Source organism: Xenopus tropicalis, chromosome 1 (assembly GCF_000004195.4).
Source record: "Xenopus tropicalis strain Nigerian chromosome 1, UCB_Xtro_10.0, whole genome shotgun sequence".
Taxonomy (NCBI): Eukaryota; Metazoa; Chordata; class Amphibia; order Anura; family Pipidae; genus Xenopus; species Xenopus tropicalis.
Genome location: NC_030677.2, coordinates 36,409,364 through 36,481,452, shown reverse-complemented (window position 1 = coordinate 36,481,452; position 72,089 = coordinate 36,409,364). Strand labels below are relative to the sequence as shown.

At 39.7% G+C, this 72,089-nt stretch overlaps 2 protein-coding genes across 2 annotated transcripts; one reads left to right on the top strand and one right to left on the bottom strand.

Annotated features, from left to right (window-relative positions):
- Positions 1-16,445: 16,445 nt before the first annotated feature.
- Positions 16,446-23,388, top strand: rbm47 (RNA binding motif protein 47). Its single transcript, NM_001142027.1, is given in 2 exon segments — positions 16,446-16,466; positions 21,835-23,388. A coding segment is annotated over 1 exon segment (1,239 nt). The 5' UTR covers positions 16,446-16,466; positions 21,835-21,865; the 3' UTR covers positions 23,105-23,388.
- Positions 23,389-52,943: 29,555 nt separating this feature from the next.
- Positions 52,944-61,818, bottom strand: chrna9 (cholinergic receptor, nicotinic alpha 9). The gene is made up of 5 exons (XM_012956175.3): positions 61,752-61,818; positions 59,363-59,508; positions 57,193-57,347; positions 55,386-55,918; positions 52,944-54,555 (listed from the first exon to the last, which is right to left on the bottom strand). The coding sequence occupies exons 1-5, from the start codon at positions 61,816-61,818 to the stop codon at positions 53,972-53,974; spliced, it is 1,485 nt and encodes a 494-aa protein (XP_012811629.2). The 3' UTR covers positions 52,944-53,971.
- Positions 61,819-72,089: the final 10,271 nt, after the last annotated feature.

The window sequence follows — 72,089 nt, the reverse complement described above, 5'->3', positions numbered from 1 at the left end:
TTAAAAACTAATTTTTTTTTTTTTTTTTAAATGTAAATGTCCCAGAACACATCATTTCAGAGTAGGATTTGTTATTTAGTAAAATGAGAGATTTGGTCAAGGGTTCTCAGGACTTTTGCAAGGCATTGTATGAATACATTCCAAAAACAGTGTAGTGATTCTGCAATCCAGTCCTTGGCAGTACTCGTGCTTTTGGAGTTGCTTAATTAACCATTTAGAGTAGTGATAAGGAGTTTGCAAGAAGGATATTGCCGTCATGAAAGTGTTAACCAGCCCACCATTGATTTTCTAGCCTCTGATTTGCACAAAAAAAGTCAAGAATAGGAAGAACCTTGGCCCATGTTCTGATAACATTTGTGAAAAAAGCCAAGTTTCAGCAAATAGCTATCAGCATGCTATTTTTGCCAGAATACAATGCAAGCTAAAGCATGTGGCCTGAGCTGACTCATAACCATGTGTGCAGCACTCTAATGCTCAGTGTTACCATGAGAAATAATATTCACAATCACTTCCTGACATAGGAATGTTCAAGGGTTTGTAGTCATTTCTGGAAAATAATATTTAAAAAGAAACATACCCCCTTTAAATCATATTGGATCATTGGGGGCACATACTGTGTGTTGCTGCCCTCTCTTCCTGCAGCTGTTTCCCATTTAAATGCATGCATACCTACCTATGGTTGAAATTGGGTATAATAGCTTTCTGTTCCTAAGCGATTCCCCTCTGAAGTTCCACATCTACCACTGGAAGAGTTTGGTTTTTTATTCATTTGAAGGCGAAGCAAAGACAGGGAAGGGTGTTTTGATCCACATACTTTCATTTTGAAGGTGGCCATACAGGGGCAGATTTAAGCTGCTGATTGGAGTTCTTCAGACCAATTTAGCACCTTATCTGCCCATGTATGGGTCCCGCGGCAGGCTTACCCAACCGTCAGATGTCAATCGCGATTTTGCCGTCGGATTGTGGACCTTGCTCCTGTATACGTTGTCATTTTACTACCTGTGACTGGCAAAAAATATACTTATTCTATACAAATAGGAAGAGCTGGGGTCAGTGATCATCACACGAGCTCCTGGCTGGGGTGATGAAGCAGAAGGAGGCCAGTACAAAGTAAAAAAAGACAATTTTTTCTTTACTTTTATGTTTGCTATTTTTTTCATGTATACATAGCAATAAAGTTATTTTAATATGACCTGAAGCCTAAAACTGAATATGGCTAGAAATGCTGTATATTATGTGCAGAACTTATTCTTCTTATTCAGAAAGGTTCAGCAACCCTTTAACAGTCACAATTCAAGCCATAAAAGTTGTCTACAAGAGCTCACTATCTTGGTCCTTATTATGGCAGCTTTTGAGTGTCAGTGACACTGCTCATGCTCAGTGTGCTCTTAGCAGCTAATGCCACAGGACTGATTAATTAAATTCTAATGCAGAATACACTGGGCATGTAATGAGCTTTCATGTAAATTGAATTTGAATTAATTACTAGTTAGCCTTGTATTTTACATTTTATATTTGTTATTTGTACATTGTGAGTCAGTCCCTAAGTGCAGGCAACTGACAGCAGCTCGCTACATGTGCTGTGTATAAGCACAAAAGAAGATGACAAGATGCTAGTGACAGAGGAACAAGAGTGTGTAGTTGGCTAGAGAAGAAACCCAAACATGTGTAGCATTTCTAACCTATTTGTTTGTTTGCATTAGAGGATGAAGTCCTTCCATTTATAATAAAACACGTAAACACATAATAATCCTGGGTTCTAAAAGTTGTAGTTCAACAATAGTCACAGACTCAGCTTACACTGCCCTCTAACATTGCCTGTCTGTTCGCTGAGAGACAATGCTCAGAGTATCAGCCCTCAATGGGAGCATTAATGCCTTCCAGAACGGAACTAAGCTGTCACCGTGACTGTTATTTAGCTCAGTGTTTCCCAACTCTTGGCCTCTGCTTTGCTGTCAGCTGCAGGTGTACAATTTTGACCCCAGGTAGGATTGCTTAGGAATGTAGGGAAATCCTGTAGTGCAGACCAAAGTATGTCACTTGGTGTATGTATGAATCAGATCAGTGGTTTTTTTTAAAGGTATGACATAATATGCCTTAGCATGCTTGGCTATGATGATCCCAACTAGTAGATTTCAGCTCTAAAATGTCATATTTTGGTAAAACAGTGAGCACTCATATAAAGCAAACAAGAACGCAATTAACTCCATCACTGAAGACCTGTTGTCTAATTGTAGACTCTGTGTTCTCTTTTGCATCTGCTTTGCATGGAAAACAGATTTCCCTTGGTTTATCATACTGATTTAAATCCCCTTATTGATTATTCCCTGAACACCACCGTTTGGTTTAGCATAGGATGACAGAGAAGGGGCACAGGGTGATTAAAGAAGACATTTCTTTGAGTACAGCTAAATGAAAGTGCGCTTGTGAGCAGCTAGTAACACGGAAATGTCTCACAAATGTGCACAGTCCAAAGGTTTTCAGGTAAAGTGGCAGGGTGCTGCACCTACTCGGCCGGCGTTAAGTAAACACCACAATGCTCTAATGCTTTTGAGCTCTGTTCTTGGAGACCCAAGAAAAAGAAGACCGAGACAGCAGGACATTTCTTTGCTCTGTGGTGCTTCTCTCTCTCATTATCAGGTAAGTTGATCATAAATTATGTACCCTTTATTATCAAACCTCTGAACTTTTTATCATTTTATAACCCTAGTGAGGTGGAGCTATGTTCTAAGCACACCAGTCACCGCATCTCGCTTCTTCTTTGAAGAGATTATTAACCCTTTTAGTGTTGGATTTATGGGCCCCCCCCTCCGGCACCTGAAGTCTAGATAATCATTAAGTCATTATGTGGTTTAAAATGAAATGACAATTTAATGGTTTAACCTTTGGATACCATATGGGTTAACAGAGCTGTTAATTTTGTTTCAGTAATGTGCTCCTGAACTTTGGCATTTTTATAAGAGGAACTAAAAAAAAATGTGACACTCCTGGGTGCAGCAAAGCTAATTATCCTGTTTTCTTACTAGGTCTAAGTTCTTGTGGAGGTAAAATACTGCATACCTACATGCTCAACCTGCAGTTTTTGTGTGTCCTTTAAGCTAGACACACCTTATTGTATTCTCTATGAAAGAACAATAGTTGGGAAGGTTAGAGTGATTGCATTCTAAATATATTCTGGATTCTTCTGTAGTCTTCATGTTTTTTTTTTTAAAGAAGCCCAAGGGATACAGAAGAGAATTGTTCACTGCCATACTTGAATTAAATACTTTAATTGCCAGTCATTCCAACTGGCACGGCTAGCTCCTGACTGGCACTGAAACTTGCCGTCCGTGTTTATTGCAGTTTGCAAAGGATCAGAAAGAACATTACATTACATTACATTAACATTTATTTATAAAGCGCCAACATATTCCGCAGCGCTGTACAATAAGTGGGTTACATACATTGGACATACAGAGTAACATATAAAGCAACCAATAACCGATAAAGGGGTGAAGAGGGCCCTGCCCAAAAGAACGGTAAACTCCAAATGAGTCAAACATGAGGGATTCTGAAAAAGAAGTTTTGTTTTGGGCGCATGATGCACATTGTTTTATAGTAAAGGATCAAGTAATTGTTACTCCATGTTATACTGCGTGTTTATGGCAAATAAAACAAGTTTATAAACACAATATGTTGGTCAACATGAGACAAACTAAGTAGTCATATTACTATAATCAGAGACCTTAGTGCATTATATGTTCAAAATAATGTAAGGCTGAGAAGCTTAATAATGTGCGATTTACAGTTCCACACAGGCTACTAATCTTTGCACCATATGAAGTTGAATGGTGGAAATATTAACTGAATGCCACTAACAGTTTGATGCCAATTTTGACAGTATTCTGTGTGAACTCTCCCCAATATTATTTGTGTTCATCAGCCGTACAATGTTTGCACTGAGGGTGGAACAGGAGGGCTGTTTAGCGTCTAGTGAAACATTTACTAGAAGCAATCAGCCGTGGGTTTGAAGGGCATTCCATGGCCAGAAGCCTTCTCTGAAGTATCAGAGTGAGAGTAAAATTATGGGAAAAAAAAATCAAGAGAAAAGAAGATAAAGAGTGCACAACCCTTCTGGCTCGCTGGGATATTTCTTTGATCATAGAGGAGGCTATTTTCTTTCTGCTGCTAAGGCTAATATTAAATGTGGAATTTTGCCATAGAGTGAAAGAAACAGTTTGGGTATGGTAGAACTGGAAAAAATAGAAAGCTCCCATTTTATGCATGGGGTTGCGCACATTAATGTAAAACCATTATTAGAAACTATGCATCCATTGAGCCCCTATAGCACCCTATCCTATAAATTTATTGCACTATACTGGGGAGAGACGCTCTGCACAAGTCTTTATTCATACATTCCCAGTTCTCTATTTTATTGGAACATATGTATACATCTTGCTTGTGTAATGCATTAATATTTTAATGGGTAAGACATACGTTTTAGTAATAAAGATCAGAATAACAGGAAACTTTTCCAAAAAAGGGAGCTTGGCATTGAAGTACATTGATGACGTTTCATGTTTCATGGCTGATAGAGGAGCAGGTAGCCTGCTGGTATTTAAGGATAGACTATAAATATTCCAACTGCACCTTTTAGACTATTCATTTTACTGTTTAAGTGTTTACTCTGAAATGTTGCCCAGAGGGTTACGTGGCACATGTGTAAAAAAAAACCAAAAAACAATAAAATATATTACCTCATTGAAACTGGAGACATGTCCAAAAAATGGTACGTGGCTGCTGGTTTGTATACCCTTCTATTGGTTTATATCTCTTTCTACCTCCTGCATAAAATCCACCTTACACTAAAGGGCATTGCAGATAATCTGGGTATGAAAATTTCCTATTATGGCTCCAGTTCTGTGTGAGTGCTTTAGCAGCATTCTCTCATGAGTAATGCAGTGTTAGGGCCTTTCTTTAGCCCAGCCTTCATGGATTTTAAATGTGCTGTCCCTACTGTAAATAACAACTACTAAAGAGCTTTTAGAATATCTTATGATGTATAGAGAAGGAGCTAATGTCTGCATTTTAGATATTTGATTCTTTACGACCATTGCTGTAAAAAAAGCCTTAGGGCTCCTAGGAAACTCCTACCTTTGACTTTTGTTATTATAACCCCAATAACTTATCTATATGCAAAGCAGATATGCCTGTAGCCATGAGGAGTTTGTATAATATGATGTCATGCCATGAATAAGGATCCATCATATCATTGTGCCTTGTGCTGTAATGGTTGGCAGTTCTGTAACTGTAGAGGCAAGGGGGCGGGGCTTTTATTCATAATCGAAACCTGGAAACAAGTTTCTCCACTGTGGGTGTGGAAAATTGAAAAACATCTGTTCAATTTACTTCATCAATCCATCTATTTCCACTGAATGACATAACTTGCTTAATTTAGGAGACTTTATTTGTAAAGGGAGATGTTACAACCGAATTACAACATTTGTTTCTCCACCAATATTTTAATTTATTTTATTTTTACATTAAATTTGTGTGCCTATATGTTTCTCCTTTTTTTACTGAAACATGTTCTTTGGTTTGTGTTTTTATAGGCTTTTATAATGTGAGAGTTTTGTTTGTTTTACATACAAGCATAGTTGACATAGCATCTTGTTTTTAGGTAGATTCAGAGTATTAAATGTGTCATTGAACAAGAACGTTTCCTGTAATTTGTTTTAGTAAATTTAAGCTATTAAATGTGGAATTGTCTATAGTGGGCGCAAGCAGGGACAGCTTCCCTGGTTCCATTATTTGCTACAGAGCAATATTTGTATGGGATAGTAGTTGTGGAAGTGCAGCCAGTGTACATTTGGATTAAATATTGACTAAATACACGTAGCAAAACTCATCCACCTCGGAAAAGTGCTCTTAAACATTTTTCTTTTCTCATTTAAAAGGTGACAAGCCCCCAGGTTGCCAACTGAAACAGCAGCACAGAGATAATAGACATATGTTGATCTGTGTAATACGCTGTCAAATATTATTATAGCCTTACATCAGGAGGTCAGAGGCACCTTCCTATTCCTGGAAAACAGGAATTAAAGTATACATAAAAATAATGACTTACTAAAATATGTTTCTATGTGAAGGCAGTATTGTTTCCCTTTAAAATCATGCACAAAACATGCCTTCCCTTTTGTCCCAAAGGCTAGTTTCAGCTCCTGATTTCGGAAACAATGTAAAAAAAAAAGCCTTCATAGCTTCCCCTTTTCTGTGAGTGTAGACACATTGTCCTGGTGTTTGTATGAGAACAATCTGCAATGAAGACATAAACGTGCGGCATTAGGTAGGTCTGATGAAGGCTTTCTCTCTAACCAGCTGTTACTGCCCCCTGATTTTATCTCCTGCTAATAGTGTCTCCTGGGATCAAGGGGGGGGGGGGGGGGTATTGGTCAAACTCGGCTGTTTTCTCTTCTGGCTGATGTGTCTTCCTAGGGATGTTTGTTTAATGCACTGTACATGTACTGTGTGTGACTGCCAGAAAGAGAGCAAGGGAGCACCGTGTGGATCTTCTTAAAGAGACATGAAGCTTATGTAAGTAGCACAAGCCACAGGCTTGTATATGCATCAGAGTATAAAGACATGTTAATGGACACACACAGAGGGTGTCTATAAACTAGGTATAGGTAGTAGGTTAAAACACCCAGGTATTACTAGCATAAGTAAAGGGCATATACCTTTACCTAAGAGTTTCTGCAAAGTTGTTTATGGTGTTGTTTTATTTTTTTAAATAAATAATTATGATCTCTGTATGTTAAATGGTAAAGTGGTTTTTGGCAGAGTAAAACCTCAAGGAGTCTGATACTATTTAGCTGCTATATGACCCTTTATTACATAGTGGGGTACTTTATGCATTGGTTTAGAGTACCTCTTTTAGACTGCAAATTCACTCACCCGCCTTCTGTACAACCCCCATGCGTATGGAAGAAGATCATTGGCTAGCTAGATTTTTGTATTTTGTTTGATAGGGGGACCCATATTCTACAGATTAAGTTAAATAGTGGATAGCCTGCTTGCACTGTGTGTGGCCAGTCTAAAGGTGATGGCGCAAGTTCTTTTCAGCCTAGCACTTATTTTTAGCCTGAAACTGCTCATTAGAGTATTTTCAAGATGAAAAAGTGCCAGTACTATCTTAACCCTATAAAGGCTGAACTCTAGCAGTAATTCTCTCATCTATCTGTTCTTCCTGTTGGCATGTACAGGTTTCATCAGTTTTCCTACAGGAGGAAATCTGCAATGAGTCTAGCTTTGGCAATGTTCAAGGGCCCTCCAGGCACTTATGCAATGCTTTGAATCCCTGAGCAGTAAACTAGCACATATTGCAAAATACCTGTAAAAAACATGCATAACATTGAAGCACACAGGTGCTAAATTAGTCAAATATGATTATATGAGATATATTCAGTGAGATATAGACATTATAGTAAAAAGGCTTGTGTTACTTTCCCTTTAACAGATTTCCTTCTGTGTAGGTTTTTTCAGATCTCCGCCAGTAGGGGAACCACATATTGCACAGGCAGTGTAAAGATGTGATTTTATGTCATTGTGCAATGTGTTTATTGTCGATCCATCAACCTGCGGCAGCGCTGGGTCAGGAAATGCTGGGGGGAACTTGTATGGTGTCCAGTTTGTGAGAAGTGTTTTTGCACTTTCTGCTGTTTTCCTGTGGTGACCTTGGCCAGGCATGAGATTTCATAGCACATGAGCTTGCTGTTTTGGGCAAGTAAGATTGGAATAACAAAGCACAGATAGCACAAGTTCAGAGTGAACAGTCTAGCAAAATTTGGTAAAAGATATCATGCTAATCAGGACATTGAGAGAAGCACATCCAAAGGGGAAGTTCGGAAATGAAACTGCTTTTATAGTGATATTGAAACACTTAGAAATAGGGAAGTTTATTTTAAACATTTGTTTTCAAATACATTCATTTTTTTCAGTTAGATGATACATCCATTTTGTTTTATTCAGTAAAAAAGAGGGCTAAAAACATGAAGAATAAAAGAGAAGAAAATGTCAAATCACTTGGGGTTCTAATTGGTCAGCCCCCCTCTAGTGATTATAATCACTAGCATCCTACCCCAGGCCAGCAGTCATTTATAAAAAATACCCAGACCTGGGGTACTGCCCAGCAGAATGCCCACTGCCTTTTTTCAGTGGTCTTAAATATCCCCTATTTTGTTTCAAGCCCTATATTGCATAGGTGCCTGGCCAGGGTGGCACAAAGGATACATGGGAGCACTAATGATGGTGGTGGTGCAGTTTGCAATAAAGTACCCTAGGCCAGTGCTTTTTTTTTATCGGTATCATTATAGCCACCCTCCTAATGTTTATAGTGCTTTGCTAACTTTTATGTTTTAAGGTTATTGGCTTCTTCCCAGCCAAACATTTGGGTTGCACTGTGACAATCAGCGATAGGAATATTTGTAAGGAGCCAAACATACTCAGTTTATTGCACCCATCTCAGAGATGAAAATTTAGTGGCAGATTTATCAAAATTTGTATTTGTGTAATTTTAGTTTTTTCAACCTTGACTAAACATTTTTAAAAAGTACAGACCCATCTAAAAAAATGCGAATACCTTAAATAGCAAACTTTGCATCACTTTAATAGCTCCCCCAAAAAATGAAAGTGAAAAGGACTGCAACAACGCCTAGGACAGCCACCATTGACTTCTGTAGGACCTCACAAGCTTTTAGATGGTGTATTTTTATATTCACATTTTTCGCCGTTTTAATGCATCACATTTAAGTTTAAAAAATTGTGATTATTAGCACAAAAAATATGAATTGTGGAAAAAAAGTATGACCATTGATTAATAAGCCCCTTTTGCTTTTTGGTGATCTGCTTTTTCAGCCATTTAAGTAGATCAGTACAACTGGGCCATCCTTTTGCATGGCTAAATCACATCATAAGCTTTGCATAGGGAACTGGCATTGATTCTCAGATGAGAATCTCCGGGGCCTCTCACTGACATGAATGGTCACAAATGACACCAATTAAGTATTTTAATTTTGTGTCCAAGAAAAAAAAATGTTATTGAATTTGTTCTTTGATGAGTGACTTGGTTTTGTTAGGTAGGATTAAATCATATATTCCATTGCAGCTACTGGCAGAGGTCACATGAAGTACCATTTATAGGTAATATTCAAGCCTGGTTTTACAGTGATTTTTCAGCTGATCGGTCACCTGTCAAGTCCTCATTTCCTTTACAAGCAGCTGTGAATCTCTGTAATGCCTGCTTAAAAGCAAGTCCGTCCAAGTGGGATGATCCATATAGCTCGTCTTTAAATTAAGTTATAACTGTGCTTTACATAAATAATGCAACTCCACATAATGTATTTTGCCTTGGACTCACTACAACTAACTGTAAAGGTGGCCATATAGTCTGGTATGCAGGCAGTATTACAGTGGGATACACAATTTCTAGCTTGAATTTGCCCCTCTGTATTGGCTTACTACAGAGATAATTGTCTAGCTTACCATGAAGGGTGAGTGCTTTGCCACCCTTCCACTGATGTGAAAATCCCTTGGCAAAATGCTTGGTATGGCAACATTAAAATGGTGATGTGTACAAAAAAGAATATGTCATTGGCAGCCTGGAGATGCATAGAAACCCTTTGGAGGACCACTATTTACTATTCCCTTGTGCAAAAGTGCGAGAACAGTAAGTGACACAAGAGCGTGTTGTCCCTTTGTGCTCATGCACGGAATACTTCTGCCTGGGGAACTGGCTGCACAGTGTACCTTACACCAACACAGCGTCAGGGGGAATGTATGTCAAATTGTTGGTTATCCACTTTTTATTTGCCATCACAGGTGATTATTTTTTGAATATTGCAGGTAACCTGCGATTGCGCCGCTCCAGGTCAGGGCTGTCCTCAGCAGTAAATACAGGGCCCTACAGTGGCATGTGGCCTATGCTGCTCCCTCTGATACTCATTTAGATGCACAAGTTAGAAGGTAGAGGCAAGTAGCTTACCTGCCTCCCCCACCCCTCATGAATAAAGGGCAAGGGCACACTTGGGGGCATATTTATTAACACTGAAGACAAACATCACCTGTGATGTTGCCCATAGCAACAAATCAGCAATTAGATTGGAACTGTCATCTACAAGTTAGAATACAAAAGCAAAGATCTGATTGGTTGCTATGGGCATTATCACCAGTGATGTTTGTCTCCAATGATAATAAATATGCCCCGAATAGGTACATTTACCAAGAGTTTAATGCTTAATACATGAAAACTCACCCACGTTCTATTTATTCCTATGGGATTTTAAGAAGCCTATTTATCAAATGGTGAATTTTAACTTTCACCCACTGATAAATTTGCTTTAAAAATCCCAAAGGAATGAATAGAATGTGGTTGAGTTTTTATGTATTAAGCTCTAAACTCACATTTGGATAAATTTGCCCCTAAATGTCTCCACTCTCTGCCTGCGGTTTGTAGGCAGGTGGAGAGAAGTGAATCCACTTATATAGGCACCTGTATCTAGCTACACTGATACTGCTACACTGATAGGCACAGCGTCGGTGTAATTGCAGCTACACAGAGTGGAGATTGGGCTGAACAACACAAAAGCGTGCATTTTCAGGCAGATCTCTGCTCCATGGAGCTGCAAACGTACTTGTGGGTGTTGGGGTAGCTGTGCGTCTCTGGGCTCCAGGCTAGCAGCAATCTGTTACTCAAGGAAGGCAGTGTTCACCCTTATGAGGAATGGCTGCTTTTACATGAACTGCTGTTACAGACAAACTGTATATTTGATAAAGCAGTACCTATGTTTTCGGTGTTGTTTCTGCACCTGGGAGTTACCATTACCTGCTTATCTTCCTGTTTTATTTTCCAGTGTTGTGACTTGGCACATTATCCCGGCATCCCCTTCCCCCTCCACTTACATCCTGCTTGTCACCTGGCAGCTTTCAGGAGCACTGATTCTGTTTATCCACAGCGCAGGTACACAGGCAGGCCCCGTTGTGCTACACCGGTTACACACACAGTCGGGAGTGCTCTAGAGTACAAACAGGTGCAATCGGCTACAACGTTCTGCCCAGCCAACTGCTCCATGTTTGGAAAAGGAGCGCTGCTCTTTTAAACAGATTAATGGCACTGTAGTGTTCTGTAGGCGTGACAAATGGATCTGCATATAGGCGCATACATCAGTGCCTATACTGTAATGCCTAAAGGGCTCGTTATCCCAAGCCAAAGTCTGTCCAAAGTCAAATTATATACATTTTTATCTTTGATTAGTTTCCCAGCCTTTCAGTATCTCAGGCCCCCACATCTTTAAGAGTGAGGCATTACCCCTCCATACTGAAGTTACTCTATGTCCCATGTCCATTTTTCGGCTTAATGAGCAAGCACATAAATCATGTTTCTGGGGAGGATATTGCAGTTGTGGTTTTGGCTGTTCTTGTAATACAGCCGGGCTGCATATAGCATTCGCTTGCCTGTTCTGCACCGTTTCATTCCAACTATGTACAGATTCCCCCATGTGCCCAAATGATACAGCACTTCTCTTAATTTCATAATGTACATGCTGAATCGCTCTGCCCTAACTGTGCTTCCTGTTAAAGGGACAAGCATGTATAATAGTCAGTTAAGAAGAAATAATCACCATATGTCCAGGAACTTTTTTAACTAATTTGACATGTTTTTTTCTTGAATCAATAAAAGGAAAATCCATATTTTATTGTGCAGCTGGACAAACATAGGCTGATCTCTGTCTGATCTAATTACTGGGACCACTGTATTTATGGTATTGTTGAGATCCACCTTAAACAGTCTGCCTGTCATAGATCACTTTGTTTTTCTTAAAAAATAATGAATCTATATTATTTGTATACCTTTATGCTCCTTCAGTAATAACATTAACTTGTTTGGATAGATGCCAGATTGCCGCACATCCTGAAGTTCTTATTATGTATTTACTGAGAATACAGACATTTAATTACCAGGTCAGATTTGCACCTTGTGCTTTAAAATGCTTACATTGAATCTTGCACTTTGGCTAAGCATTTGCAGAAGCAAACACAAGAAATCTGAAATCTTTACAGAAGAGACTCAACCCAGGTTGAGCGCAATCTAGACTCATGGCACAAGTGGTGTATATTGCATCTGATGAAATTCTGGTCAGATTCTTGTAGGCAGTTTGCACTGGCTTGGCTTTGGCTCATTTCCTGCTCATTATGGGAGAACATTCCCTTTAAGCACGCCTCTAATGACGTTTTATGCCACTACTTTCAATTCTTATTTCTATCTGTCTCTTTCATTGGTAGTTCTAAATGCCCCAATAATAATAAGTAGCATGTTCTTAATGTAAATGTGCTAATTCGGGGTTTTCCATGAAACTGGAAGCACATGCTAATTTTCCTCATTTTTACAGTCTGGCTGCCAAGCCAATTTGCATGTTCTTTGTAAAACTGCCGCCAGCAGGTTTCACATTCAGTATCGCACAACACAATGGAATGCATTTGCTTTTGTTTGCCTGTTTACCTCTGCCATGCACAGAACCGTTTAAAGGAAAATAAACATAAGCCTTATAAAGGGAGCCTGTTTATGGATAGATTTAATCTTCTATTTATTACTCAGTAAATATACATCATTAGGGTAGGCCCGGACTGCCAATCTATGGATTCTGGCAAGTGCCAGAGGGGCTGCTGTAAAGGTGGCCATACACGTGAAGATTCGCTCGCTTGGTGAGGTCGCCAAGTGAGCAGATCTTCACCCGATATCCCCACCTATGGGTAGGCGATATCGGGGAACATGTAGGCTAATTCGATCGTTTGGCCCTGGGGCCGAACGATCGAATTATAATGGTGGCAATGGGGCAGTTGGTTTGGGGGCCACATCAACAAGCCGATGCAGTCCCCGATCCGACTGAATCTTTTAACCTGCCCGATCTGAAATTGGCCAGATATCGGTCAGGTATGGCCGTCGTTTCTGCCCCTACACGGGCTGATAAGCTGCCGAATCGGTCCAAGGGACCAATATTGGCAGCTACAATGCGGCCCGTGTATGGGGAACCTTTAGATGCCATAGACTATTTAGATGCCATAGTCATTATTTATTGGGCTGGTGGGGGGGCTGTTTGGGCCTCTGCACACTTGAAATGCCAGGGCCTATTTTATATCCCAGTCTGGGCCAGCTTACAGCATGCTAAGAACATTAGCATTTGTACAATAATTGGGAGCTGCCATATTGTTAGCCTTCACTGATGCTTTCATGTAATACATTGTGCTTTGTCACTACTAAGAGTGATGTAACTAGTGGGGTACTTAGCTTTGGAGCAGTTGCCAATTGTGATCCTGGCCCGTTGGCATTTGTAATTGACTTGAATTACCTGTTTGCATTGTTTTCCTACAGTGCTGAGAGAAACATGCCAGCATATAGGCATTTATAAATAAACAAAAGTGCTTATTATAATCAACCGCGGATGCAAATACACCATACTATTTTAATTCAGTGCTGTTTCCACTGCATGCCCTTAGCCACCTAGCACTTGCTATAGCTGTGGGCTCATCCTATGCTTGAGCTGCATTTCATTTGTCAATGTTCGTGCACTGTTGGTGTGTGAAATACTAATTTAAGGTGATGTAAACACAACATTTTGGGCACTAAAAAAAAATTACATTATTAGCAACTTTATACTGTATCTAAAATGAAAAATGTAATTGGTTTAAAAATTATTTTAAAATGTCTCAGTAATTGAAAGGCTAATGGCAGACGGAGCTGAATCTAGGACTTTGGATAAATGCAGGAATCAGCCCCCACATTGGCATCAGCTTTATCCTGCTCCAGGAACCATTGTGTAGCCCAGGTGCAGCCACACGGAGCGGATCTTGGTGCCGAAATTTGTGCAGGTATTCATTTTGGCACTGAAATCTGCTGCATGTGGCTGGGACAGGGAAAGGCTGATGCCAGTTCAGGGACTGGTTCCTAGAAAATGACAAACAATATGAGTTGTATTTACAAATAACTGTAAAATTACTAAAAATATGTAATTTATGAATATATCTTAGAACTGCCATTTCTTTCATTAGAAAAAAAAACTTGTACTTTTGGGTTTATATCCCAGTAATTCCAGGCATCTATTTCAAAATTGTAAAACCTGCTAAAACCAGATTATTTTGTACGGCTGTATGTCTTTGTGGCTCTCAAGTTGTTCCTGCAAGACGAATGTGTTTACACAATAACGTGTTGCTATCCATGGAAGAGCTGAAACTTTATGCAGAGGATCAGAAGCCGCCTAATGTTGTGTATAAACGCAGAGGAACAATTCACTCCTTGTTTGCTGGTATTGTGGGTCTCTGCTAGTTCTTGTTGCACAGAGGGGCTTCCTTGCAGTTAGACTATCATTTTGAGGGGCACACCTTATATTATTTTCTTTCCCTGTGACTTAGTTACGCTGCTCGCTGAGCTGAGAAATTACACTTCCATAGGGAGTTTCAGTTAGGCTTTTTAACTGCTCATGTAGGTGTGTTGTTTACTTTGCCTAAGTGCGTCCCAAGATTTGGAGTGCTGTTGTTATGTGCTGATTAGCTTTCACTATTGTGAACTAATATTCCCTTCCACCCAACTCTACCTTAGTAGCACTAACAGAGCCAAATGAGCCACATAGATATGGGCACATGAGCTTTCGTAACCGGGAAAATCACAGAAATTGTGTAAGAAAGGGATAAAGGTGAGTCATTATTCCTGTTTTCTGATACTTGTTGTGGTCGTGTTTGTTTACTTTCTGTTTACCTGCGTAGGATGACATGTAAATTTACATTTATTTAAACTTAACTTTAATTTAAAATACAAAAGGAGCAAAACTTTAGCTCCAGTAGTTTTAAAGAGGGTCTTTAGTTAAAAAATTAGTTGGCATATTATGCTACTATAGAAGAAAATAAGAACAGTTTTTTCAGACTGTAGATATCATTTAATTTTCCATATCATGCATTAAGCCACAAAACATAAACTTAAAGGCAATGGCACTTAAGGAGATTCAGGGTGTTTTGTTGGCTAAGCATTTTTTCAGATCAGTGGGTGGGACACAAAACACTTGGAATCTCTTTCCATTAGTTCCCCTGTGAATTGCCTGTGTCTGACCCACAAATCAAATCACAGGTGACTCACATAGAAATAAAAAGAGAGTGTTGCCAAGTGTTTTGTCTCCCATTACTGTTAAAGAAATTCCTAGCCCAATGGGATTTTCAAACATACCCAATAGATATTTAGCTGAGCTCCAAGCAGATATCAGTTAGGGTGTCTGGTGCTTTGACCCCATGCATCTAGTAACTGGCCACTTGGTTAGTAATAGACATGTGTGCCCATGTGTAGTGTGGCTACAGAGGCGTAACACTACACCACCAGGTCTCTTGGCAAATCATTTTTCTGGGGCTCCCCACCACTCCCCACACAGCTCTTGGGTGCAGTAGGATAGGGAAAGCAGAAGGAATTGTGGGACCTTAGATGGCCCACTCAACCCGTATTCTCTCTCAGCAGCAGGTACTACTTTCCCTATAGTAATGCCACTGTATGGCCCACTTTAGACAACTTTAGTAAGTATGAATGGTCATCAGCTAAAACAGGTGAGAAGTGGTACTGCAAGTGCTTACCATCAAAGCAGTGTTAGCCAAGGTGGTGTCAATAACATGTCATATCAGGGCTGCCTCCAGCTGTGGTCCAACATTAAATTCCAGAGTCCATCAACAGCCAAACGCTCATAGGGGATGCTGGGAGTTATAGTTTAAAGACAATTTAGAATGAAAAATAATGTGGATTATCTTTTCTAGGTCCTGCCACAGGACAGCCCTGTTCACGAGCTAACATATTTTGGTGTAATATCTTTTATGGGTCACTTTTTTCTGGATTACACTTGGTTTGGGGTGGCTACAAGGAGATACTCCTAGAAAACAGTGCATTGCCAAGGGGAAGGTGTTCTTTCTTTATCTTATCAGCAAGGCACAGCCAACAGTTTGCACAATGCCCGTGCTAGGGTGAAGTTGTTTGTACTTGAGTCACTCCCGTTGCCAGCTTTTGGCATGGAAGAGGGTACGAGTCTGTTGAATGTCTAACCATAGGACAAAATGTCATGACTGCCTACGGAATTTGTCTTCCTGCTCAGCAAGAACAGCCAAAAAAACAGAAAAAAAGCATTGGCTGCAGATTATTTTCTATTAATGTTCAAACTATGGAACAGAGTTAGTGCATCTGGGAGCTTTAACCCCTCCTCCCTTCCCAGCCCCACCCCCTCAGACTGAGTTCAGGTGTCCTTAGCAAATACCTTCCAAGGAATGTAAATGGCCCTTTTTCTGCTGACCAATGAGCACGCCTCAGCAGGAAGGGAATTATGCAGACCTTGTGACTGTACCAAAGGTGGTTTGTGCTAGTGACCTGTCACACTGAGGCTGGAAAGGTATGGCAACACTTCTGCTTAGAAAAGGTGTGTTCATTTTCATTTTAGAAAGCTTTTTCTTTATAACACTGCACTGCATTTTCTTCCACTGCTCATTTTCAAGAAAACATTATAAAGAGAACATATTTGTACCTGTAGAACTACAATCCCCAGAATCCCCCACCAGCTCTTTGCTGTCAGGGGATACTGAAACATGTAGTTCACCCTAGGGCTGCTGAGAATTTTTAGGTTTTATAGTTGTCATAATCTCTTCTGGTCCATATTTACTATTTTATTATCTTCCTCTAATTCAGAGGTTCCCAAACTGTTCTGCTGGCTGCCCAAAAAGAAGGGGGGTGCCATGGTCTTCTCTTTATGGTTCTAATTTTATTTTTTTTGTTATGTCTGGGCATATATTAGTGTGACTGCTGTCATAGTTGTGTGTGTGTGACACCATTATGAGTCAAGGGCCTCTCCTAAGGTTGGACTGCAAAAGGGGTCTCTAACTCCAAAAAGTACAAAATGCACGGATATGTCTCTAATAGGGAAACCTTGGTACAGTATCATCTTTAAGATGACTAGTGCATAGCATGATTATTGTTAGAAGGTATTAATAGGCAAGCTGAGATTTACGCAGTAGCATTAGAATAAGTATTCACTTCACCAACGGCGTTTTGTGTACGAGTCACAAAGCTGGAAAACTGTAGCAACGTAATCAAGAAAGCGGGCCCCTGGCCCTTGGGAGTGCCTTGTACAGGAATAGGGACACATTCAGTTTGTTTGTCCATGGCGTAGTCTGTGTGCGGTGTAGCACTTGCACATGATAAGATAATTTGGCCGATAAGGGGCCCTTCTAATCTGAGGTGGGGTGTGTTTTTTTTTCTTAATCTTCTAATTGGTTTTCATTCTGCTTTAGTTCCTAAATAAATCCATTCAGTGATAAGTACACTGAGCTTGCCTGTGAGCCCTGCTGTACAATGATCTACGTTTCTGCGCACTTTCTACCTGTCCTTTCATTGAAGGGGTTAAGGTGGACAATGTAAGCATTGTTCTTTATGCTAATCCCATTATATGTCTCCCCTGACTCTGCCCCACATACTAGTGCTTGTTTGATGTCCGTCTCGCTTTCATTCCCCATCACAGTAGGCTGGGGGGAACTTCTATATATTGACACCATGCCCTGTGCACGGCCAAAATGGTCTTGTTTATCAAGTGCAAAGGGTCCGACTGGTCTCACTTCATTTACAGCAAAGTGGTTCATCTGGCATCACAAAATGAGCACAGCTCCTAATAAGCACTGTTGTTCTCTAATTGCAATTACTGCAGAATGTTTTAATTGTTTCCAAGTATCTCAAGTATGATACATTTGCAGACAATAATGAGTAGGATAGATTGTATTATGTACAAAGCATTATTTTCAGTGACAGATATATATTTAGGAGAAGCCATATTGCTTGCTTGTGCTGGTATACATTTAAAAAATATCCATCTACAAATTCCCTGTGCATATCAGCACCAGTTTGTGGTTGGAAACAGATGCACTCACTCCCAGTATCAGAAAGAGGTATCTTGGCACTTCAAATGTTACAAATAATATGTGGTAAATATTTTAAATTGGTATGTTGGCTGTTTTCATTGTAGGGGAAGAGGTATAGAAAATAGTGCAGAGAGGGCCCCCAAATTACTAGTTTGAGATGACTGACACGTAGGTAGTGCCAGATGCCCCTCCAAGCACACATGGACTTGAACACACACGTGGATCATTCAGTTTGTTTGGCCTGTGTATGGCTACCTTTCCGTTCTCTTATCAAGGTCAACTTTTATTAGCAGAAGAAAGACTAACTTAAAAGGCCCCCAAAACTTACCGTCATAGTTCCCTTCATCAAGCCAGCTCCTACCCATGTGGCAATCTCACATACTCACGCACAAAATATATACATTAATACACATATGTGTTAGTAAAAATTATTCACTTGCTATGGCAGCTGTTCTTGTGAAATTTCTTGTCATAGTTCACAGCAAACCCCTGACAATACCTCTCACGTATAAACATATAATTACTTATAAAATGTTTACTTTTGTATTATACTATTTTTATATTAATTCTCTTATAGGGTCTTATGTACTAGCATAAGTGCCATTTTACTCCAATTCAGTAACCCAGAGCTATCTTTCTGTGACTGGTCTGTTTGGCATGTGTTACTGTAAGTGTGCTGATTTTCCCATGTACTAAGGTGGCTCCCATGTACAGGGGCTACCATTAGCTTCTCCAGATGGCCATACATGTTCAGATTTTAGTCTTGTTCAGAAGACTTAAGTCAACAGCTTAATTATCCTTGTATGAGGCCAAAACAATGGCCTGTTTGACCAATCATTTCCCAGGGATCAGCCAGATATCTATCAGACAGGTTAGAAATCAGCTTTCATTAAAACGCACAGGCCCCATAGATGTTTAAATCAGGTGGTGCTTCTCAGTTTATACCCATTAAATAAACTGTAGATCATTGTTTTTACCTTTAAAACACATTTTTGCCCTGCAAAGTGTGACGAGAGAGTTTATTTTTATCTCAATTACATGTTATAAAGCTGTCTTGTTGGGTACAAAGATTGCTGTTCCCATTACTAGTTAAACATTTAAATGTTTTTATGATATTAACCCTGCTCAGGAGTAAATAAATGTTCACAATCTCTTAATTTTCAGTTTCCACCCTCAACACTTGCTGTAAAACATATTTCACAATTCCCATAAAAAGGTTACACAAACATCATGGATCAGAGGTCGGGCACAAATTACTGCACTTTGCAACTTAGTTCTGCCGATATGACAGAAATACAGATATGGATATTCGATTCCCCGCCCACCTACCCCCACCATGCAAAAAAACAGCATCCTGTAAATGCTTGATTTGTAAAGTCACTCATTGGTACCTGAGCTTAATGAGTAACTACAAAATCAGCCAAAATGCTTTTTACTCTAGAGAAAGGTCAAATGTGTGCATGGGGGGTGGAGGAGGCCATGCTACAGGGAATGTATAGATGGAGCAAACTGGCTAAAAACTATACAGAAACTGAAGTTAGTGATGTCCACACTACACATTTATAGCATTCAAATGAGTTTTCATTTATTTTCAGATGGAAGCACTTAATACAAAAGGAGCCATGACTGGGTTGGGTTGGGTTTCATATATGACTGTTATTAGATTTTGCTTTTTTTTTTTAACTTTAGCCACTGAAAGTGGGAAATAAAGGGATTATGATCCACTGAATGTAGAAGTGAAGGTGTGATATCAGGCAGAATGCAATGGTTGAAAGCTATTCTTGGCCCCTCTTAGCTGGTTCCAGGCTAAAGACACAATACAGGTATATGACCTGTTATACAGAATAATCAGGACCTGGGGTTTTCCAGATAAGGGCTCTTTCCATAATTAGGATCTCCATATCTTAAGTCTATTAAAAAAATCAGTTAAACGTTAAATAAACTCAGTAGTACTATCTTGCCTTCAATAAGGATTAATTATATCTTAGGATCACGTACAAGGTACTGTTTTATTATTACCGTGAATCATTTTTTAAATGTGAATTATTATTAATTATTAATTAAAATGGAGGCTATGGGAGATGGCCTTTCTGTACTTCAGAACTTTCTGAATAACAGGTTTCTGATAAAGGATCCCATACTTGTATCTTGCAGTAGAGGTTTCCATAAAAAAACAGATCCATTAATTCAACTTCATGGCTACAAGCTGATTCTGATCAGGACATCATGCTGATGATTCAGTACATTCCCCAAAGCAATTGTTGGCCAAAGTCTGACGGTGAATACAAAATGGTAAAATTGTCCAATAAATAAAACATCTCTAGTGAGGAATACCTTTATTTACTTGGCAAAAAATGCACCAACATAAAGGTAGTTGGTAGCCGTTTATGAGAATACAGAGGCAGATAAACTCACCAGTTTGACCTCTGTTCACTTTTGCACAGTCATCAGTCAAACACAATACATGGCTTCCCCACTTGATGCAGTTGTTCTGGTGACTGCATCTCAACCTTATTGGGAAATTTGACCCAATATGTGGCCAATGAATTCCCTATGAGTGACAGATTTTCTAGCTGAAGCACAACAGATACTGTATGATATCATCTTTAGGTTCCTTTAGCTGCATTCCTGCATATTCTCTACATATGGTATTGTACTCAATGTACCTGCCCACACCCCATAAAAGAATGGTGTATATTAATATTTATCATGTAGTATCTATAATGCGTCATTTATATGTATATTTATTATTGCAATAGAAGATTATCCGGATGCTATGCACACACCCAAACTAGACTGATTTGAATATTTATATGTATGGCTATGAATAAATAAGTCAATATTAATTCTACATTTAGGTTACAATTTGATGAATCACAAACCTCAGGAATGGAGGTGTAACAGTTCTATTCAAATATATATAATAGTACATGAGATGGTGTTGCTTTAATTATTAAGCATTCCTCATCTCTGGCATTCCTTTTTAAACATCGTAAGGCTGCTACAGTACAGTAGTCACAACTTTTTTTTGTAGATCCCAAACAACAAAACACTGAATTCTGTTATGACTTCTGTGGGCTCGGTAAAGTCTGGAGATACCAGAAAGGTGATGTCTTAGATGGGTGAAACTTGAGATAAGCAAGGGAATACTTACTGAAAAACAGCTGACAACTCTTGCTTTATACAATATGCCTGTAGAGAGAAATATTTTCTATTAGTTTTTCCCAAGTAAGACTTTCTAGAGAACCAATGGAACAGCGCCTCGCCATCACCATAAACAGCTTTGTCTGGTAATCCCACCTGTATGTTAGGTCACTTTCTCATAAGCGTTTTTTCTTGCATTTCTCTTTGAAGTCAGTGGGTGCCACAGAACGTTGTTACTCTGTACTGTTAACTTTATTATATTACTGCAGTCTGAGAATCAATGCATGAAACACTTTACCTTGAACATCTGCTACAGTCCTCAAGTATGGCAGAAATAAAGAAAAATTGTTTTTTTTAATGGTGGAACTCTATTTTTAGCTTCAGCCTCTTCATTTTGAATGTGTTTTGTATAAATATATATATAGATAAATAGAGAGGATATCCTCCTGTTCAGTTTCATAAAAACATTTGTGTAACATATAGTAGACCTATTTGAGCAAGTCTTTGCATGATAAGGAGTGTCTCCTAACCCAGAGTATCTGCCGTTGCATGATATATTTTTTCCTGTTGTAAAATTTTAGCCAAGATTTTTTTAGTTTGTGTCTTTATGACTAATCTGTTTCTTAAACAGAAAAAAAGAATCTTTAAGATGAGAATTTTCCATCTTTAAAATGTTTTGTTGTGCCCTGTTTTATTACTGTGTTAATGTTTGTTTTCATTTTGTCTTTTTAATAGGTTTCAGCAAGTACTGTATGACTTTGGCATAATGACAGCAGAAGATTCTACTGCAATGATAAGCAACGAATCATCAAATATGTCTACTTCTAACATTCCCGAGGGTGTTGCTGGAGCCCCCAATGAAGCTGCACTGATTAATCTCATGGAGCGTACAGGTTATACTATGGTCCAAGAAAATGGGCAAAGAAAGTATGGTGGTCCACCCCCAGGTTGGGAAGGATCCCCTCCACCTCGTGGTTGTGAAGTGTTTGTTGGAAAAATTCCCAGGGATGTTTATGAAGATGAGTTAGTCCCAGTGTTTGAAAGTGCAGGTAGGATCTTCGAAATGCGCCTGATGATGGACTTTGATGGAAAGAATCGCGGCTATGCCTTTGTTATGTTCACAAAAAAACATGAAGCAAAGCAAGCAGTCAGGGAGCTAAATAATTATGAAATAAGGCCAGGGAGACTGTTGGGGGTTTGCTGTAGTGTTGATAACTGCAGACTGTTCATTGGGGGCATCCCAAAGATGAAGAAAAGAGAAGAGATTTTGGAAGAAATCTCCAAGGTGACAGAAGGGGTACTTGATGTCATTGTTTATGCTAGTGCAGCGGATAAAATGAAAAATCGAGGGTTCGCCTTTGTAGAGTATGAAAGCCACCGAGCAGCTGCTATGGCAAGAAGGAAACTGATGCCAGGAAGAATCCAACTGTGGGGCCACCAGATTGCAGTTGACTGGGCAGAACCGGAGATCGATGTTGACGAAGATGTGATGGAAACAGTTAAAATTCTTTATGTCCGAAACTTAATGATTGAAACATCTGAGGATACAATTAAAAAGATCTTTGGCCAGTTCAATCCTGGATGCGTTGAGCGGGTTAAAAAAATAAGAGACTATGCTTTTGTGCATTTTTCAAGTAGGGAAGATGCAGTGCAGTCCATGAGGAAACTTAATGGGACTGAACTGGAAGGATCCTGCATAGAAGTCACTTTGGCCAAGCCTGTAGATAAGGAACAATATACTCGTTACCAGAAAGCTGCAAAAGGAGGCGCACCTGCCACGGCTACAGCCACTGAAGTGACCCAGCCCAATTACATTTACTCTTGTGACCCATATACCTTGGCATACTATGGATACCCATACAATGCCCTGATTGGCCCTAACAGAGATTACTTTGTCAAAGGTTGGTACATTTTACAATTCAGTTATATCTATGCATTCACAAAATTATATGAAAATATTTTTATACATAGGCATTTATGTAATGACAAAGTTAGAATATTCTAGAGTAGTTTAAATAATGTTGCTTTACCCATGTTACTACCTATCCCCAATTTATTTGTCTGTTTTGAACTGCTCCCATTTTTTTCCAACTATGTTGTTCCCAAATGGCTTCCATTGTACTGATTACTGTGCTGCGACTTACTTTCTGCATCAAATTATTTTTCCCTTCCTGAGAATGTGTATTAATCTTCAATATGAGTTTTGAAATATTTGTTCTCACTTCAACTTGCTTTTATCTAATCTGAACCTTGATTCTTCTGCAAATTAAAGGTATTCCTTCAAATCAATATGAAAAATAATTCTACAAAAAGTGAAAAGAGCCTTAAATTAATAAACATTAATATAACACTATATTTAATAGTCCCCCTGGCTTAACATCAATAAAAATTAAGAAGAGGATTGTTCCCCTTTTAGGCTAATGCCACACAGGGCTGAATCTCAGAAAAACGCAGACCGAGAATCAGCCCCTCCGCTGGCATCAGCCGTCTGCCTTGCCTGCTCCTGGAACCATTGTGTTGGTCTGAGTGCAGGCAAAGAATCAGCTCCATGTGGCATCAGCCTTCTCAGATTGTCCTTCCACTCTGATGTTCATTTCAAGCAAACATTTGCTTTACTGGTGATCTAGCCAAAAAGTGCCTCTGCCCTTGTATGGTCAGCTTTAGACTATACCAAATTTAAAGAAAATAAGTTGAGAATCACTACATATAAAATATATTTGCATGGTTAATACTATCTGGAAATGGCCTATAGACTTTCATAGCACTAAGTGCCTCACCCAAAATAGTCGTAGTTATAGGTCCCCAGTTTAGAGAAAAAATATACCCTTGTAATAAACAGGGTTTTATTTAATTTATTTTGGTATTAGAGAGTATCTTTTCACTAACAATGCATCTTTGTTGTTGTAAGGGTCTTATAAAAATATGTAATTGGTCTGGAAAGGAAGGTGTTGCAATCTCTGTATTAAAGTTAAAAAAAGGGTCCACAACATTTGTTGCATTATTACAGTCATAGGATACCCTTTTCCATGTACAGTAGTTTCTACTAAAGTTCTTACTGATGGGTGCCCACCCTCATGGCGTCACGAGTCATGTTTACACATACGATTTGCACAACATAGACAGAGGGAGACAGGAAATAATCCCTGATAGTACACTGGGCAGATCAGGGGCAAAACAGTTGGAAAAGTCGACTGTATATGTTTATATGCCCTTTGGTTATGGTCAGTTTTGAAGGATTAGTATACCAAATATATAAGCCGTAAGCCCTATTTGCACGTTACAGCTCTCTTTTCCTGACATATTTGTATATGATTAGTAGTTGCCTTGCCCACCCTCAGCAGAGGCATTGTTAGTATATCAGTGGAACAGTTTCACCAAATGGTGGCAATTCTTTAGTGAGCTACATAACCCTCGAAGCAAGTACTTTGGCAGCTTTCATGCACATCTGTAAATGCAAAGAACATTTCATCCTTGGTCACAGTATGTGAGGCTCCCGTACTTTACTCTTTATAAAGGCTAGGGCAGCGGGGGGCAATTTTATTAGACACTGCAGCGACAAATGCTAAATACCCAAGAACAGAAAAAATCAATAAACACTCCACTGATCTCTCACATGTGACAATTGGCACTATCAATGTTCAATTTTTGATGCATTTTGGCCTTAGTATTTTTACTAATATCACAATAGCAATAAAGGACTAAAAATTATTTCTTACATAGGTAGGAGACATTTTACGACCGGACCATATATACAGTATATACCTATATGTGGAAATCTGCAGCTACCCATAGGTGCAGCCATACATTTTGAAATCTTGACTGTCCATTCCTAGTCACATTCCACACCCATCACAAGTCCCCCCTGAGCTGTGCAAATAATATTATTGTTACAAGGAATATTACGGTTTTGGGCAGCTGCAGATTTTCAGTTAAACCAAATGCTTATACTATTTACTGTGATGAGCCACTTATACAATATATTAAAGGATACAATATTCCTTTTGAAAATGTGTGCTATGTACAAATTTATTTAACTACTGCATGTGTCCATTTTGGGTTTTAAATGACTTGGAAATATATAGCCCCTGCAAGATCTTTTAAAGCCTAGTGTACAAAACAGCAGTATTGCTTGTTATCATTTTGCCTTCATGCCTTAGGGTGAAGACACACGGAGCTACTAGTAGCAGCTACTTGTTGAGGCTACTAAAATAGACAATTCTGATGATTTACTGATGATTTAATTGTCTCTACGTGTATTTTAGGAGAAGCAATTCTCAGTATTGTCTGTGTTTTCTGGCTTTTAGTAGCCGTGACAAGTAGCTGCTACTAAGTAGCTCCATGTGTCTTCAAGGCAGTGGCACATGGGGAAATTAATAGCGATAAATCTTTGATATTGCAGGCGACTAATCTCCCCGACATGCCATCCCACCAGCAAGAATGTAAATCGCCGATGGGATGGTATATGCATCACTTTGGTGCCCCAAAGTTTCCTTGCAAGGCAAATTTGGGTGACTTCCGGAAACCGAAGCGCTGCGTATGCCATCCCACAGGGACTTTACATTCTTGCCGGTGGGATGGCATGTCGAGGAGATTAGTCGCCCCTGCAATAGAGACGATTTATCACTGGCGACTAATCTCCCTGTGTGCCACTGCCCTTAATGTCTGTGATTAGTAGCTGCAACTTGTATCTGCACTTACTGATATTGTATATCTGCTTCAGAAGCTGTTATATAGTTTATTACAGTTAATATAAACCACAGGGGCTGCCATTCAAGTTTTATGGTTACAGTACAGTGGTTTAAGTACTAGCCCTACACATAGCCACCTTCTGATGTTCTGATCGCTTTGGCCAACAGTCTAAATGATCGAACTGCAGTGGCTCGTTTTCACTTCTTCATCTGCTGATTCATCATGTGCCCACTAACATCGTGCATCAGCAGATTCATTTTTTAGTCTGGACTGACCATCTGCAATGTGACAGGATCACATGACAGTCTGCCGAAACAGATATACATGCCCATATGATCAGGTAGTCAGCAAACTGTTGGACCAAATCATGGCTACTTAAATAGAAACAGATATTTGATGCTACTAGCCCTTTAAGGTTATTTTATGGAGAATTTATGGAGATTTACCCATTCACCCACATAAATGGTGATAAAGTGCTTTGATTTCTCTCACTCATCTGCCAGTTCTCTGTCTGTCTGCCAAGAAAGGGGTTGTTCACCTTTAGATTAACTTTTAGTATGCTGTAGAGAGTGCTCTTCATTTTTTATTTGTTTTGTATTATATAGCTTTATACTCAGCAACTCCCCAGTTTGGAATTTTAACAGCTATATGGTTGTTAAGGTCCACATTTCCTTAGCAACCAAGCAGTGGTTCAAAGTAGAGACTAAAATATGAATAGGAGTGGGTCTGAATAGAAAGATAAGTTATAAAAAGTAACAATAACATGAAAAATCAATAGTTTTTTTGGCTGCCAGGGTCAGTTAGCCCCTTTTTTAAAGCTGTAAAGAGAAGAGGGAAGCAAATAATTAAAAAAATGATAAAAATAAAGACCAAATGAAAAGTTTCTATAACACACTAAAAGTTTTCTTAATGGTGAACCACACCTTTAACGGATTAAGTTTTTAGTTCAACTGCTATGAGATCAGAGTATCCTTTATTGAAATGCCAAAGCCCTTCCCCTCCCAGGTGCCGAACTTGCTCAGACAGCCGGGCCGGTGGTCAAAATCATCAGCTCTCTGTGACCAAATCTGGGCTACAAGTAGCAGCTACTAATCTCCCTTACAAGCTGCCTTAAACATAGATCAATCAGTTATCAATTTTATTTATAGATATATCTATGAATATTAAAATGGGCTTATTACCAAAATAATCTAACAATTCCTGACAGAAGGTACCATTTTATAACCAGGGGCTAGCTGCAATTAAAGTCAGGTCTTAAAACCCAAAATGGAAGCGCTATAATCTTGCTGTATTGATACAGACTCTGTGTTGATGGCTTCTTGCTGATTGTGTCATGTTGCTATTATAAGCAGGCAGCTTAAGAGGCAGAGGGCGAGGTGCAGCTGGCAACAGATCCCCTGGTCCGAGGGGAGCCTACCTGGGGGGATACTCAGCAGGCCGTGGCATTTATAGCAGATATCATGAAGGGAAGGGTAAACCTCAAGAAAAAGGCTTTGAACTTGTACCCAACCTGGAATTACCTGCAGTCAATCCAGTTGCTCTTAAACCCGGTACAGGTTAGTTTGAAAAATGCCATTTCGACTTGTCCTTAACTAGTGGGTGCCTTCAGCCAGCAGAACATTTTACTGTCTGTCTGTATATTCTTGTGTTTTTCCTTCTGTTATTTACCAGTTCATTTACTGAAATAGCCTGTCAAAAGCATTACAGTGTGAAATAACACTGATTAAAAACTTTCTAAGGTAAAAAGGGCAAGGCTGGGCCTGCTATTTGCAGCATACGCACCCTGTGCATTAGAATTGCAGCTACAAAATGCACATTGTGTGGCCATGTTAGCTTACAGAGATGGACAACATTATCCTTGCATCACTATTAAACCAATAGCAAATGACTTTTACCATTGCCCAGATCAACAGTGGCACACTGTGTTGATAGTGTAGTGGGTGTCGTAAAATGGGTGCTATGTAGCCGAACCACCTTACAGGCAAAGTGCTCTGTGCGCACAGTAAGCTGTGCCCTAGGCCACCCACTTTGCTAAGACATTCCATCTTAGACTAGATTATGGCTGAAAAGCAACTGAAAAAAATACCTGTTCAAATAATGAAACTTTACTTTAAATGTGACAATAGCAGCAGCTTGATGCTCTATATTTGTAAACTATTTAGTGCTATTGCGCCTCAAATACTGAAGTGAGCGTTTGAATCATTTTGCACAATATGATTTTTTTCTCAAATCAAACATATCTTCTCTTCTAAAACTAACACAATAGTTTGGGGATTGGGTCGAAATCATTGTGGTTGGACTGATTCCGCATTCCCATGATTTTGCTAGACTTATCTCTTGTGTGCTATAAATCAATATGGTGTATCACTGGCCCCTTTCTCAGAGTTGCACTGCCATATCCACACCCACATGCTTTGTGACAGATATTAAGCCCACGGGTCTCCAGTTGGACAGCCCTGCCTTAGTAACAGAATTTAATATAATTTATAGAATTTCAGTAATCTTAGCCCAGATTAGGGTTGCCACCTGTCCAGTTTTCACTCAGACAGCCCAGTTTTCAAATTTAGAAATCCGAACAGGACTTTTAAGTGAATGGCACCAATCACTGATCACCACACAATAACCCTGCCCCAATGGCATAATCACGTCCCAAAATGTCACAAGCCCCACCCCCAGTGTCATCTCCCCCCCAACGTCATCCACCCTTCCCCCTGCCCAGACTCCCAAGCGACAAAAGGTGGCAACCCTACCCCAGATCAGGACTGAAACTGTGCAGTTTACTGTTGCTTTGTTGACTTCCATGCTAAATGTTTTAGATCAGAAATATTTTGTGGCTGATCTGTTCAATATATGTTTCAGTGGCAATCCCTACCATTGGTACCCAGTACTCGATGTTTCAGGCTGCTTCCGCTGCTAAGTTATTGGAAGAAGGCAAAATTCATGGCATGGAGCATATGATTAATCCAATGGCTGTCCAGGCAGATCCAGCAGCCGCCGCTGCTGCCGCAGCAGCTGCGGCGGCAGTGATTCCATCAGTTTCAACACCTCCACCATTTCAGGTGAGTGACATTTGTGACTGGGCTCAATTTGGACCAACTACAAAGAGTAGTACAAGGAGGTATTTTGAAACTGGTCTGTCGGTTCTCCTAGTGGCAAGATCTGTTGTGTGATAGTGAGGAAATGTCAGCTTGAGCTTAATTTGTTCTTTTTCTGGGCTTTTACAGGGCCGTCCAATCACCCCAGTATACACCATGGCTCCAAATGTGCAAAGGATTCCTGCTGCGGGGATTTACGGTGCAAGCTACCTTCCCATTGCAGCTCCTGCCACAGCTGCGTTAGCCACACTACAGAAGAACACAGCAGCGGTGTACGGAGGATATGCCGGCTATATACCTCAGGCCTTTCCTGCTGCAACCATCCAAGTTCCACTGCACGATATCTACCCAACATATTAAGACTCTCAACTTAGTTTCCGGGGAGGGGGGGTGGGGTGAACTGAAGGAACTCTTTTAATATTTATGAAGAAAGACCATAAAAAAATATATTCTAAAAGAATATTTTATACATGTGAAGTTTGTTTTGTTTTTTTGGAAAAAATGTATTAGGTTATTTTTAAGATTGAGATTATATATATATTACATATGTTCGTACATTTCCATTTTTTTTGTCCTTTTATGTTTTTGACTTTGAGAAATATATATATAACCATATAGATTTATATTATGTGGTTTGGTTCTTAGGTTTTTCACAATGTAATGCCAATGTAACTGGTATGAAGGTTGCTGTGTGCGCTTGTGCCTTTTTTTATTTTATTTTTTTAGTCCTGCACTCTTGAGATGTATTTTCTGTAGTGCTGTTATTAATATTGCAGTTTATGTGTTTAAGTAAAAGCCAGTGAGCAGCTGGAGGCGCTTAGGAATGTTGGAGCTTATGTAGTTATGTGGGCAAAGTTTGCCTATGTTCATTAACCCTTCATAATCAATCGGATGTTTGCTTTCATTATCCAGACTGCACTAGACCAGTAAAAGCTAACTGATGATTGGTTGCCATGAGTTACGGCTCCAGGGCAGCCTATACCATTGTTATTACATAACCCACCTACTATAGTAAGTACATTCTATATTTAAGAGATAACTAGAAGGTACATTATTTATGAAGTTATACTGGAATTTTTTGGGGAAGGCTGGAAAAAAAAGTTTATGCTGAAATTTCCTGTGAATGTATTCCTCTGTGATGTATTTTTATTTAGGGTTCAAAAAGAAGATATTAGAGAGTAATGTACAAATCTGGCATTGGGGGCAATATCATCACAAAAAGCACGATTTGTATAGTTCATTCCTTATCTTTATGGTTAGAACAGATATCAACCCCAACCTTTAGCGGCTATAGGACTCATCAGCCCTGGAGTTTTAATTCCGTACTAGAAGACAGCAGCTTAGACATCTTATATTTAATAATAAGAATGTAATTTGCACCCTAAGACCCACTCATGGAACTGGAGTAACTATACACTCGGTCTTATAGCCGTCCCCGACAAGGCTAGTTTGGTTATGCCAAATAGTGTGGTAACTTGTACTCAATAATAACACCCAACTCATTGTGCTTAAGTCATCCCTTCACACTCCATTTTATATAAGTGCCTGCTGTTTTAAAGGTGAGTTGACAACCCAGATTACAAAAGCAATAGGATTATTCTCACAGTATTCTCATACTCACAGCTCCTGCAACTAACTCAATGAATACATTTTTCTGTAGCAGAAAGGCTTCCGAGGATCCATTAGCAATGCATGTTATATGTATATTAGCTCCTCCTGTCTAAAGGAATTTTACATGTATAGCACAGTCTTAACATTGGGCAACGCCAGTGGCCAGTTCCAATTGACTGCAGCTCTAACAGCTCTTATCATTTGCCAGAAACACACTCCATATTGCCATATTGTTAGAGTGGAATATTGAGATTCTAATGCAAGATTTTCTATCAAGATCAAGCCTGTCAAATATAGAAATAATGGAAACTTTGTTAGATAAGCATTGTACTCATGGCGTCAAGATGCTACTCAAGTTTCTGTTTCTTTATCCCTGTGTTTACTCCAACAGGGTTTCTGGTGTACGGAAGCTTTCTAGGCGTGGCTGTGCCTTACTGCATTGGTGCACTTTCTACTTTGTGACAACACAATATCTAAATACAAATGCAGGGACATTATTAACTTCCTACCATGACCACTCCATTTGTATGAGACTTTACCATTGCCTTTCAGATGTTCATGTTTATACTGAAATCTTGATTTTGGTGTGGCACTCAGACCTTCCACTGCTCTGTGAACACTTAGACCATCAGTGGAAAGAACTATTAAGCCCTTCCTAACTCCATCAGGGGAATATGGTTCCATGACGTGTGTATATACAGTTGACTCTGCCAGGTTTCTGCCTATTTACGGGTTATTTGTCCTTATCCTGTCACCGACAGTTACCGCTCAGCTGGTTTCAGTGAAATGTTGTGCAACACAGTGTGTGTATTTATATTGCTGGGCCCCGGTTGTGCCTGTGTGCCCAGTGACAGCTGCATTATTCCCTTGGTCTTCTTACATCATGTTTCATGTAGAATTTGTTTTGTATTGTGGGGTTTTAGGTGACTTGTTCCAAGTTTTTCTCCCTTGGCTACCCTAGGGGCCAGCGAAATATTGCTGAGCAAACTGCTGTAGGCCTCTGGAAGCAAAAAAAAGAAAAAAAAAATATTCTCGGGTGTATTTAGACATTATGTATCCATACTGCCCCTGAGGTAGTAGCATTTTATTTCAATGTTAGATAATGTACCCTGTCCTTGCAGTGTTTTGTGGCCTGTTTAAAGGCTTTTAGAACAAGATGGTTAAGATATTTTGCTATTTTATGTGAATGCGGCCTTTTTCATTGCTCAGCATCATTGTGCATTAAGAAAAATGCCTGCCGTGCCATAATACAGTAGATAAGATTGGATACACTGTGGTCCTACCTTTATTGTATTTATTTTGTGTGTTTTTTAGGTGTTTTCATTGTGAAAGGGGCATTACATCATTACTGGACTACTAGAAATGTAATGTCTCCAGCATTCACTCCACTCCTTTGAGTTCAGTTATTCCTACAACATACTGTGACTCTTATAGTCAGTGGGCCATAGCCAGTAGCTTTATATGTGTGCCATAAATGCTGTATTGGGCTGACATATTGGTTGTGCATTTCTTAGCCAGTTTGATCATCAACATGTGTAGCCCAATTGGCCACAGATTTAGGAGTATGGCAGTCAAACAGAACTACTGTATCTAACCTTGTTTAGCCAGGTTATCTTCCTTTGCTGCAGACTATGCTGCCCAAGTATAATAGCGTCTTTATTTTATATAATGGTTGCTTAACTATTTATAAAGGATAAAAATGCCAAAATAATATATTTGTATTTTACAAGCAGCTGTGATATTTGCATCATTTGCGTTAATATAGCAATAACAGTGGGGATAACTAAAGGGAAAATATACAGGCTTTCTAAATAGAGTTCTTCTTTCATATATGTATATAGTTTATAGTGTTGTGGAGAGGTGTGTAAATAAAATGTCAGCAGAGTTGTCCCCCATAAAGCCTTTTGCAGCCTATGGAGAATAGTATGGAGAAGGAAAGTATAGGAGAAGCAGTATGGGAGCTTCTGCTTGTAAGAATAGTCTCTGCACACAATAAGCTATGACTGCATTCATTGTTATGTTATGTATCCATAATATATGGAAGATAAGGGCTTATTTAAAAATAGCCTATATTTCCCTCTAGTTAAGGTTCAACCTTTGCATAAGTGCCCTTGTGTGCCCAGCCCTGTGGCACATTCATTAGATAAATACCAGGCACTAAACCTTAGTAATGTTAGCTTAGTTAAAAAGTGTAATTGTTATTTGTTCTTAAACCATTTCATACACACTACTGAGGTAAGTTTGTTTTGTAATAACTTGAAAAGTTAGCTTTTTTAGCTTAAGAACAAAATGCACAAAGTAATGGGGGAATATTTAGTGCCTTGTTTTTTTTATAATTGAAGTCTTAAACTGAGGAGTTTGTTTTTCCATCTTTTGTCCATTTTATGTTGCCCAGAAGAGGCCGTGGACATACTTCTGTACTTGCAAAATATTTTTAGCATGTGTTAAAATAAAGCATTATTTAAAATACTGCACTGGGTGTTTATTAGTGTATTGTCTGATTCATGTGTTTTTAGTACCCCCCAAACTGTAGTGCTCCCTTAACTGCAGCTGTGATCAGGGGAGAGGGTATGGGGTTTCCTTGTCCTTTAAAAATGGTTCCCGTGGCACCAGTGCATTGTTCAAGAGACACTCTTACTGGGAGCTGCTGTCTTGCTCCCTTCCCACTGTTCTCCTGATCGGCTGCTGGGAGGGGAGGGAGGATATCACCCCAACTTGCAGCGCAGCAGTAAAGTGTGACTAAAGTTCATCAGAGCACAGGTCACATGGCTGTGGCACCCTGGGAAATGAAGAATATGTCTATGTTCTATGGAGGGGACTGCCGAGAGATGTGAACCCGGACTGTGTCTATTCATGTCAGTTGGGGGAAGTGATAGTAGGAAAACATTGGAGGGCGAGTCTTGAGCAGGCTATACATACTCTCTTGCATTGAAACTGAAGGAAATTGACCAGCACAAAGAAAGTACAGTTGCCCTTTAAAGCTTGCCACACATAAAAATCTGCTCATTTGGTGAGGCATGAATTTTTAAGCCCATCGGTGGGTCTCATAAATGGGCCAATAAGCTGTTGATTCAGTCAGGAAAGACCGAGTTGACAAATACTATTAACCTGTGTATGGCCACCTTTAGGCTAATGAATCCCTATCTAACTGCTGACTATACCCCTCCAGATTAAGTAGGCAGGTAACTGGCCCTGTATAATGATTTCCTACCCAATATCTGGTTGAAAATTGCCAACTGGGCAAAAGCAGGACCATTCATGTGCTCCTCTCCCAACAGGTTTGCATAGGTTGCATTGTGATCTGATTGTTGGCCCTAGGACTAAACCGCTGATTTGTCAGGAAACTATAGACATCTTGTCACTCGTGTAACTTGGGCAACAAAATGTCAGTGTGTCATTGCCCATAATAGCTTCAAGAGAGAGCCTGCTGCACCATCAGATCGGTATTTTTATTTTAGATTACATTCCCTTTTAACCAGGAAAAGGCTTTGAAAACAAGTACATTTTATCAGAATCTTGTGATAAGTTAATCATTGCAAAATGTTTGCTTGGAAACCCCTCCCATGAAAATTAGCATGAAAATATCTTGCAAATGACCTTGTTCAGCCATGATTTGTGAAAGGGCCGAGGTAAAACCAGAAACGTCTGGATCAGAGCCAACTCCATTTTCATTCTTTACTTTCGACATTTGCTTGTTTTCAGACGAGTGTCTATTGGAACGGGTGACCTTCAGCTCCTGAAAAGTTTCTTTTGTTTTCTTTAGTATCACGGATAGACACAACAGAACCTTGTAGGCTTCAAAACTGCAAGTTTATATTAATTACACAGACAGGATTCCAGTTATTAGATTTAATCTCCAGACAGAATTGAGAATAGATGAGTAAGACTGCCCCATTGCCCCTTAAGTACTGGAGCCACAACTGTAAATCTTTTGCAAGAAACATCTTTATTCACTGTTAGGGCAATGTCAGACAGGGTGATTTTCCTCCCACGGGAGATCGCCTCTCCCTCGGGTGACAGAGCATCCGAAAATACCCCTTAATACCTTAATCCAGAAGAATAGGGATCAACACACATGAATAACTTTACATGTATCACTTTGACTTTGGCTGGATTTCCGTGAGTAACAGTAGGCAGTGACGGACTGGGAACCCAGGGGCCCACCAGAAAGCCGTAGACCCTAGGCCTGCTTTCCAAACTATTTTTCCTCCTTTCCTCACACAACCTCTTTATTCTCCTAGTCTCTTTTATTTACATGCTAGCACCCATCCTTGCATCTATTTCTCCTCTTGTTCCCATTCAAAGATAGGGAATGACCATGAAGCAGGCCAAATGATCAGGAGCAGGAGGGCCCACTGACACCTGGGCCCACCGGGAGTTTTCCTGGTATCCTGGTGGGCCAGTCCGACACTGACAGTAAGGGAGTCCCTACAAAGATCATGTGCCCGTCCAAAGACTAACATCAGCACGCAGTCTCCGGGGTACTTCTTATATCAGTACTGTAGGGTGCGATATATACCCTACAATTCCAGCTGACTTACAATCTCATACCATCCAACGTATAGCACCAACATTCTTGAAACTTCTAATTTAGCTTCTGTTCATATCTCTTCATGTTTTAATTAACAAACCACGATTCTTTGAATAATTCTTTAGGGCAGACTTTAACCTTGGTTCCTCTTATTGACATGGGTACAAATGATAAGTCTTGTGACTTGCTGGGGCTTGTTGTCAACGTTTCAACATTGATTGCTGATGTATGTTTCAGTCCTATGTTGCTGAGTTGCCAGTTATTGCTTGTTCCTTTACATCCATCTCTGGACCTTGTGACGCTACGAAGGGGCAACATGACCGCACAATGGTGTCCTCCTCAAAATAGTAGTCTTTTTCGCAATGGCTAATCTGAATGTACTGTGAAGGTAGGGCCATCCTTTGCTCTGAATCAGACCTTTGTAGTCATTAACCAATAAAATCTTATGGCTTGCCTGTGGGAGTATTCATCAGTCAGTGGGAATAAACATTCACGTTAGGCTGTGACAAATGGCATGAAGAAGCTGGTGTAACCCTGGAGCTGTATAACTGGCTGCTATGCTTTACACAGACAATCACAAGGAACAGGAACATGTTATATACAATTTATTGGCCATTACAAATTAACACTTGTAACATCAAATGCAATAAAAACATTGTATAGAACATTGTGTTCCTTTTTAATTTTTGGAGTCATAAGTGAGGGAAAGGTTGAGAGAGAAAATGGAAATGGGTGTGAAAGAACCAAGTAGAGAAATGAAAGAAGAAACCAAGTTTCAAATAACCTTTTCCTGATATATACAGTCATATGGCTAGCAGGACAAAACCCCCTAAATACTATGCTCGGAACCTGGGGGTTTCCGAATAACAGGTCTTTCTGTAATTTGGGTCTCCATACTTTCAGTCTACTAAAACATCTTTTCAACATTAATTAAACCCAATAAGATTGTTTTGCCTCAAATATGGATCAGTTATACCTTGAGTAGGATTAAGTACAAGGCACTGTTTTATTATTACAGAGAAAAAGGAAATTATTAAAATGTTGAATTATTTAATTAAAATTGAGTCTAGAAGAAATTGGTCTTGCCATAATTTGGAGCTTTCTGAATAACAGGTTTCCTGATACCAGATCCCATACCTGTAAATAATTGTATAAATATAAATATCATACACACAAACAGATGCAAGCTGCTATTAGTGCAAAGGGGAATCACATTCCAGACTGTTTAAATGATTGAATAAATCTACACAATGTTACGGGACCTTTATCGCACATTTTATAGAAAATCACAGTGATTTATATGATTTATGATACAACATGTTTAGTTTTCATTTCCTGCAGTTCAGGGTCTTTACGTAACACAATTTTCCATCAATAAACGTAGTAGATAATTAACTATACTTACTGTTAAATTGCTGTGAACAATAGTTCCACCTTGCATTTGCAGAGGTTTCCCACACATGAAGCTTCGGATAGATAAACACAAAATATAACCCAGTAACGGCAAGAGGATTTCTATGAAGCTATAGAAACAAGGTCCTGGAAAGTCCCAAGTAGCCGCAGAGCTGGCGCTTTGGCTGTCAGATCGCACTCCCCTACAGCAATGCCATAAAAGATGCTAATTTTGCACAGAACTAGTAAACCACTGCCAGGTGTTTGTTTTCAGACAGCTGACCAATTGCAACCTGTTGGTTGGTTGCTATGGGTTATAAGACCCGTAGCAGATGTGGTACTATTTTTATAGGTCACAGTTTTCATCAATAAATTAATGGTAAGTCAGAATATAACGCAATGGGAGGGGTAGAAACGAGTAGCAACCAGGCTCTGATTTGTGAGGAGGCCACGAATGCCCAAGTGTAGTGGGACGGCAATGAATCCCTACATTGAATAACAATTTACATTAGATTTGTATATAGTTGCACCCACATACAGGTACTTTGGTTTTAATGATTACTATGGAGGCTGATTAGTGTGGGTGCTAACTAATAACAGCAGCCCATTTATCTTATACAGATGTATAGAAAGGAGGAGAGCTGTTTGGGGCTATGGGTCAGTGCTCTGGCTGCGGTTGCCATTGGCAGCGTGTAACATACATTCAGTCCATTAGAGAGGATCTAAAAGAAAAAATACAAATGCAGAGCAGGTGGCAGCGCTGGGATTCACATGTCATTCACCTTCCTGCCCATTGTTCTCTCCTCTACCTCCTAGTTCTGCTCCATCAGATAAGCAAATAGAGCCGTACCAACCCAACGTGTAATCATTTATAAAGATCTACCTAGGCCTTTTGTCACACTGTTTATTTAATGATTTCAGACTTTTGTCCTCTCTGATTAACTCAAGGCTTATGTAGATATGTGTGTATTCGGGCAGTTGAATACATCATTTCACTATTAAAATGGCAATATATCCTGTGTCTCTTTAAAGGATAAGTAAGCCTTTTATTGTAACATCCCCTAAAATTACTCTTAACAGCCCAAAGCATGTAGATTTATTTTGTTTCTCTATTACAAGCAGATAAACTGCAGCTCTTTTACTGACTTCCTTATCTAATGTGAAGCTCCGCCCCTTTTGTTTCTGAACACTCCCTCTTTCTCCAACTATGCCTCTCTCACTGCCTCTGCTCCAATTAAAATCAATCAGGCGTGTGCAGTAGGAACCTCTTTGAGGTGCATCGTGCTCCACCAATTTTTATTTTTCATGCACCCGCGGCATCACCGGGACTGCGCAGGAATGTGCAATTGCTATTCTGAAGCCAATAAATGTGTGCAGGGAAACTCAGCAGCAAACCTGTAAAACCAGGGGAATTAGCTACGGTGATGGGAGACTGGGCACAGGGAGGCAGAGTAGGGTAACTCCCTACAAAATTGGGGGCATTTGACAGCTCTGTCTGTGTGAAATGACAGGAATTGTATCCGCTTGTTCCCACAGGGTGGGTTTCAGCTTGAAAACCCACAGGCACAGAATCCCGTGTAAGCACTGACATGGCAGTGGTTTCTTCACCAGTGTTTTTCTGCCAGTGGAGGAAATGCCTTGTGTGCCATTAGCCTGTAGGACCAGAGACCTGGCTGCAGTGATTTCTGACTGACAAACTGACAAGATTTGCTCATCTGTGAACTGGCGAATAAGCAGCTCTGCGTGGCTTTTCCTCCCAGCTGATGGGCCACCAGTATGTACCCCAATACAATGACTTTCTGCCGCGGAGACGAGATTTTAAGTAACATTTACCAACCAGTTTATAGCCTGTTGTAAAATAACTTTTATAGTGATTTGCTTAATTACCCCCTTAGGGTATACAACACAGAACAGAGGGGACATGTAGCTACACACTTAAAGGAGAACAACATGATTTTGAAGATGAACACAGGGACAACTTAATTCACAGTCAATAGTATAACTTCTCCACTAATGATTCAACATGAATCCCAATTTTATTATAAAATTTCAGACCACTTGGCCTGCCTGTTTCCTACCTTCCTGCCCCCTCTCTCTCGCCAGGTCCGGGTCTCTGTACTTCACTGAACACAGGAGCAGGGGTCGTTGGGAAGTCCTGGGGTGTTTTTGCTGGTTCCTGGGAAGGTACTGCTGGGGCACTGGCTCCTTTCTTACCCCTCACTGGAGCTTCAACTAGCTGTCCTACCCCTGTCTCACCACCTACAGTGATCCCCGGCCAACCTCAGGGCCAAATGTCTTTCCCCCCTTCCCTAAGCCTAAGCCTTTCCCTCCAGGCATACTACTTTCAACAGCTTGTTTGCTTTATGTAACCTTATGTTTTTAATTTACTTTATTTAACTTTATTGTATATACCTTTTTGTTAAAAAAAAACTACAAAAATAAAATCTATAAAAAAAAGATTGTTTCAGGATAAACTTGGTCCTACGATAGCGATAAGATCTTAATGTGTCTGGCCTGCTTTAGTTTATCTCACTCATACACATCTGCTGTTTGGGATCCGGGCCATTTAAGCTGAGAACCCTAAGGATATTTTTCTATCCTCAAGCTGATCACCACAGTGGCGCCCCATTCAAAATCTGCTTCATTATTTATGTCATTTGAATGCCTGTTATACCATCACAGTTTGTGAGTATTTCCCCGATGCCATTTGTCTTGGACAAATAGATTGGTTGGTTCAGTTTGTTAGCAAACTTATTCATCACTACTTTATGTCTGGCAGTGGAAAGGTGTAGTCTTATAACACCACTCGCTATACTTTTCCACATAGCGGAACTCCATCCACAGAAAGAGAGTCTCCCGATGCTCTAATACAGGGATCCCCAACCTTTTATATCCGTGAGCCACATTCTAATCGAAAAAGTGTTGGGAAGCAACACAAGGATGGAAATAGGTACTAGGGGTGCAAATAAGAGCTATAATTGGCTATTTGGTAGCCCCTATGTGGACTGGCAGCCTACAGAAGGCTTTACACTGGGTTTTATGCAACCAAAACTTGCCTCCAAGCCAGGAATTCAAAAATGAGCATCTACTTTGAGGCCACTGTGGGCAACATCCAAGGAGTTGGGGAGCAACATGTTACTCACAAACCACTGGTTGGGGATCACTGGTCTAATCCATCTAGCTGGACTGTATTACAGCCAAAAAGGGGTTACACAGACCTCAGGCAACTTTCGATATGGTCCCTGAACAATAGGCTTGTATTAACTAACAATTCTACAGCCTCTAAACATTTATTAGATGTATTGTAGAATTACTGGTAGTTTTTCAGACAGATGATATCTTCAGATCTACATGTTTACGAACTCCTACGATGACCTATGGGCGGAACGCCAATTTGGCATACTTACTAAACCAGATGATTATTATAAATACAGGAAGGAACAACTTCCTAAGTTGTAAAATCTTGTCTAGATGGTACATATGCCTAGTGATACTACAGTGCCCCTACTCTCACACTGACATCATATTGTGCAAAAGCCCAATGCCCCTAAACAGATCTTCAAGACATGACAGTCAGGGTTCCAGAGCATTTCTATCCCTTTCACGTTCCTTTGCCCCGCATTGCCACACTTGCCTTTCTCCTGCCCTCTGGGTAGCTGCCAGTGTTTAGGGTCTGTTAGCCAGTGTTTAGGGTCTGTTAGCAAGTCATCGTACATCATCCACCACCATCAAACGTACTTGTACATACCGACTCTCTATCAGATAAGAGCGACAAGGCATACTGCAGCTGTTAAGGTCCCCATACACGTAAAGATTCGCTCGCTTGGCGAGGTCGTCAACCTACAAGTGGGTGATATCGGGGAACATGTAGGCTAGGGGCCAAACGATCAAATTATAATGGCAGCAATGGGGCAGTTGGTTCGGGTACTGCATCAACAAGCCGATGTGGTCCCCGATCCGACTGAATCTTTTAACCTGCCCGATCGATATCTGGACAATTTCAGGACAGATATTGGTCTGGTATGGCCAGATAAGCTGCCGAATACATGGGCAGATAAGCTGCAGAATCGGTCCAAGGGACTGATATCGACAGCTAGAATCGGCCCGTGTATGGGGACCTTTATTCTCTGGCTCAGAAGAAGAACCAACTACAAATTCAACAGATAAAGGACAAGAGCATTGTGGGAAAGTAAAAGTTTTTGCTCATTTGCTCATTTCTCGCTCATTACACTGGCATGTCACAAATGTTTCTCTGTATATGTGAAGAAAGAACTATGACGAATGAACTATGGGCCCGCTGGATTATAAATGCACAATCTTCCGATTAGTCAGTCATTACACTGTTGAGATGCCCTCATTTTTACAGCCATTATTGAAATGATTTTACTCCTGGCAATAACTCAAGGATGGAGGAATTCAGATCATCCAACAGGTCTGTAATTAGCTTAATTGCAGGAGCTCCAACTGCTTATAGGTTTGACAATGCCTCTCACATGACTGGACTTTAAATATCTAACCAACATAATAGTTGGATGTTGGACAATCTGGCTACACATGCAAATGGCATTGCTTTAATTAATTAAATCTCTAATCAACTCTCTGTATATCCATGCATGTAGGGCAATTACAGCAGTTTGATCAGCCATATTGGTAGGGATACTACATATTGACACAAGACATCTGAGCTAGGAAATAACCAAATAGAAGACATAGAAGATCCCTCCATTGTGTTTGCCTCTCTATCAGTTCAAGCACTCGCCCCCGCACTCTCAGTGTGGAGTGACCTATAACTTGCATGAAGCTGAACTGTAGTTCCACCTATTGGCTGTATAAAAAAATAAATCAGGAGGGACACACCTTATACCAGCAAGTGCAACCTTTGGACTCCATCTTTGCTACAACACACCTCCCGCAAGCAGTTCCGTGCTCCAAGCAGGTTATTCCTGGTTATACTGAAATAGCTTTAGGAAAGGATTATTTACTCTAGTCCTACCCTAACTGCAATACAGAAATCTATAGAGCCCATCCAATTTTAAAGAATTCTAGAGAGATTAGCTAGATAACAAGTAAGGGTTAAACAGAACAAATGGATCTGTAAAATAACAAGCAGAATGCATTTACAGCACAGGTGCTACGTATTGGGGCAGATTTATCAAAATGTGAGTTTAGCGCGTAATACATAAAACTCTATTCCTACTACTCCTATTCCTATGGGAGTTTTAGAGGTGTTTTTATCAATGGGGAAAGTTAGAGTTCATGATTTTTAAATACGCTTCTATAAATCCCATAGGAATGAACAGAACACGGGTGAGTTTTTATGTATTAACTCACATTTTGATACTGCCGTATTGTGTTGATGTTGAATGCAGGTGTATATTTTCCTTTGAGTCAATGGGCAATGGGCAGCTTTGCAGTAGTAATACCTAGGGGGTTTCTCAATGTTTTAAATGGATTTTTTTTTCACAAAAAATGAACCCAAAAATTCAAATGTTAAACACCATGTAAAAGCTTGCGAGTTTCTTTAGAAGTCAATGGGAGTTGTCCTAGGAAAAGTCAAACCATATTTTCAATTCAAGATATTTGGGTTTTCGAGTTTTATTCAAGTTTGTAAACTTGTTCATTTAATTTAGAAAAACGAACTCAAATTCACAAACTTGAAAATTGATAGATAAGCCCACTAATGTAAGATTAGATTGTAAGCTCTTTTGGGCAGGGCCCTTTTCACCTCTTGTATCGGTTACTGATTGCTTTATATGTTACTCTGTATGTCCAATGTATGTAACCCACTTATTGTACAGCGCTGCGGGATATGTTGGCACTTTATAAATAAATGTTAATGTAATGTAATCAGCGGCTGCTTATAGGCAGCACAAGCAGCAGTTCACATACTTGCATCAAGTAAAGGGCACACAACTTCCACACAGTCATGCAGAATAGTAACTTTATTCATACACCAGGGGATTCACAACATACAGGACATATTCATACAATTCCGAGCAGGGCTTACTTCATGTAACATTTACATTAACCAGGGGTAGCTAGGTTGGGCTGTCACATGTCACCAATCTCCATGGGATCCTCTGTCCCCACCTGGCACAGCGATCTGGCACTCCCTATGGTGCCCCTTTGCTATTACACACCGGCATCTACTGGCAGACTTTAGCTAGAAGCTCATTAAACCCTACTCTTTGCTTTCTGCTTGGGTCCCTATCCTGTGGATGATCCACTTGGAAAACTATTTCCCTCTACCCTCCTCAGTGGGGCAATAGGCAGCCCATGCTACTTATCCCGCCCTCAGACACCTAGTGCCTGCTCCACTATTAAGCTGCCCTGCTCTGGCCTGTCCTACCCTGTATACCTGATCTTCTCTTACTCCCAGCTGGTTTCTTCTCCGAGCTCTCCCATAAAGACCTCGAATCATGGGTGCGGATCCCCTTTTATTCTCGATTACCTGTAGTGGTCGGGATTTAGTATTACAGCTAACTAATTTCACAGCTAAACTGCCACCTACTGGCTAGTCAAAACAAAACATGTAATAATCAGCACACTATAAACATTCTGTTTTCACCCCAGTACAAGCTCCTACAAAATCATTTGGAAAGATTCAAGATGTGACATTCAGTTGGTGCTGTATACAGTCTAACTACATTGTAGTCTACTAGATTGTAAGCTCTCTTGGGCACGGCCCTCTCTACTTCTAGTAAAGGTTATTGGCTGTTTGTGTATGTAATCTGTATGTTCAGTGTGTACACCCATTTAATGTACAATTGCTTTAGAAATAAGTGACTTTAGGGCCTTTTCCTCAGATATAGTATTTGGTATCTCCAAATATGTACAACATAAGCATCTGACAATCACTGGTGTTAATAAAAAACTGAAAGGAATTGTACGTAAGTATATTTGAGTATGTTTAACCCCATCGGACTATACTACTTCTGCTGGTCACTCGTGGCCCCAATCTAGTGTAGCAAAAGCACACACACACACATATTGTGATTCTGCATAGGGGTGCCACCTATTCTATGCCAGCCTTCCTATATGTTTATCTATTTTCCCTATCAATAACACTGGCATAAAGCATAATTTTTACTGGCCAGGTGGTGACTCTAAACTCCCAAAAACTCCCTGGGTCTGTCGTTTCAGCTGTTAAAGACATAGGGTATTCTCAATTGATCCTGGGAGTTTCTAGGTGACAGATATAACCCTGTGAGCTTGTGGTTAAGGGCATATGGTTTCTACTTATTATATACAGTGCATAGTTTTGGTCACTAGAGGGCGGCATAGTACAGTGAATGTCTACAGTAATAAAGGGTCCAGCAGTGGGAGGGAGAGGAGGATTGCCTTAGCAGATAAAAGCAGGTGTGCAAGCTATTTTAGATGGTGGATTTAGGTGATGATTTCAAGCACAGTGCCTATTTGTTGCTTCCACAGATGGTATCATGGGGCAGTGGTGAAAAATGTAGAGGGCCTGTATAGTAACTTGTTTTTCTTTTTATCAGGGGGCACCCTTGGCCCCTCCCACTCCCAAGCAAGGCAATATGTGGGCCATAGTGGCCCCTACAATAAGCCCTCTGTGCTGGTCACAGGTGCCCTGGGAACATATTGTACATAGGTGTTGGTCCTAGGGATACCACATTTTCTAGAAATAAATACCAACCTTTTATCTTTCATTGGCATCAAGCATCATTAATACCAGCCAGGCGGCAATGCTGGGTGTGCTCAGGTGAGAGCCAGAAGTTTTGTTTTGTTGTAGGGTGGTGTGGCCGGCTAATGTGAGGGCTCATCGAAGGGGGGAAGGTAGGTATAAGCCAGATAGTTATACTGCACTGCTGAGACCACAACATACAAATAAACTAGGGATGCACTGAATCCAGGATTCGGTTCTGGATTCGGCCAAGATTTGGCCTTTTTTTTTAGCAGGATTCAGATTTAGCCAAATCCACATCCCTTACTGAACCGCTTTGAATCCTTAAAATCAAATGACTTTTGATCATATAAATATGGAAGTAGAATTTTTTTTTACCATGCTAGTACCATCTAGAAGTTACACCACTAGATGTAAGCATGCCCTTTGCAGCCAAGTCACTGCTGTATGGTAGTTACACCGCTAGATGTCAGCATGCCCTCTGCTGCAAAGGTGTCTGCTGTATGGAAGTTACACCACTAGATGTGAGCATGCCCTCTGCTGCAAAGGTGTCTGCTGTATGGAAGTTACACCACTAGATGTGAGCATGCCCTCTGCTGCAAAGGTGTCTGCTGTATGGAAGTTACACCACTAGATGTGAGCATGCCCTCTGCTGCAAAGGTGTCTGCTGTATGGAAGTTACACCACTAGATGTCAGCATGCCCTCTGCTGCAAAGGTGTCTGCTGTATGGAAGTTACACCACTAGATGTGAGCATGCCCTTTGCAGCCTAGTCGCTGCTGTATGGTAGTTACACCGCTAGATGTCAGCATGCCCTCTGCTGCAAAGGTGTCTGCTGTATGGTAGTTACACCACTAGATGTTAGCATGCCCTCTGCTGCAAAGATGTCTGCTGTATGGAAGTAACACCACTAGATGTGAGCATGCCCTCTGTGGCTGAGGTGTCTGCTGTATGGTAGCTACACCATAGTAACCAATCAGCAGGTAACATTTACCGGTCACCTGTTTAAAAGCAAACATCAAATTGGTTGCTATGGATTACTGCTCTTATGCAAACTTAGTGCCTTTTATTACATATGGGGGTAGGAGTCTCACTACATGTCAGGTGTCTGCTGCATGATGTGGGCATGCCCTCTGTGACCGAGGTGTCTGCTGTAGATTTAACTTTTTCATTAAAATTTTTTGTTACATATACTAGAAATTAGCAATCACTGTCCTAACGGGGTTATGTAATAAGAGGCACTGATTTTGCCCAGGAGCAGTAACCCATAGCAACCAATCAGCAGGTAACATTTACTGGTCACCTGTTTAAAAGCAAATATCAAATTGGTTGCTATGTTTTACTGCTCTTAGGCAAACTTAGTGCCTTCTGTTACATATGGGGGTAGGAGTCTCAGTGCATGTTGGTGCCACCAAACTGCTAATACTGAACTGTGTTGCTAGTGAATTGAATTGCTTACCTCAGACCAGAAGGGGGCAATGCTCACTGAAAACATTTTGTTATTAGGCAGCTCTTTTATCCAGGCACCGGGAGAGGAGATGCTGATCTGGGAGAGCTTACATACATATGTACATTAAAGTACTGAATCTCTATGAGCACTTGGGTTCAGTAACCATAACTATACACATGTAAGTACACATTTATTTGGCATGCTGCTCACCTAACCAAATGAACACAAACGCAGATCATTAGCACATTCCTTTTTAGTTATACCAAGTAGCCATAGAGCTTTCCAGCAATATCAAGGCAAATCTGTTTGGTAAATGCAACACTTTCAATATGTGGCATGAAGCCGTGCAACTCTCTGCTTCTGTCTGCTTGCTTCCAATGCATCAAACCTTCTTTCTAAAAATATAATTTTGTTATTTAACTGTATCCTCTCAGTCATCCTCTCATGAGTTCTGTATGTATTTGTGCTTGGTTAATGGCTAATGAATATGTATAATATTTTCACCAATTTTAAAGGAACACACATGTATAGGGCCCCTTATCTGAAAACCTGTTATCTAGAAAGCTTCAAAATAAAGGCCATCTCCCATAGACTCCATTTCAATTGAGCACTTGTCATTTTTAAAAATGATTTCCTTTTTCTCTGTAATAATAAAACAGTACCTTGTACTTGATGGTAACTGGGCTGCATGAATCCATATTGGCGACAAACAATTCTATTGGGTTTATTTAATGCTTAAATGATTTTTAGCAGACAGATCCCTTATATAGAAATCTTCAGGTCCTAAGCATTCTGGATAATAGATCCTATACCTGTAGCAGCCCTATACCTGTAACAGCCCTTGTCCAGATTTGCAATAACCTGCTCATGGCCAGAGACAGGGGCGAGTGCTCCATCCTGATATTGCTTGATCGCTCAGCGGCTTTTGACACAGTCGACCATGAAATCTTGCTTAACAGACTGCAAGAGTACTGTGGCATTGATGGCTTAGTCCTCCAATGGTTCTCTTCCTTCCTGGCAGGCAGAACACAACGGGTAGCCTTGGGGCCTTTCCAGTCCAACCCTGTACCACTAAAATATGGCGTGCCCCAGGGCTCAATACTATCCCCTTTGCTGTTTACCATATACATGCTGCCACTTGGGGAAATCATTCAAAAACACGGTCTGACATACCACTGCTATGCTGATGACACCCAGCTATATATGTCATTTAAACCCGACACGACAGATCCTATCCCAAAAATAAACTCATGCCTAGCTGAACTTCAGGAGTGGATGAACGAAAACTGGCTCAAACGAAATGCTGACAAGACTGAAGTTCTTGTCATCGGTGGCCAGCAAAGCAGCTCCAGACACAGTCAATGCCACTGAGGTTAGGGACCTCAGATCTTGCTAGCTCCAACACTGTGCGCAGCTTGGGTTTACTAATTGATGGAGAATTAAACTTCAGGAGCCAAATTTCAGCTGTGGTGAAACATTCCTTCTATCACCTAAGGAATATTGCAAAAATTAAACACCTCATTCCTTCTGAGTTTCTTCCAACACTAGTTCACGCCTTCATCACATCACGACTGGACTATTGCAATGCCCTCTATGCAGGCCTTTCAAATAAAGACCTACACCGCCTGCAGCTAGTACAGAATGCTGCCGCAAGATTGCTGACAAGCCAACCCCGCCATTGCCACATAACACCAATCCTTTACTCACTACACTGGCTACCCATAAAATGGAGAATCCTTTTCAAAATTGGCATGCTGACATTCAAATCCCTACATGGCCTAGGCCCCGGATACCTGGAGGACTTGTTGCAACGACGTCACACCTCCCACAATCTTAGATCAAATGGATCCAATAATCTGACCACCCCCAGAGTTCAACTGAAAACCTTTGGATCCAGAGCTTTCTGTCATGCTGCCCCTACCCTGTGGAATTCCTTGCCAAACGGGATCAAGACCGCTCCAACCCTGGACACGTTTAAATCAAAACTGAAAAGCCACCTGTTTAGCCTGGCATTTATGGCCACATAACTTTTCCTCTGCACACATAGATATGTACTGAGATGAGACAAGCTTATGCGCTTTGGGTCCTATGGGAGAAAAGCGCTTTACAAATATTTGTTGTTGTTGTTGTAGCAATTATTGTCTTTTCTGTCTTTTCCATCTTTACAAGCGCTGTTAGACTTCCTAGATGGGGGGGATGGTTGCAGCTAGTTTGGCCTGACCAATAGCACTCACTAGTTTACATATAGTAGAACAGACTTTTCTGTGCTCCCGCAACCACACTTGTGTTTTTGATTTGTAAATAAATAGCACAATGAAGTAGAAGGTAACCAGAAGCGTAAATAACAAAATAATAGGGATCACTTATGAACACAAGTGCAGTGTGCGACTAGGCACTAAAAGTACGCCTGCACTTGATTCTTTAGTTGCAAGCCTGCTGTGCGTATTGATGCAGTGGGAAACATGGAATTAGCTCCACCTTTGTGATTGTGGAAGCTCCAGAGCTTCACTCTGTCAATAGGAGCACTTATGCACAATTCATCAGAACAGACTGGGTGGGCACAATGGCAGTGCTGGCCAAAACTTAAATTCGTTCATGGCAAGACCCTCAATTCTCATTCTCCCCCTGGCTTATCACTTTCCCAACACATCATACCCCCCCCCCCCTCTCCGCGTGTAACCTCTCCATCTCACTTTCCATCTCAATTTCCCCTGCCACTGATACAAGTTACAGAAGGGCAAAGGTACATGGGTGCTCCCTATGGCACACACCTTGTCTGCCTACACCTAGTTCCAGCCCTGTGCAACAGTGCTTGGCGCAAATACGTAAAAAGTAAGTTGCGTTTGTTTAGGCACAAGTATCTTTATGCTCAACTAGCACATCCATTTTGTGCGACTGCAGTTGCAGTAGTAAAGGAATCCTTCAGGCTGCTGCACACCTTTGCCTGCTTTGCTCAGACAGAAGACATTTCTGTACTATATCATCTGCATTTTCTGTAGATTAATTTTAGCCCAGTGACAAGTAGAGTTATTTTAGCCCAGTGACCAGTAGAGTATTTGTTCTGCAACCAAAACAGAGCCTGCTGCTTGGAATGCCCATTATAATACGTTACAATTACCTAAACTGACAATTCAGTGATGCCTGAAGTTTATATTCCATGCGACCCATAGTCCATACCCTGTAAAATGTGGCCAGTTTATTCCTCCCTATATATAGCATACCCTTAATAGGTAGCTATCCACTAAGGTAGTACTAATATGGCATAGGGACTACCAATTGGCAACTTGATACCTTGCCCATTAACATCAAATATTTTTCTTGTATTATTATTTCACATTATACCTAATGGTGCTGTTATGCCATTGAAAATATGTTATGTCCATTTACGTCTTATGTTTCTTCTCACTTTTGTCTAAGTCTAACAGTATAAGAACTTTCCACTGAGAGGATATAATTCTCTCTGACACCCTGAATGTTGCACTGAGCCTTTAATAATGCATACGAGCCTGAGTACGACCAGTTGGCTATTACTTTGTTATTGATTCAAAATGTCTTCTTACAAACATCTGGATTCTCTTCATTGTATGCTAGACTCTGTTTGGTTGTCCACAAATATGGCTCCTATCTAGAATGTACTCTTCGGGGGACATTTGAATTTAAATATTTTGTGTAAATAAAAGTATTTTTTTCCCCACAATTTATTATCGGTCAAAACTGCAACAAATCCGAAAATAAAAATATACCATCGAAAAGCTGTTGAGATCATGTAAAAGTCAATCTTTCTTTGCTTTTAGAAGTTTTGGGGGGGGGGTTTTACATTTTGGTTTGTGCAACAATAGAAAAATTCAGGTTTTTTTTCTGTGTTTTTTTTGTTCTTGCTTTTTTTTTTAAAAAAGGCTGTTTTAAGAAATCACTTGGCATTCGTGGTTGTAGAGGTTGATAAATGGTCCCCCCAGTGTATTCTGTGCCATTCCCAGCAGCCCTTTCCCAGTGTTTTACTGGCAACTGGGTTGCATTCTAGGCCTACTCTTACTAAATTCTTTTAAAGACAGATGCATGATGATATATGTTTGGGTTCTAACAAAAGAAAGGGCTGCATGTTTTTAGAATAAATAACAATTTCCCTGTGGAGTATAAGGAGCAAGAGAATGAGGGAAAGTGCCTCTTTCTTTCTCTTAGTTGTATTTGGTAGAGACTGCAGAAAGACAGCCTGAGAAACTGCAAACAAGTCAAGCAGAGAGAGACCAGATGGGGGATATTTTGCATATAGGTAATAAACCTGTTAAACTCAGAGTTAAGCTGGCCATACACGCACCGATAATATCATACAAAACTTCATTTTGTACGATATTCGGTGCGTGTATGGCAAGTCGGCGAGGCGACCGATATCACAGGAGTCTGCAAAATCTGCCTTCAGGGCTGAATCGGCAGAAGGAGGTAGAAATCCTATTGTTTCAACCTCCATATCTGCTGTTTCAGTCCTGACCGTAAGTGGCCGATTGGAACGATCTTTCGTGCGACCGGTGAAAATGTAAATCGCCAGTGGGATGGCATACACGGCGGCACGATTTTAGTGAAATGGCGGAAGTTGCCTTGAGAGGAAACTTCCGCGATTTCACTGAAATCGTGCCGCCGCGTATGCCATCCCACCAGCGATTTACATTTTCACCGGTGGGATAGCATTTCGGTGAGATTAGTCGCCCGCGAACAGGGAGATTTGTCGCGGGCGACTAATCTCCCCGTGTGCCAGAGCCCTAAAAAGGACTGGTTAAATCAAAAAACAGTTATACAGTATCATGTGAACCCTATAAATTGTTCTGTTGTATTATTATGTACTATAAGATACAGGGACACCGCAACCCACAGCATTCAGAGATTTACTCTCATTATTGTTATTATCTGTGTCATGATAAATACAAAGAAGACAACTCTGCTAGGGATGGGTGTTTTTGTTTGCAAAAGACATGTCCACAGAGGTGCAACTGCATTTAGGTTCTCTGTCTATTGTTTATTTATTAGGCCCATATTGTCTTACCAGCTTAATTATAGTTTTAAATATTCAGCAGGCAGTTTGCATGGTAAAAGAGTGAGCTTTGAGCTTGGCAGGGTGTTAGCAAATCATTAATGGATTAGGTTGCACTGAACTATGATCCACACAGGCTGCATTACTGAAGCAATTGACCAGAATATATAACAGGCCTTGGTCAACCTGGCACCAAATACTGGAACCTTCGGTTGAAGAATCTGAGGGTTATTACCCTGACCCGTACCAGGTTTACCTGAAACAAATTCCTTGCTGTCTTTAACCTACCCGTCCTACAGCTGCCAGCCATATGTCAATACTGCGAGCAGAGAATGATAATTATTTCGGCATTGTTCAATATCCATGTTTATGAAACAGGGAAAAAATATCAAGTAATGTTTAATTATATTTATTATACTGCTTATTTGTGCTGAATTTTAAACCCATTGTTGGCAAACTATAACTTTCAGCATCCTCCATCAGCAATCATTAAACCAATGGTCTTAACCCTAATTTGAAATAATAGCTCAGACCACCTCATGCGGATACTATATATGTGTATGTATAACAAGGATACACAGCGCTGTACATTCTTACAATATTCAAGATTACACAAAGGGGGGGAAAGTAATATATAATAAACAGTATTATATAATAAATACAATAAATAAGTATAAATACACAGAGATCAAGGCGAGACTGAGGGGTGCAGGGCCCACCGGGGCTGCCACCCAGGGGCCCCTCACCCCCCCCCCCCGGGGGGCCCGGAGCACCCAGCAGGGATTGATTCTGGGCCGGAGCCCAGCAGGTTTTTTCCCGGTGTCCCACAGGACCAGTCCGCTCCTGACAGAGATAAAGTGCAGTATGAGACACAGTAGGAAGGAGGACCCTGCCCCGTAGAGCTTACAATCTAAGTGGTTGGGTAACATACAGGCACAAATTGGAAGACAAGAGTGCACCAGGTATGGGCATTTGCCCTTAAGCGCAGGACTGGGCAAAATAATGTTTTAGTGCTCCTGAAGGTAGCATCTGAGTTTTTACAAAGAGTGAGTGAGTGTTCCCTACGGAGCGATTCAGGGATAGAGTTCCAGAGGGAAGGAGCAGTGAGATAGAAAGGGTTAAGACGAGAGAGCGCAGTGGGTGTGGATGGTGTAAAAAGACGGAGGCTCTGAGAGGAGCGGAGGAGACGACCAGGAACATGTAGGGAGACCAGTGAAGAAATGTAGTGAGGAGCAGAGGAGTGAAGGGCTTTAAATGTTAGTAGAAGGATTTTGTAAGCTATCCTTTGCTTAACAGGCAACCATGCTTGAGAGATTACTTGGGGCTGAGCAGGTTCCCTCTTAGGAGAGGGCTGGAGGATCCTGGCAGCAGAGTTTAAGATTGATTGCAGGGGAGAGAGGTGGGAGTCTGGGAGAATGGTTAGTAGGAGATTGCAGTAATCTTAACAGAAAAATTTTAACTAAAAAATCTATTCTACCCTCCCCCAATAATTGCCCTATCCTGAAAACGATTTGTTATTTTGAATGCTTTAGAAGAAAATACCTGTAAAAAACTCTGCTTCCTGTCATTTGAACAAAGCCGATATGGCCATGCCGGGAAAGTTTCAGGGTAAGCGTTCACTATGCGGCCTAGCCTTCCTTCTGTATAGGAAGGAGTCAGGCTAGGCTCGATCAATCGATCACCGCATAGTTGATGCTTCACCAGATACTTTCCTGCATGGCCATATCGGCTTTGTTCAAATGACCGGAAGTTTTTTACAGGTATTTTCTTCTAAAGCATTCAAAATAACAAATCGTTTTCAGGATAGGGCAATTATTGGGGGAGGGTAGAATAGATTTTTTAGTTAAAAATTTTTAGCGTTACTTTTCCTTTAATAGTCATGCCATCAGTAGTAATGGTGAAAGGAGGAGAAGGGCTAGGTTTGGGCAGGAAGACAATAAGCTCTGTTTTAGCTAGGTTAAGTTTGAGCTGGCGTCGGTTCATCCAGGAGGAGATAGCCAGGAGGAAAGGTAGGAAGAAAGATAGGAAGAGAACCAGGATGCTGCTTGATCCCAGATACCCAGAGAATAGAGAGAGTGCATAGGGACAGAATGGTCGCCAGTATCAAAGGCAGAGGATAGGTCCAGGAGAATGAGAACTGAGTAGTGTCCTTTGGCCTTGGCAGTCTAGAGATCATTTGCAACTCTACATAAGGCTGTCTCAGTGCAGTGTGCAGGGCAAAAACCAGACTGCATAGGGTCCAGCAGATTATGGGTGCAGAGGAAGTTAATGACATGAGCAAAGACAAGACGTTCCAGGAGTTAAGAGGCTAGGGGCAGGAGAGAGACAGGGTGATTATTAGATAGACAAGATGGGTCCAGTGTAGCATTTTTAAGAATGGGCTTGACACAGGCTTGTTAGAGAGGGAAAAGTACCAGAAACCAGAGTGGAATTGAAAATGTGAGTAAGAGCTGGAGTTAGGGCAGGGGCACACTGGTTTAGTAATGAAGAGGGCATATCCAGTGAGCAAGTAGTAGGCGGAGAGCAATAAAGAAGCTGCATACGGAAAGAGGAGATTTAGGAAGGTTGAGATTATTGGTATCTGAAGGGTGGGAAAGTTGTTTGCGGACAGAATTGACTTTGTTTTTAAGTTAGCAAAATCCTGGGAGTATGTTCAGATGTAAGCAATTAATTTGGTGAAGGATGAAGAAGTCAGTTGTATTTGGAAAATAAAATACCTATGTGACTTTTAGAACTATTCAACTTCTGACCGGAAACTGTTCAGAACCACAGAGATTATGATCAGGCCTGTTATTAAATACATATCTTTGGGAAAGTCATCTCAGTGATATTATCCATGAAGGAAATTAGCACTTGCACTGAAGACAACATTGGGTAAAAGAATGACATGGTTCTTCAAGGCATCCTATTATTTGCACAACATTTCAGGTGCATATACCCCTAAAACTAGCTGGAAAAGCTCTTTTTTTTGTGCTTTGAATTCAATTTTTGCAAAATTTAAAACCACTAAAGTTACTAGGCAGGCATAACTACTTGTTATATTTTATCTTTTGCCTTTCGCCTTACCAAGTGCACAACTACAGACGTGGCTCTGCTGCACCAAAGTGTTGCCACATGTCTCGTGTCACTTATACAAGTTATTGCAGTATGGCAGAAGAGAGTGCAATGTTCAGATTGTCCTTTGTTCAAGTCCTTTTATCCTGTTATATAGATTATTAATTGCTCCTGCTAAACTTCTCTGAATTTACTCTGCATTTACTTTGCTCCCCTTAAACTTGCCTAAGCAGCCTGTTATTTTGGGTCACTTTGCAACCAAAGTTAAAAGTTTTTAGTAACTTTAGAATTCTGTGCACAGTAAGAAGTCAAAAATTCCATTCATTTACATTTCATTTCTAAGATATAAGCTTCTGTTCTAAATTTACTGCTGCCAATAAGAATCACACTGCCTGGGCAATAATTAAAATGCTCATGAAAAAGACCATACTGAAAAAGACCCACATGAAAAACCTGTCCATGACTTTTGCCACCTTTTTCCACTCGATGCCTTTAGCACTTATTGCTTTCTGCTCTCTGTACCAGTTAGTGATATATTCTATGTTATTAGTGAGAACTCTGTAGCGATTGCAGTGGGCACAGCAGTGAGTTTCTGAAATCTCTTTTTGCAGGGCATAATGTCCCCCCAGATGTCCATTCAACTTTTTGTTAGTGTCAATGTCACAGGAAAAGTTCCCACTGCCTGAGAGAGGACAACCTAAGCTACTATAGGGCTCCTGTTCTTTCTCATAATCTTCGTATGAGGGAACACTTCCATTAGATTTAGTGTCAGAGTCACTCTGTGGGCTGGTGCAGTTCTCACCAACATCATAAACAAAGAATATCTTGGACATGTAGTCCAATATCACAATCCTGGCCCATCGGGGTATGGGCTTTGCTTCTGGTCCACAGAGGTGGATGTTCATTATGATAATGGTCAGTGCAGTGGAGGCTGTGATCATGGTCATAGTTGCTATGTAATATTTTCCTAAAATGAAAAAAGACAAGATATCTTAATACAACTGAGACTCAAGAACTCCATGATGCTTCAGAAGTTGTTGAATTATAATTTGTATCATGCACAAGCTGGCTGGCAATGGGAGTAAAAATATTAGAGAAGGATTGCTGGTTTGACAGAAGTGAGTGCCATGTAATATAGAGTTGCATGATCAGATATCTTCATAGTACATTTGTGTGCATAATAATACCTAGTAAGAATCGAGGGGGCAGTAGACAATTGAAGATTGATAATTGAGGATTATCGGTCCTAATGGAAAATGTAAAATTTCAGTCTGAGATACAGAGATGCCACTATTCTGTGGTTCATGTTTACTGTCTGCTGTTCTGCATCATTAGGGTGGTCGGCTCAAATAAATGGAACATTACAAAGGTGGCCAAATATGTGTATAGCCCCCCCGTATTCTATCCGTCCATTTGGCCCACACGTTGGACTGTATGTTAGGTCTATGTGGCCACCCTTACCCATTAAATTTGTGCCTTATAATATACATATATTTAACTGAGCATTGTCCCATATACAATATATGTACATTTATTGTATTGTGTATCCCCTATTACATATTAAACGTATGTAGAAAGGGTTGAGTTGATTATGTCCCATGACAATTCACCTGTTCTAAAATGATTATACCAAGGGCCCCCAGATGCTAAGCTGATAAGTCAGTAACAAATTGAAGGCAGCATATTTTGTTTGTGGGCTTCCCCTATTGCTGTATGCTCCTGAAGCTATACACTAGAACAAACACATTACTGCCAAATACACACATTAAGTTTTCATTGAAGTTTGCTTAGACTTACCTATGAGTGGAACACTTTCAGATGGAGGCATGCTCTCTGCAACCATCAACTGAAATACAGTAAGGGCCAGAAGAACAGTGACACCAAGCGAAACCTTTTCCCCTGAATCTGCGGGGAGATAGAATCCCAAGGGAGCCAGGAAGGATATCATGACACAGGGAATTAGTAGGTTAAAGATGTAGAAAGAAGATCTCCTCTTCAAGATCAAAGTGAAGGTGATATCAGGGTAGGGCTCAGAGCAGCAGCCGTAGGTAATTACATTCTTCACGGCTGGCATGCCTTGCATTTCCCATTCAACATTTTCCACAAAGTCAGACAGGTCCCCAGAGTCCATAGTATTGATTATGTCTACCTGATTGCCGTTGTAGGTCCAGGAGCCAAATGTCAAGTTACATTGCTGATTATCAAAGGGGAAATAAGAAACATCAACAACACAGGAGCTTTTTGTGATGGCCGGTGAGTCCCAAGTGATTTTCCCATCATATCTTAGGACCACATTTGTATTCACTGGTTCTGAAAATTCATCGTCTGCCCTGTTAGCAGAAAATCATCATGAATATAAATTTTTATAGATTCATTACAATCCATTTTAAACATGTTTCTTTCCATGCCAAGCATGTGTTATTGTCCTTTCTTTATAAGGTCCTTATGGCATTCACACAACACACACACTATAGACAAGTTCATCAGGAGCAAATTAATTAACCTGCTTGTATGTTTTTGGAGAATGAGTGGAAATCCACAGCAGGGGTGGGCTGGCAGGTATGGTAGAGAGGGCATCTGCCCAGGTTCAGGCGGGCCCACCTCACCATTAGGGTGGGTGTGACCCATTAAATTTTTAATGAAGAAGCAATTTTGTCCATGATATATGTTTGCAAACTGATTTTAACAAATTGTGTACTTTGCGGTTTACAAAAATGATGTTGATTGTTGAGTTGTGGGCTCAGCTAAGGCTACTGCTGGAGGGGTGCTATGTTCTGTTATCACCCAAGGCACAAAGCTACCAACACTCTCCTGACCCACTCAAATAAAGGAAGAACATACAAATTCCTTGCAGACAGTGTCCTGATAGAAAAACTGAACTTAAGTCGAGGTGCTAACCACTGAACTTTATATATTAGCTTTGCACATAACAACACCCTTTTAGTGTTATATCATGCTTGCCAGCAATGACAGCAGACAAAAGACAAGGACAGGTCAAATCGGGTAACCTCACCAAATCAGCAGATGTTACCACATATGGCCAGCTTAAGAATTCCCCAAAATGTTATCTACTGTACTATATATTGCTTATTGCTTTTTAGCACAAGTACAAAATTTATTTTCAAGATAGGGTTTGTGTAACTGGTGCTTGGAATAAGAAGGATGGGAAAAGCAAACTTGGTAGCAACAAATGCAATGGCACTCAGAGCTGCAAGTGGGACAAGCCCTTTAAATCAAACTTTATTGCGGAGGTGCAACGTTTTGGGGCTAAGTAACCCCTTTATCAAGCAAACTTGGTGACATGTTACCCAGTAAAAATTCAGATATCAGTGGCATTGGTAAACCTTCCTGTACATACAAGTCTTTCTCTGCTCGTGTAATGGCAATATTCAGGATTTTAACATTTGTCTGTGCGCTGTGCTAGTTTACTCAAAAGTATTCTTCTAGGAGCCCTGACTAATGTGTGATGCCCCTGAATAATTTACATTCTAGAGAGGCAAAAGCAAGCTTTGCACTCTAAATGACACATTTAGAATATTAGCAGGTGACTTTTACCACAAAGGAAACCTGTGATGTTAGAAAAGAAGAAAATAAAATCACTTACTTGTTGTACAGCACAATGTCTGGTCTCCAAACCATGTTGCTGGGAATACGGATAGAATCAAGGCCATCATACTCGTCTCTGTCCCACTTTAGGTAAGCATCGTACCAGCTTAGCCTTATCCATAAGTATGCCGTCAAGATCTGATTTCTTTCATCCTGGAAGAATTACATATATACAGAATGTTACTGCCACACAAAGATATAGCCATGTCTTATACATCATTATAAAAAAACCAAAAAGCTATAATGCTCATAAGAACCATTTTACAACCTCCTTAGACACACGGTGTCCATTGTGGAGTGATGAATTCTGAGATAGATTTTAAGTCCTTTTGCTTTCCAAAGAATCTGTGCATCACCCTCTATGGAAAGCTGAGGGGTTCCAGTCCCCAAATCCATCACTTCACATTGGAACAAGATAAGGGAGGGCACAGAGAGACTATCATGGTTACCTTTCAATCTGTGGATGAAGTATGTCTGTGTAAACAAAAATATTCATTTTTATTCAGCCCAACTAAAAAATTTCATATAAAAAGAAGGGGGAATATTTTCCCTATAAGCTGTGTTTATTCTACTGTGGCAATCTCTGGGTGGAACAATCCTTTTCTGGTGACCTTTTATTAATACAGGTATAGGACCTGTTATCCAGAAAGTTTGGGACCTGGAGTATTCCAGATAAGGGGTCTTTCTGAAATTTTAAGTCTATTAAAAAATATTTAGACAGTAACTAAACCCAATAGGATTGTTTTGCCTCCAATCAGGATGAATTATAACTCAGTTGGGATCAAGTACAAGCTACAGTTTTATTATTAAAGAACAAAATTTAAACAAAATCATTTTTAAAAATTAGAATTATTTGCTTATAACGGATTCTATGGGAGATGGCCTTCCCCTAATTCAGAACTTCCTGGATAATGGGTTTTCAGATAATAGATCTCATACCCGTACCAGGGAGTAAAAAAATAGAAGGGCTCATTTACTAACATGAGTGCAATATGCTACATATACAATCAGTTCTAATTTTAAATTGAATTACTCCAAAACAACTACAATCCAGTGGAATTGAGGGCACCTATAAAATAGCAAGCACTGTATGTTGCCTGCAACTATCAGTCTAGACAAAGTAGTAGTCACATTGTTAATTCGCAACAGGATGTGATGCCAGTGCTACTTAGCTGACGTGTGTGGTGCCAATAATGAGGTTAGTGTGCAACTAACTTGCAATTCAGCCATGCAGCGATGCTAAGGAAACCCTGAAAGTACACCTCCCTAGGGCAGTTGCTAATTTTTGGGGTCCCCTGCATCTGTAAACCCTATGCTTTTACCTTGCATGGAACTGCACGCAACTCATCAGAGTAGGCTGAACTTCCACATTGGCTCTAGACTTAAGTTGTAAGGTGTGTGTACAGGCACGTATACTTTTGTGAATAGCATTTATAAATAAACAAAATTTTGCACTTTGCTCCTAGTCCTAGGGTAAAGGGATTGTAAGACCCCAGGATACCTACCCTAGGATATCTCAGTCAGATAACAGAAAAGAAAATAGCCAAAACAAGCCATACCCTGATACAGGTACAGGATCTATTATGCAAAATGCGTGGAACGTGGAATTTCCCAGATAAGGGATCTTTCCATAATTTCGATCCCTATACCCCTTATCCGGATAACCCCTGGTCCCGAGCATTCTGGATAAAAGGTCCTATATGCCTGTACAGAAAAAAAGGAAATCTTTTAAAAAAATCTAAATTATTTGCTTAAAATGGCCTTCCTGTAATTCAGACCTTTCTGGATAATGGGCTTTCATTATCCTGTACTTGTATACAAGAGTCTCGTTATACATTAAGCTGCTTGTTTTTTCCAAAAGAGAAATAAAAAGGGAAAATAAATACAAAGTACTGGCTTATGGAGCTTTTACTAAGTTTAAGTTTACTAAATATATATATATATATTTTTTTTACTCTCGATAAATTGCCAATGGCCGATAGCTGGTACTGACATAATGCATTTTAGTGGGGATACTGTTAGTACCATCTGGGGAAGTCCTACACTAAACTCCAACCAAGGCCACATAATACTGTGATTTGCTGTGAGTGGGTGAGTGGCGCTCAGAAGTCTATCTGTATGGAGTATGATACCCAGCCACACAAACATTGACATTAAGTCATACTTACAACGTCTTTGATCTGAGAGAGTGTAATCTGTAGGCTGACATTTAGTGCTTTATCAGTATCTTCTACTGGACGCAGTGCATTCGAGTAGTCCTCAAATAAGTCTCTAAATAACATCTGGGCATATTTTCCTTTTGCTGATTCAACACCTTTAAAAAATGAGGTCACATTATCAGACTGTGTAACACAGAAGCCGGTTAGGCTTTCCGTAACATACAAACTGCTGTATATCATTTTGTTCACCTGCTCCAGCCTGTCTATTGGTTCAGCAACCCTCGTATCTGCCCAACTTAGATTGTAAGCTCTACGGGGCAGGGACCTCCTTCCTACTGTGTCTCATACCACATGGCACTTATTTCCTCCCTGTGTGTAATTGTGTATTCTGTAAGACTGTACAGCGCTGCGTACCCTTGTGGCGCTTTATAAATAAAGTTATACATACATACATACATACGGTGTGTGGGGACCCTAAAAAGTCAACTAGAAGACATTTAATGGTATAACCATATATATTTAGAGGGGCATTTACTATTGCTCATTTTATTTCAGTTTAGGTTTCTTGATGTTTTGTTTTGTTGCAGAACCCCCCCCCCCCCCCCATGCAATTTTGTCACGATTTATTATGCAGCAAAACCACTTTGAATGTGAAAATACGCCATTTAAAACCTGTCAAGATCATGTAAATGTTAGTGGCAGATGTCCCTTTTACAAATGGAGGATCTTTCTTTGCTTTATGGTTTTAGAGGTTTTCAGAGTTTTTTGATGCTGGCATTTGTATAACAATATGACAAAGGTTTTCGTGCCACGAGACTAAAAAGCATGTTTTTTCTGCAACTTTTCTCATGTGTACTTTTTTGATATATGACATTTGTGGAAATGTGTTTTTTCGTAGTTTCTAAAAAATATAAAATCAGGAAAATCCAAATCTTAATAAATCTATTCTCTAAGCTCTCTTTTTTCTAATTAAAGGGAAACTGATATCAAATAAATTGTGTTTGTATAAGACGAACATTTGAATCATTTAGTAACCAAAAAACTGAACTTTGATTAATATAAGTACTTGTGTAGTGAATGTCACTTGGCTGTGATGCTTTATGAATGATATTGTAGCCGTCATTATAACAGAGGATTATGTCACAGAGTATATCTGAAGCATGATTAGTACCAAAACTGTGGTTGATCAAAGTTATAACTAGAATATACTGAGCTCCAACACAAAATCAGTCATGTGTAAGCTGATTGGTTTTGCTCATATTTGCTGAGCGAATTTGTTCAAGAGCCCCAGTGTGTCCTCTGTATTCCCCAAAAGCAACTGGACTGCTGTCTCTGGTTCATAAGCCACTGGTCCAAAGAGTAACCAATGAGTAGAGAACAAGATACAGGCCATTCAACACAGGCATCTTGAAATTATTGTGTATATAAACAAAAAAAACAGGCAGTATTGAACTGCAGACATTTGTGTGGGGACAATCAGTGTGCAAAAGGCTACTACTGTACATTATACAGTAACTAGCAATAAAGGTGACATTTCCATTGCTACTAAATGCAAAGGGTGACAACACATTGTTTTCTGGAGCATCTATCATCTTCTTGTGATTTTGTGATCAAGAAAACTAAATAAGGGAACCTATTTGGCTCCATCTTGCAAGGGCAGATTGCAGATAATGTCTGTGGTGAGCCATGGAAGCAAGGGACATAATGTGACAGTTAGAAAACTTGCCCAAGAAGAAACTGATTAAACCTGAAGCAGAAGCGGCACAGGGGATAAATGTGCTGGGATAATGTGACAACGCGGTGTATGATGAACACAGAAGTCAAGCTAAATAAAAAGGAATGATTTTTAGGAGGAGACCCATGAACTCATTGCCAGGTAAAAGTGCTGTTGTATCATTTCAGCCTGCAAATATGATTAACCTGTTAACTCACCCTATGCAACTTTTACAGAACGGACCAAAATTATGCTGGAAATTATATTTCTCCACTGTAGAATCGGTCCATTGAATCAACATTACTTTAAGAGAGTTTTACAACCATACAGATATTTTCATGGCAGCATTTACCAACAGTTACATCTTTAAAAATATTTACAGAGATTTACAAATATGCAGCTTATTAAATAAAAAATACCCTGGATACTTGCAACAATGTAAATTGCCATATTTTATAAACAGGCCCCATCTAGTAGCATCTTACCCTATGTACTTTTTACAATACATATATATATTTAATATATATTAGATATAACAAGTTATACTAGTACCTATAATTCTAGGTTTGGGTTGCAAATTGTATGTCTCCCAGTCCTACTTGTATTCAAAAGACTCCAAATCACAGGTTTAAACAAAAATCAAAGATATAAAAGGTTTAGAGGCAAATAATTTAATGATCTCACCTTTTAAGTCCAGAAGAACAAACACATGGAACAGTAATTGACCAACACGTGCCAAAAATGTGTGCATTGTGTCTGCAGGGAACAGCAAAATCCTGAATAAATCCAGTTACTTAATTGTATTTTGCATCAAGTGCCCAACTAAGAAGCAGAGAGTACTAAGGCATGGTGCAGGGGATAGGGAATGCTAGGTTTTTTTCTCTATGCCATTTATTCCTTCTGTACATCAGGTTACCCACGTACAACCTGAACATCCAATGTTCTGTAACTGGAGAGCAGCTGCTGCTTAGAGAGCACCCAACCTACAAAAGGTGATCTGGGAATGTCATGGTTCAATGACAAGTCCTGCACACAGACATGCTCTCTGGTTTCAGGCTCTTCAGACAGCTCATTCATACAGAAAGCTTTGTAGACATACAGTATAAACATAACATGCACAAGTAGAATTGGGGACAGGGTTTATTCATTAAGAGCATATGAGAAGATAGAACTCCTCTTCAAGACTTCATTTATTTATTTTAAAGGTACCTGTTGCACTGATTTTTTCTCTGAACACTATTATTTTATTTCACCAACCATTTTGATTTCCAATGTAACAATAGATTCTGCATTCTGCCACTAGGTGGCACTTGCAATGAAGACTAAAGGCAGAGAAGCATCTCTGCTAATATCCTTGGAAAATGGCATTGCTGCCAAAATCCCAGACATGAATGAAAGTAGAGCTATCAACATCATATCCGGAGTCCCAGATGTTGCAGTAAACAACTTACAGAAATCTCCAACATATTATTATTAAATGGCAGCAATATAGTGGATCACACAGCCTATATAGACTTCTAAAGGTCTGAATCTGAGCTAAAAAAGCCTATGGCATGGCCAGGCTACATTGCTTGCAGGGGGCTAATGCTTAGGCAACCCCCTAGAGAACATGTAAGGTGAATATTTATATTTTATGTACTCAAAGCTCTTAAGAAAGGTGTTGAATTTAGGGTTTGACAGGTATACAATAAACAATCTTTTTTGCTGCTTTTAGCAATTACCAATGTCTCATGGTAATTGCCTGGAAAATGGTTGCCACAAACCCACCAAACTGGAAATTATATGGGTGGCAAAATGCTCCCAATCACCCAGTACCCTATCAGTCTCGTCTCATGCTGTAGTAACAATAAACTGCATGACATGACTGAGAGGCATTTTATTGCATCTTAACATTAACATTAACATTTATTTATAAAGCGCCAACATATTCCGCAGCGCTGTACAATAAGTGGGTTACATACATTTACAGAGCTACACAACTAATTCAGGTATGAGGCATCTCTGTCTAGCTGTGTTGTATGTCTTACCCACATATACTGGGTATCACCAAGCAGAGTCCAACCAGAATGGAACTGTACTCAGTATTACACACCAGTATACAGCACAGCAGCACCAACTCTTTGGTTATTGTGGTGTTGCGGTCCCTGAAACATATTAGCAGACCCAACCGTAATATTGATGCTTATTCAACATTCACACATAATTTTTTCAGAGAACCACTGTGCTCCGGTGCACCTGCAAAACATCAGAGGCCCTGCAGCACGTAGCTGGGTCTTTAATGTGTGCAATATGTGCAAATGTTTATTAACTATTTGCCTTCTTCTTCTGACTCTTTCCAGCTTTTAATTGGAGGTCACTGACCCCTGCAACCAAAAACTATTGCTCTGTGAGGCTACAATGTTATTGATATTGCTACATTTTATTACTTATTTTTTAATTCAGGTCTTCTCCTACTCATATTCCAGTATTCCAGTCTTTCATTTTCACTGCTGCTTGGTTGCTAGGGTTATTAGGACCCTACCAACCAGATTACTGTTAAAATTCCAAACTGGAGAGCTACTGAATAAAAAAAAGCTAAATAATTCCAAAACACAAAAAATGTAAAATGAAAACCAGTTGCAAATAGCCTTAGAATATGACTGCCTACATCATACTTAAGTAAAAATTGAACAATGCCTTTTAGAAATAACATAAACCTGTTTCTAAAATGTTGGCATTGTGAAGTATTAAAATATTATCATCATGATAGTACCTAGAAATATGAATTACATTATCTGAGAAAATGTGCCACTTTACTTCTAATGTACAGGCTAATAGGTGTGTGGTAATATAGTCAAAGGTGTTTGGCACCTAAGGCAAGAGTGAGAATCTATGTCCCCACCACAACCACATGTAAGAGTTAATGCAGACATAGACAGGCTAATAATAAGCCTCTCAGATAGAGTTATGTTCTTCATAGGACTATAAACATATTTTTTGGAATCGCCTGTCCCATTGGTAAAATTGTTGCAGGTACCTTGGGAATTCCCAAGAAAAGACCATAAGAACTGAGTGCAGCAGTAATAACTAACCCCACAGAGACATTTATTTCATTTAGGAACTATAATATTGCTGCAACTGCATTTTGAAGTTGTTTTATATATTACTTTGGTTGTGTGGTTTTATATCTATTACTTGATAATGCATGTGATTCTACACACCAAATTGCCTGTATTTATTAACATTATTATTAACATTTATTTATAAGGCGCCAACATATTCCGCAGCGCTGTACAATAAGTGGGTTACATACATTGGACATACAGAGTAACATATAAAGCAATCAATAACCAATACAAGAGGTGAAGAGGGCCCTGCCCAAAAGACCTTACAATTTTTAAATAAAGTACTTTGAAGGAATGACTTTTACCTGTCAGTACTATAATGTATATATGCCCATGTGTCTAGCTTCCTTTACTGTGAATATGTGTAATCACCAGTGGGCAGCAACAAGGGGGAATAGCTCTAAGGGCTGTGACACACTGGGAGATTAGTCGTCGCGCCCCGAAATGCCATCCTACCTACGAGAATGTAAATCGCCGTTGGAATGGAATACGCGGCGCCGCAATTTGCTGAAATTGCGGAAGTGTTTGTAGCGACTAATCTCCCCGTCTGTCACAGCCCTAAGATTGCATCTAATGCACTGAAATGAAGGTTACTGCACTTTCTCAATCAGCAGCCCACACCCTGGGACCCTAGCAATGAGTCTGGCCAATCCAAGCAGCTTGAATCACTTAAGGGAGACAAAACTGGAGACGAACATCATTGGTGATGTTGCCCATAGAAACCAAACGGCAATATGATTTGAATGGTCACCTACAAGTTAGAAATCAATAATGAAGATCTGATTGGTTGCTATAGGCAACAATGTCCCTTAAAATATGCCCTTAAACTCATGGGATTAATTTACTAACATCATTAAATTACCCATAGCATCCAGTTAGAAAAAAGTTTTAATCAGACTTCCATAGGTTAAAAGATGAATCAATATCTCATTGGTTGCTATGGGTAAGTTCGCTGGTGTAATTTAGTACCTTTATTGGTAAATCAGCCCATGGACTGAGGGGTAATGATGGGCACTGCAATTTCTTTTCTGCAAAAACAGAATAAAAAAATGTCTGAATCCATAATGCAGTTTGCATGGGGGAGAATGTGTTAAGATTTCCCAGTTCAAAGTTTAGTAAATCTGCCTGATAATATCTGTAACAGCGTACAATGCTGTGTAGTGATAATGTATGTATGTATGTATATCTTTATTTATAAAGCGCTACTTATGTGCACAGCACTGTACAGTAGAATAGATTAATACAAACAGGGGGTTATTAAGATAATAATAGATAAATACAAAGTACAACAATAAATACAGATAGATACCAGATAAATACAGTTGCAATAAGTTAAGAGTCAAAGACACAAGAGGATGGAGGTCCCTGCCCCGTAGAGCTTACAATCTATATTCCATTGTCTAAAGTTAGATATTTAATAAAGGTGACTTGTGTGCTGTTTTTCAAGGGAAGCCCCACACCTCTGCGTATTGTACTGAAACCTGCACAGCTAGCAAAATCGATTATTCGATTTCTCAGTGTAAGAATGTGAATATTTGGACATTGCATTTGATGACATAGCAGACAGAACTCCCTTTAATGAATTGTCTGAAAGTGACATGTGAAACTGAGTGGAATCCCATGTACTAACCCCTCCGCACACACGGCAGGTTTGCACCGTGGGACGTGTCATAGCGCAAGGGCTGAGCTGAATGTGATATAAATACAGTGAGACCAGGGAAGCTGGCAGGTGTCTGACATTACATACAGCTCTGTGTCAGTGTCTCAGAAACTCCATCCCACATTGCCTATAAATATATGATTGACTAATGCACCGCCGCTGTGTTTTCACTGTTTGTTAATGACAAATACATAGAGTGAGTAGGAGTTTGCTGGCTGTGCAGGTTTCAGTGCAATACGCAGAGGTGTGGGGCTCCCCTTGAGAAACAGCACACAAGTCACCTTTATTAAATATCTAACTTTAGACAATGGAAAATACCAAAAGGGCAACAATCATCCTGCAAAAAACCTTGTAAAGCATCCAACTATATTGCCATAAAGCAGAGGCTTTGTATGAATAGCAGGCATGGGTACTGCTGAGCCACCCGCATCCCTCGCCTGTCACAGTGCCCTGTTGCACTTGGTTAATATGGACGTCAGGTTTGGCCTAGAAAATGGGAGTGTTTAACTTTCACAAGGTAAGGGGATGTTTTTTAATGATACGCAGTTTATATACAATAATATAAAAGAGAAACACCTTCTGAACCATGAGAGTGTATCAGTATGTGTGTCTGTCTCCTCTATTCATAGCATTACATTGTAGTAAACAAAGGCACTCTCAGGATTGGCTGAATCTGTCTGCCAAAGGTTTGTTCTGCTCAAAATAAACCTGAGCAAAATAAACTTTTGGAAGACTGATTCGGCCAATCCTGTGAGAGCTGCTCTTCCTTGTGCATTGTTTATGTTCTATCTCACTTTATGCTTTGCCTTACTGTGACAGTTTTGCACTGATATCATGTAAGGCATGGGTCTCTGCTGGAGAATATATGGACATGGATAGTGTTTGGAAAAAACAGAATGCAATAGTAAGTGTATGTCTTATACAGAGCTGCTGTGCTCTACCAGTAAGATGAATGATCAGCTGGAAAGCAGGGACATGGGGGAGATGGAGGGCACATGCCTCACAGCACTTAGATAAACCCCCACCCCAAAATTGGCTGAGAACGGAACCTCCAAGTCAATATTTTATACCTGATTAAAGGAAAACTACTCCCAGACGGAATACTTAACCAACAGATAGTTTATATTATGTTAAGTGGCCTATTAAAGAATCACACCTTACCTTACCTTAAAGGAACAGTAACACCAAAAAATAAAAGAGCTTTAAAGTAATAAAAATATAATGCACTGTTGCCCTGCACTGGTAAAACTGGTGTGTTTGCTACAGTAACACTACTATAATTTATATAATAAGCTGCTGTGTAGCCACGGGGGCAGCCATTCAAGCTGGAAAAAAGGAGAAAAGGCACAGGTTACATAGCAGATAACAGATAAGCTCTGCAGAATACAATAGTGTTTTATCTGTTATCTGCTATGTGCCTGTGCCTTTTCTCCTTTGAATGGCTGCCCCCATGGCTACACAGCAGCTTATTTATATACATTATAGTAGACTTTCTGAAGTAAACACACAACTTTTACCAGTGCAGGGCAGCAGCACATTATATTTTAGTTACTTTTATACACTTTCATTTTTTGGTGTTACTGTTCCTTTAAGCCACCATTTTGTGATGGGCTGTGTGCTCCCTCAGAGATCACCTGACAGGAAATAATGCAGCTCTAACTGTAACAGGAAGTAGTGTGGGAGCAAAAGGCAGAACTCTGTCCATTAATTGGCTGATGGGGCCTAGCATGTGCCTAGCATGTTTGTGTACACTGTGAATCCTATGATCCCAGGAGGCGGCCCTTAATTCTCAAAATGGCAATTTTCTATTTAGGATTACCCAATAGCACATACTACTAAAGAAGTATATTTTTTATGAAAATGGTTTATTTAGATGAAGCAGGCTTTACATTTGAGCTATTTTATGCAATATATTTTTATAGAGACCTGCGTTGTTTGGGGGTATAGTTTTGGATATGTGAACAGCATGATGCTAGTTATATAAAATAGACAAAGAGAAAAACATAGCCCTTAAATCTGATTAAAGGGAGATGTGTGGCTTTTAGAACAAGATATTCTGTTTTCAGTCAGCAGATATTATAAATGCCTGAACTAACAAGAGTTTCACTCCTGGAGATGACAGAGCCTTAGTGTTATCATAATTGAATATGAGCTATATTTTAACTTTATTTTTATAAATTATAATAAATAAGCATAAAATAAGCAGATGAGATATATTTTATACCCCTTTATTATGTGCATTATAAGTAATAATAACAGAAAAGCATGAACTTTCCTTCTAAGATACAGGGAGGAGTAGTTACCCCTGCTGCCATACTGTAGCTGCTTCTGGGTATATTTCAGTTCAATTCTTCTGGCACTAATTGTTGTCCATTATTAGAATCAGGGGACATGCAAATGTATAATGGCCTTAAATGAAAACCTTTTTTTAGATAAAACACCAAATTAACATTTGCCAACTATTCAAAGCCATATGGACTGTATTAGAGGTATTTCAGCCCTTTCTCCTATTAGGCAGACTAGGGTGAGAGCTGCCCATAGGTACAATATATTCTGTGCTGAATGCAATGAAAGTGTCTAGTAAAGCAGCCTGCTGTACATTCCCAGCGCTCAGCAGTCTATCCCACACGCGGCACACTTGCATCTAAGACCCCCCAGTCACATGTTCGGTGGTTTGCTTTTCTGGGTTTCCTGCTTTAGGGCTATACGAAAGATTCGCACATTCTCCCCTGCGGATGTTGTGACATACAATTTGGCACAGTGTCTCTTGATTTAAGTTAGAAGATTTTTATAAAATCAACAATTTCAGTTCATTTTCTGTTGTACAAGACCTGTAATGCTATGCTCAGTGTTCCAGCATTGCTGTTACCAGAAACAGAAATTAAAACAAAAACAAAAAAAAAAACAAAAGAAAAGGGGAAAAACAAGGCACATTAAAGTTATAGTTTATTTCAATTTATTTCCTTAGTAATTATATCAAATAATTTTAGTTACTTAGTGGTTGCATTTTGGATTTTTCAAATGCTTTTGAACCTGGTTGCAATATGTTTTAAACAAAAAATAAGCTTTAAAATCTTTTTTTGCAGCCGGATCTGCTTAATATACAGAATATAAGCATGTATCTAGCAATGTATGTATGTGGGTATCTATATAATTTAAAGAATTAAATATATTCAGCAAACACAGAGATACTGCGTTATCTAACTTTCTCTAGCTGTGCCTATGGAACCAGAATTCTATTCAATTTCTTCCCTTGATTTCACTTATATTATTGTTTTGTTCCCATTGTTATGGGTAGAAATGAGGCTAATCGATTTACAGAAACACATCCATTTGTTCCAAAACAAATTCCATTCATTAATTAATTAAGAATATGGGAGGCTTGTGGCTGAACAGGTGCGCAATACAACAAACAGAAAAACAATGTGCGTATCTGCTTTATCTCTGCTTATCTGATTGTATAGGTGAGCAGCAGTTCACGACTTGTGGTAAATTACGTGTGTGTAACTTTTTTAACAAATTAACGAATCAACTGTAAATACATCTTATACCAACAGAGAAAAGAAATAATTACAGATACAAGCTGCCATATATACACGCTTTATTTAGAATTCTCTTGCTGTTTGGTAACAGATCTAAGCTAAAAATTGCATATATATATATATATATATTGTATATGAGATGTAAGAACTCACATTTCAGGTGCACAAATATGCCTGGGCACAGTCCATAAGAATGAAATGTAAAGCTATCACAGAACTGGCATATAAATATAGATAACCATAGATGTTATTCTATCCTATTTGTTAAGACTATCTGTATAATTTACAATAGGCAATTGGCGCTAATACACAGGCTTGGGAGGCAATAATGGCAAGATAATAACAATTCCTTAATATTTGTTTGTTGCTATTGTTTGGTGAGTTAATAATGCCACCAATTAACTTTATTACCACCAATAAGATACCATCAGTTTCAAAGTGAAATGACCACCTTATTCATCATGTTCATTCTTTTTAAGAGCTAACACTACCAAAAAACTATTCCCAATGAGAGCTGAAATAATGACATTAATAATAATATTAATAATAGAATAAAAACATTATTATGTACATATGATAGGAATTAGGTAAACGCACAACTATTCAATCTATTACCTATTATCCAAATTGTGACAGAAATCTATTTTATCCTGAATTGTTTTTAATGACTGATGTTTACTAATACAAAATGAATTCTGTATTGATGGCAAAACAGTTGCATTTTTAATCTTAAATGGGATTTTAGGAATAGCATTCCAGATTGCAATTAACCCAGAAATACAGAAGTCTGTAGACCTTGAATGTGAACTGTATACAATGCCCAGTGACAGCACTGATCTCAGTCAAGTTAGAAATCAGCAACACCACTTTGGTTGTGAACACGTGCCATTCCAACAGTCTGGAGTATATTTCCCTAGAAAATTGGCTACAATCACTCCCAAAGTCCTCATACTGACAAGTGGTTCTTTCTGCACTCCCCTGCAGTGGAACAGGAACGTCACCATAGAGGAGCACAGGAAGAAACACTCATGAGTATGAGCCCAGTGTCCAAGTTGGTACATACTTATTTTAAAATCATTAGTAATGATTTTGGTATTTATTGTCCCAAATTACAAATAAGAATGCATTAGTTTAAATCAAAACACTTATCCTTTACAGATTCAGAAAACTAATTTCAAATTCATCTCATTGTAATAAAAAAATGCATTCATTCAATAATAATAACAGATCAGTAATGATATTTCTCAAATGTCATCACTTCAGCTTTTCATTTGTCTTCAAATTGTTAAAAAAAAATAAACAATGAGTGAAATATTTGGATGAGGGTCTGGGTAGTTTTGCATGGTACTGTATATACATATGAATCATATCAAGGTCTACCTTTTAATAAATCAATCTTTAAATTCATATTTTTATATATTTTTTTTTTACAATCTGTAAAAATGCAGTACCATTGTTTGTATGCACGCATTTTACCAGTAGTGAACTCCTATGTTCCAATATGTAACATGTATATATATATATAGATAAGAGAAGAAGAACGGCACTCACAGGAAATTTACACTGGAGACATCAAATGAAGTGAAGAAAGTGAGGTCCTTTATATATGAAGTCCATATGGGTGGTTATTTAGGTATAAAGGTATTATTATCTTACTGGTTCTAGACAGACTAAATTATGGGGGAAATTTAACAACTTCCCAGTTTGATTTTTTTTTCCCATAAAAAAACCCGAATTCGAATTATATTTCTAAAACTCGAATGTTCGGTATTTATTAAGTGCAAAAAAAATGTAATAACTGGAATGTAAAAATTCACTATCGAAAAGCTTGCAAGTTTCTATAGAATTCAATGTGAGTTGTACTAGGCAAAGTTAAGCCTCATATTTTTCAAGTTTTTCGAATTTGTAAACGTTTTTTATTCAAACGAGTTTTCCTTATTAATAAATAAGCGAGCATCGACATGTGAGTTTATTTGATTTAGAAAAACAAACTTGAATTCGCAAACTCAAAAATTGATAAATAAGCCCACAGGTGTACAAAGACAAGGGATAAAAGGATAAAAGGACAAATAACAAAAAAATATATCCATCCCAATGGCACCTGGCCCCTTTCTTATATAATTTTTCAAAACAAAGGCAGGATTCACACAAGGTAATTTTATGTCCCGATTGCACAGTCTGGATACAAGTAAGTAGCCATATTACTCCAGTTGATATTGGCCACATTGCAGTTCGCTAGTTCTTCAGACAACAGTACACACAACACCTGCCATAGCCACCCAAATACATGCAGCAGGTGCAGAGCCACAGACAAACCTGAATACTCTGATAGTGACAGCGATCTACCATTGCGTGTGTGTATTAGTGTAACAAAATGCCTCTGTTAGTGAAAGAATATCTGGGTTAGCCATTGTTTACCTTTCACTCAGCTCTTTCCAGTTAAAGAGCCTCTCAGCATAGAGTAATTATGGGTAAGCTGGATCCCTGATGCACATGCATGACTACTATAGATAAGATGCCTACAAGCAATTTTACAGCAAAGCCCTGTGCACCATATGCTGAGACTTGTGTTCTTTAATTAGTGAAGAATAAGGACAAACACAGGAAATATAAGCAGCCCTAACCCACTTGCCATTGCATGATAATAAAATGACAGACCCCTAAATGTATGAATTTTCCCATGCAATACATAACTGAAAGGAAAACTATACCCATA

Excerpts from the sequence above, each read along its gene's own strand:
- chrna9 (XM_012956175.3), bottom strand. The coding sequence starts at position 61,818 with ATGCACACATTTTTGGCACGTGTTGGTCAATTACTGTTCCATGTGTTT. Across the intron at positions 55,919-57,192 it reads GACATTGTGCTGTACAACAA|GGCAGACGATGAATTTTCAG; the intron begins GTAAGTGATTTT and ends TTCTGCTAACAG. Across the intron at positions 54,556-55,385 it reads TGAAAGTGTTCCACTCATAG|GAAAATATTACATAGCAACT; the intron begins GTAAGTCTAAGC and ends TTTTCATTTTAG.